Here is a 72089-nt window from a genome sequence, read left to right on the forward strand (position 1 = left end):
CCGTTCACGGTGCTTGTAGCCTCTCTGCCCATGCTGCTCCACCGGGAACCATCCATGGCCAGCCCTGGGCTGCCTGCACTTCCAGGTCCAAGCCGCTCAGGTTCAGGCACTCAGGTAGTCCTCAGAGGCGCAGACTCTCGGTTGGGCCTGCGTTTTGTGCCCTTCCCAGATCCGAGCAGCTCAGGTGATGAGGTGTTTGGCGCGTGGATTGCTGCAACTTATCGCCTCCCCGCCACTCGGTTATCTAGGTGTGCGACTGGCGCACCTTCTCAGGCAGATGTTGACCGTCCAGACCCCCAAGAAGTTTTAGTTAGCAAATAAGCCTGCTTACAGTTTTATAGATAATGTCTCTCTGGGGCTGTGATTGTCCCCTTCCAGTTCTGGCTGCCTATCACCAGAGGGGGATGGTCTGCCGCCGGCTATCTCTGTTCAGTCCTTTGTTCCGTGCGCGGGCCTGGTGGTGTCTTAGGTTAGGGCTGGCTTTTCGTGTGGTAGATATCCCACAGTCTGGTTTGCTAGCCCAAATTATTTTGCACAGATAACGCTCGGGGTATTCAGGCCAGATCCTTGCGAGGCAGCCCGCGCCAGCCTCCCTGCCCACGCCGCGCCTCCCTGCCCAGCCCCTGCTTGCTAATGGCCAATGCAGGCGTCTGCGCTGCTTCTCCGCTGGGGGAGTTACCGTAGGGCTAGCAATGTGCGGGTTTTAATTGTTTATTTATTTTTCCTCCCTGTTATGTTGCCCTCTGTGCTTCCAAGGCTCAGCACAGATTCAGCAGTGAGAAGGTTTCCTGGTGTTTGGAAACTTCTCTCTTTTTAAGACTCCCTTCCCAGGACGGGACTCCGTCCCTCCCTCTTTTGTCTCTTTTTTTGTCTTTTATATTTTTTCCTACCTCTTTTCGAAGACTTGGGTTGCTTTTCTGGGTGTCTGATGTCCTCTGCCGGCATTCAGAAGTTGTTTTGTGGAATTTACTCAGCGTTTAAATGTTCTTTTGATGAATTTGTGGGGGAGAAAGTGCTCTCCCCGTCCTACTCCTCCACCATCTTAGCTCCTCCCCGATAGGTGTTCCTTTTAAAAAATATAAGCTGTCACTCAATTTCACTTGCTTTCTTGGCATGATATAATATTAACTCAACAATATTTATGATTCAATATCAATAAATTAACCATTTGCATATACTTTCATATATTTAATATATAATATGTATTACATGAGGCCTTCCCAAGGAGCACCACTGTATAGAACCCTGTGTTATTTCAGGGGACACTAAACGTCTGGGTTTTATCCCTGGGCTGGGAAGATCCCCTGAAGGAGGGCATGGCAACCCACTCCTGTATTCTTGCCTGGAGAATTGTGATGGACAGAGGAGCCTGGTCAGACATGACTGAAGAGACTTAACCCACATGCACACACACTTACTACACATATATAACTACTTTCTGCCAAGAAATGTTATATTTGTTAGAGATGAACAAGAAAAACACCATGCTTTCAAGGTGTTTACATGTTATTAGATAAATGAATCAAATAAGCACCTATTGATATTTCACATTCAACAAGGGTGAGTACTATGAAGAAAAGTAATTAAGGAGAAGGTGAATAGAAAGAGAAGGTAGTTACTTTACTCTGTTGAGTATTAGTTTCTTATTGCTGCTGCAACAAGTTCCCAAGAATTGGTGGCTTAAAATAACAAGCATGTATCTTATGAAAGGCACTGGGTTAGGTGTTATACATCTCAAGAGGGATATTTGAGTTGTGTTCTCAAGGAACTTGAAGTCTGTGGAGGTCAGGATATGGATAAGCCAGGGATGCAAAATTCAGGTATTGTTAAACAAAACCAAAATCTTCATTCTATTAATACAGAGGTTCATCACTCACACACTGAGATTATAAATTTGATCCTGTCTATATTTTAGATCAATGAATTTGGGCATCCAAGTCTACTATATCCAGGAAAAAGAAGAGATAATTTGTTGGAAAATACAAGTATCTTTTTTTTTCCTGTTAAAATATCTAGATTGTAAAATACAGAATTGGGGTATGATAATTTGGTACTAGGTGATCAGTCATGTCCAACTGTTTGTGACCTCATGGACTGTAACCCACTAAACTCTTCTGTCCATGGGATTATCCCAACAAGAATACTGGAAAGAATTGCATTTCCTTCTCCAAGGGATCTTCCAGACCCAGGGATGAAACCCTTGTGTCTTGTGTCTCCTGCATTTGCAGAAGAATTCTTTTACCAGAGTGCCACATGGGAAACCCCAAAGCACATTTATGTCTTTTTTAGTGGGACATTTTTTTTCCTGTGAATATTCTTAGTGTAATGGGAACATCATGTCACTGGTGTGTTAGGACTAGGATTGAAACAGGCTGGAACCTGAGACCTGGGACTCTTTTCTGCAGTGTGTGCACCTGGACAAATGTCTCCTTGAACCACAAATTACAAAGAAACTGTGAAGGACTCAAAGATAACTGTGCACATGCACAGTTGGGCCAATTATGGACAACAAGACACAGAAATACCAACCCTGTCCCTCCCCCCACAAAAAATAAATAAATAATAAGACCAAAAACCCAGCTGCCACTTCTAAAGAGCTGGGAGCAAAAATATAGTGTTGGGAGCAAAACCAAGGTACTTTGCATGCTTCCTGCATTTAATACCACCAAAAAGGTTGCAAACCATATAAATCACACCTACAGCTGATTCTTGGGACCTACTTCTACTCTCACCCCATAAAAGGAACAGCTTGCCCCCCTTTGAGGAGCAAGCAAGGGAACCTATAATGGTTTTCACTCTCCCCACCCCATTGCATCAAGGTCACAATAAAGACTTGCCAGAATTTTTTGCCTAGCCTCATCAATTTCTGTTGATTAAGGAGGGTCAAAATTCTGAATAGTAAGAAGATGGTTTGAGTTCCAATATAACTCTTCCTTTGACCTGTTGCATATTCCTTATAATAATAAAAATAAACAAAGAAAACATGTGTGTATAAGTTTCCCTTCATTATTCAGAGAAAGAGAGGGAAAAAATGAAGTTCTGTGTCAGTTTAATTAGCGTAAGTCTTCACATGGAGGATGTAGCAGTGACCTGAAGCATGATACTGATAGACAAGCCTCAACACCAGGACACAGGAAAACCAGGTGAGAATCTAATTGGTTAAACAGCAAGAGTTCTAACAACAGCTTTATTAATTGGACCCATAATAGAAAACTCTAGGTAGGGAAACGTGTTACATTGGACGAAAGTATGATTTTTTTCTCATGCTCTTAGAATTACAACCAGAACACAGAGTCATTCTGTCACTAAATTCAAGATTTCTGATACCAAATAGTATCATTTATCTGATAAAGTTAGAGTCTGCTTTTGAACAGTAATAATGCTGAGTATTCCCTTAGGAAAAAGAACTACTGGAAACAACATTTTTGTGACTGAAATGCATACTCAAATGCAATTCTTCCAAATCTCAGAAAGGTATCCTGAAAAGTCAAGATTCCCCAGAAATAAGTATTTGTTTTAAAAATATGAAATTCCTTCACTGTAGTTTACTTTTTACTTGTAACTCCAAACGGACATTAGAAAAAACACAATCAACAATGATGAAGGTCACACTAAGAAAGATAATGGTGAGAGAAATCACAAAGTTAAAAGCATTTATCAGGATAATAAAAAAAAGTCATCCCATCCAAGTATCTATCAAAACAGTCAAAACAATTTCAAAACGATGGTATAACTATGTTGTAAACCAAAACTGAACTATCTCACTATATTCTCTCATGAAGCTTTGCTTCCCAAATACAATTATGTTTTTATAATATTTACAACTGAAATCGTAAAATATTATGTGTAAACATTGCATTTCACTTTTATTTTGTTAATGCTGCTGCAGTATATTGTGTATAGGTACATATAGAATTGATTGCATGGTAGATAAACTATTTGTTATTTATAAATTCATAGGTATGTAAATTTGTAAGTATAAAAACATGCATTTCCATGTTTAGCCACTCAGTCGAATCTGATTCTCTGGTGATGCCATGGACTGTAGTCCACCAGGCTCCTCTGTCTTTGGGACTTTTTAGTAAAGGACACTGGTGAGGTTTGCAGTATTTCCTTCTCCAGGGAGTCTTCCTGATTCAGGTCTTTAACCTTCATTTCATGTGTCTCCTGCACTGCAGACAGACTCTTTACCTACTGAGCCATGAAGAAGCCTGTATATAAATATACTTATAGCTTAAAGTAATATAAACTATTATAACCTACAATATATAACCTATAATATAAACTATAATAACCTCAGATATGCAGATGACACCACCCTTATGGCAGAAAGTGAAGAGGAACTAAAAAGCTTCTTGATGAAAGTGAAAGTGGAGAGTGAAAAAGTTGGCTTAAAGCTCAACATTCATAAAAGGAAGGTCATGGCATCCGGTCCCATCACTTCATGGGAAATAGATGGGGAAACAGTGTCAGACTTTATTTTTCTGGGCTCCAAAATCACTGCAGATGGGGACTGCAGCCATGAAATTAAAAGATGCTTACTCCTTGGAAGAAAAGTTATGACCAACCTTGATAGCATATTCAAAAGCAGAGACATTACTTTGCCAATAAAGGTCCGTCTAGTCAAGGCTATGGTTTTTCTAGTGGTCATGTATGGATGTGAGAGTTGGACTGTGAAGAAAGCTGAGTGCTGAAGAATTCATGCTTTCGAGCTGTGGTGTTGGAGAAGACTCTTGAGAGTCCCTTGGACTGCAAGGAGATCCAAACAGTGTCACCCTGCTTACTCTACTATAGGATCCAAATATTTTATTTTTTCCATGTGTTAGTAACTTCATTAATATTTCTACTATTTCTTGTGAAATTTGGACAATGACATACTTACAAGGAATACAAGTTTAAGCATACAGCATCTTTAATAAATGGTTAGAAAAAAATGTATTTTGCTGACAGAGTTCTTCCTGCTGGGGTTAGCAGACACAGTGGAGCTACAGGCTATCCTTTTTTTTTCTTTTTTTTTTTTTTTTTGTGTGTGTGTGTGTTTTACACACTTACAGTTGTGGGAAATATTGGAATGATCCTTTTAATCAGGACTGATTCTCGACTTCATACACCTATGTATTTCTTCCTGGCAATTCTGTCTTTTGCAGATGTTAGTTATTCATCCACCATCACTCCAAAGATGCTGGTAGACTTTTTATCAGAGAAGAAAACCATCTCCTTTGCTGGCTGCTTTCTGCAGATGTACTTCTTTATAGCCTTTGCTACAATTGAATGCATCCTTTTTGGGTTAATGGCCCATGACCGCTATGTGGCCATATGCAACCCTCTCCTTTACTCCTTGATCATGTCCAGGACAGTCTGCCTAAAAATGGCAGCAGGGGCTTTTACAGCAGGACTGTTGAACTCTGTGGTTCACACAGGTTATGTGAGCAGCTTGTCATTCTGCAGTTCCAATGTCATCCATCACTTCTTCTGTGATAGTCCTCCAATTTTTAAGCTCTCATGTTCTGACACACGCCTGTATGAAAGCATCTTGTCCACTTTTGCTGGTGTGACTATAGTTGGGACTCTGCTGGTGATCCTCACCTCCTACTGCTACATTCTCTTCTCCATCTTCCGTATGCATTCAGGAAAGGGGAGGCACAAAGCCTTCTCCACATGTGTGTCTCACCTGACAGCCATCATCCTGTTCTATTCCACCTCTATCTACACTTATCTCAGACCTTCCTCCAGCTACTCCCTGACTCAGGACAAAGTGGCTTCCGTGTTCTACACAGTGGTCATCCCCATGTTGAATCCTCTGATCTACAGCCTCCGGAACAGGGAAGTGAAGAAGGCTTTATGGAATGTAATTACTAGGAAAAGGGTCCCTTCATTTCTGGGGTTGTTTGGTTAATTTTCTGAACTAATGGAGTATTTAATAAATTTTAAAATACTGGTTGAAGCTTACTATGATTGTGGGCTTCATTTTCTTAACTTAGTAGAGTGCATATTGAACGTTAAAATGATGGATCAACTTATCATTTTTCATTAGAATATTTTCTAAGTAATCATGTTGTATTCATATCCAAATATATTAATCCAACTGGAGATGGAAATTGCAACCCACTCCAGTATTCTTGTTTGCAAAATCCCATGAACAGAGGTGCCTAGAGGGCTTCTCTGTCCATGAGTTGCAAAGAACTGGACATGACTTAGCAACTAACCTTCATATCCAACAGGATAAGCTAAATTATCAAATTTATATGAAACTCTAAAACTTTCATCTAATTGTTCTATATTTCCACTAGATTCTCAAAAGTACCATGTGTTTTAATGAAACTTTGTTTAGAGAATAAAATGATTAATTATTGGGCTTCCCAGGTGGAACAGTGGTATAGAACCCACCTACCAATGAAAGAGACGCAGGGGACAAGGGCTCGACCCCTGGGTCAGAAGGATCCCCTGGAGAAGGAACTGGCAACCCCCTCCAGCATTCTTACATGGAAAATTCCACGGGCAGAGGAGCTTGGTGAGCTGCAGTCTGACATGGGGTAGCAGAGTGGGACATGACTGAGTACCTGATCATTTAGAGACAAAAGTTACAATATCATATGATCTAATCATATAGGGTATTTTTAAGTTCCATTTAGCTTGGCCTTCTGTGTCAGAATTCATGTTAGTATTAATAGAGATATTGATATATTAAATATGTCAAAAAGATTTAAAATTGATTTCCATTTTAAGTTTTTGAATTATTTCTCCCAGGAGATGCTTAAGTCATATTTCAATACTAAACTTTTAATTGTAGCAGTAGACCTTTTATTTCCCTTCTTCCCCTCATGCACATATATGTTCATTAAATAATAATTATGAGCTTATACAAACATATGCTATCAAGAAAATTGTTAACTGACTAGAATGCACCAATTAAAGTAGCACTCCTTGGATTCATTCCATTCTCCATAGATTTCCCAATGCTTTTCTCACTTCCTCTCTCCCAGACTGAGACATATACACAAACCACAAGCACACACATTCGACTATGGCAATTTTTAATCAGTGCATGGCTCCAAAGCAGGTAGGTAAATGCTTGGTGAATGAATGTGGCACATATTATTTATATCAAGTTATATCAAGTTACTGGATTTCCTGTGTATGGGAATCTGTTATCAAGTTAGCAATAAAAATGAGTTAAGATGTGTCTTAATGTTAAAGTTAAGCATTATATGGAGTTAGCTAGGAAGCTGGCTTAGTAGAACTCTGGAGGAAACTGAGTAGGATCCAGGGCTTGCTAAGGAGACAAGACCTGAGATGCTGTCAAGCTAACCTTATGGCCTGGAATGAAAGGTCAGTCTGTTCTAACATCCATTGCCCTATGGTCCACATAGTTGACTCTCACCAAAGGGATATTCATGAAGTCATCAATGTTGTTGGTTCATCCCTGGACCATGCTCTTGCCCCACAGGTCCAAATAGTTATCTGGCCCTGGAGGCCATGCAGCAGACTGATTAGGCTGTTCTCAGAGATGGTTCACTCCTTCACTGAGTGGCTCACGCACATTTTTCTGAACCAGCTGGCTGCTTATGGCTGTATTTTTCTGCTTTCCCTGTCTTGAGTAGGCAATGAAATCATATACATGGTTAAGATATTTCATTAATAAATATCAATATTATATTCCTTGCATCAAATGCTTTAATTTCTAGTATAATTTAGAAGTAGAAACAATGTTTGGGGGATTAAATCCAGTTATTCTGTGATTTAGGGCTTCCCCGTAAAGAACCTGCCTGCTAATGCAGGAAACATAGGTTTGATCCCTGGGTCATGGAGATCCCCTGAAGAAGGAAATGGCAACCCACTCCAGTATTCTTGCCTGGGAAAGCCCATGAACAGAGGAGCCTGGTGGGCTACAGTCCATGAGATTGCAGAGTCGGACATGACTGAGTGACTAAGCACCACATTCTGAATTTTAGGTTTTATGCATATCGTATTTTAAACCTTGTTCTCTAATCTGTAAGTCTAGTCTCTTATATTTAGTTACTTTCATTTGCAAAGTCTTCAAATATTTCCAACTTTGGGAACTATTACCACTGAATTATATTTGTTAATTTTAATTAGCTGAATATGTACTACTTTTGAAACTTAAGATTATTTATTTAGCCTTTAATTGCTTGGGAAAATTATTTTAAAATCATATTTTCTTGCTCATTTTTTCAAAGAATTTATTTAAAATATATTATATATATATATATATATTAATTTTCTTTGACTCAAAAGAAATTGAGATCGTAAAAGCATTGAGACCTCTAATTTTGAATTTGATTTTATCATTCTCTTCTTTAGAATTTGACATTTATTAAACCCTCACTTATGAATGTAGCATTCTTTTGCACCTTTTGCTATTTGCATTTTGTTCTGTTTTTCTAATGTCCCTAGTCTTCTATTTTACTTAAATATTTAACGTTACCACCTACCACTTAGCAACAATATTTTGCCTTATTCGAGGATTTATGAGTATTTTACTTACTAAGGTTAATGAATTTTGAAACGCATACCTTTATGCTTTGTTCAGTCAATATTCATCAGCAATTCTGGAAATCAGAGACTAACTTACAAAATTATGAATATCATAAAGTTGGAAAACTAAGCAAACACACGGGAAAGGATGAAATAATCAATATTTAGGAATCACAAAGATTCAAATATACAACTTTACAAAAATATGAAATTATTGGAGTCCTGCATTTAGGAAGAATAAATGTGCAAAGACAGTTGGTATTAATATATAAAAATGTTTATTTGCATTTGTTAAATATAAATAACATGCACAAAAATAATTTTCATTGGTTAATTTAAAAATAAGAAGTCTTAAATTTTGTAAACAACTATTAGGTAGGGGTGAGGTTAAGTGAAACAAATAAGCTTGTTTAATTTCACACAACTCAATTAAGTTAAAACATAGTGTGTTAACTTATAATTATGCTTTAAAAGAGAAAGATAAGTGATATTATGTCAAGAGGAGAAAACAAAGTGGTCACATGTATGGGAAAAAAGTGACATATAAAGTAGTTAAATAGATTTTAAAAGATACAATCTGTAGTAAAAGAAAGCACAATGAACTTCATTGAAAATATGTAGATTTATTGAAATATATGAATTTATAGAAACAATTTTAAAACAAGTAGTCTTTTAGAAACTGTATAAAATGTGGCCATTTGTTGCTCAACTTAGGTACAATTTAATTATTTGGCTTGGAAATTGGTATGTATCATCTTTTTATCTTTAAATTTTGTTATTTTAATTCTACTGTGAAGACTTTGCATATACCTACATTCCATCCTTAAGCCTCAAAACAGTCTATGGGATGTTTCAGTCACTTAATAAAATTTATTATCCTAGAGTTGTTACTAAAGAAGGATGAATCTTGGCCAAGTAATTTCAAGTTTTTGCAAACAAGAGATCAACTGGTTGAAGAGCTATGTCAAAAACTTGGTTTCTGAATTGGGTTCCAATTTCTCAACTTCCTGAAATTGTGTGATCGTTGTAATCTTGTGTTGTAAAACAAATAAACCTATAAGACATCATTCATTATCCATGTTTGTGTTGAGTCTGTGTCAGACTCACTAACACACTGCTAAGAGAAGACAGAAAGATGAAAAGAACATACAGACTTGGAAAGTATATGGAGATACATAGTTTATTTAAATGTAAAACAGACCCTTGCTTTCAGATCAAAAAAAAAAAAATCATTGCCAAGATGCATAATGCTGAGCAGGTTTACCCTATATTTTCTTCTAGATGTTTTATGGTTTCAGGGCTTATATTTACCATTAATCAATTTGAGCTGATTTTTGTTCATGCTGTAAGTTAGGTGTCCAATTTCATTCTTTAACAGGTGGCTATACAATTTTCTCAGTATTATTCTTTGGAGAACTGGTCCTTTTCCCACTGAGTGTTCTTGGCTCCTTTGTAAAATATTAGTTGGCTATACATAAATGTTAGTTGACTATACACAGCCATGCTGTGCAGCATACAGGATCTTAGTTCCCTAACCACAGATCTAACCCAGGCCCCCTACAGTGGAAGTGCAGAGTCTGCACCACTGGACTACCAGGGAAGTCCCTAAAAGACTTGGTCTTAATGCTCATAAAGGGTCCAAAAGACAACATTTTAGGCCTATAAGGAACAGAAGTACAGTATTATTTGCAATAGTGAAGACATGGAAGCAACCTGACTGACCAACAGTGGATAAATAGGTAAAGAAAATATTATATGTGTATATACATCCACACACACAAAACGGAATTAATACCCATAAAAAAAGGAAATCTTGCCATTTGTGACAACATGGATGGACCTTGAGGGCATTGTGCTAAGTAAAAAAAAAAAAAAAAAAAAAAACACTAACCAATTTGATCACATGGACCACAATATTGTCTAACTAAATGAAACTATGATCCATGCAGTGTAGGGCCATCAAAGACAGACAGGTCATGGTGAAGAGTTTTGATAAAATGTGGTCCACTGGAGAATGGAATGACGAATCACTTCAGTATTCTTGCCTTGAGTAACCCATTAACAGTATGAAAAGACAAAACATAGGACACTGAAAGATGAACTCACCAGGGCAGTAGGTGCCCAATATGCTATTGGAGATAAGTGGAGAAATAACTCCAGAAACAATGAAGAGACAGAGCCAAAGCAAAAACAACACCAAGTTGTGGATGTGACTGGTGATAGAAGCAAAGTCTGATGCTCTAAAGAGCAATATTGCATAGGAACCTGGAATGTTAAGTCCATGAATCAAAGCAAAGCAGAAGAAGTGATCAAACAGGAGATGGGAAGAGTGAACGTCAACATTTTAGGAATCTGGGAAGTAAAATGGACTGGAATGGGTGAATTTAACTCATATGACCATTATATCTACTACTGTGGGCAATAATCCTTTAGAAGAAATGGAATAGCTAACATAGTCAACAAAAGAGTCTGAAATGCAATACTTGGATGCAACCTCAAAAACGACAGAATGATCTCTGTTCATCTCTAAGGCAAACCATTCAATATCAAGATAATCCAAGACAATGCCCTGACCAGTAAAGCTGATGAAGCTTTACCTTCTAGACCTTCTAGAACTAACACCTCAAAAAGATGTCCTTTTCATTATAAGAGACTGGAATGGAAAAGCAGGAAGTCAAGAATCACCTGGAGTAAAAGGCAAATTTGGCCTTGGAGTACAGAATGAAGCAGGGCAAAGGCTAACAGAGTTTTGCCAAGAGAATGCACTGGTTATAGGAAATACTCTCTTTGAACAAAAAATAAAGACACTATACATGAACATCACCAGATGGTCAATACCAAAATCTGATTTATTATATTCTTTGCGATCAAAGATGGAGAAGCTCTATAAAGTCAGCAAAAACAAGACTAGGAACTGACTGTGGCTCAGATCATGAACTTCTTATTGCCAAAATCAGAATAAAATTGAAGAAAGTAGGCAAAACCACTAGACCATTCAGGTATGACCTAAATCAAATCCCTCACAATTATACCATAGAAGTGAGAAATACATTCAAATGACTAGATCTGATAGATAGAGTGCCTGAAGAGCTATGGACAGAGATCTGTGACATTATACATGAGACAAGGATCAAGATCATCCACAAGAAAAAGGAATGCAAAAAAGCAAAATGGCTCTCTGAAGAGGCCTTACAAATAGCTCTGAAAAGAAGAGAAGTGAAAAGCAAAAGAGAAAAGGAAAGATATAACCATTTGAATGCAGAGTTACAAAGAATAGCAAGTAGAGTTAAGAAAGCCTTCCTCAGTGATCAATGCAAAAAAAAAAAAAAGGAAGACAATAGAATGGGAAATACTAGATATCTCTTGGTGGGAATGCAAACTAGTACAGCCACTATGGAGAACAGAGTGGAGCTTCCTTAAAAAACTGGAAATAGAACTGACATATGACCCAGCAATCCCACTGCTGGGCATACACACCAAGGAAACCATAATTGAAAGAGACACGTCCCCAGTGTTCATCGCAACTCTGTTTATAATAGCCAGGACATGGAAGCAACCTAGATGTCTATCAGCAGATGAATGGATAAAAAAGCTGTGGTACATTTACACAATGGAATATTACTCAGCAATTAAAAAGCATACATTTGAATCAGTTCTAATGAGGTGGATGAAACTGGAGCCTACTATACAGAGGGAAGTAAGCCAGAAAGAAAAACATCAATACAGTATACTAATGCATATATATGGAATTCAGAAAGATGGTAATGATAACCCTGTATGCGAGACAGCAAAAGAGACACAGATTTATAGAACAGTCTTTTGGACTCTGTCAGAGAGGGCGAGGGTGGGATGACTTGGGAAAATGGCATTGAAACATGTATATTATCATATGTGAAATGAATAGTCAGTCTAGGTTCGATGCATGATACAGGATGCTCGGGCCTGGAGCACTAGGATTACCCAAGGGATGGTATGGGGAGGGAGGTGGGAGGGAGGTTCAGGATGGAGAACACATGTACACCCATGGTGGATTCATGTCAATGTATGGCAAAACCAATACAATATTGTAAAGGAAAAAAAAAGTAAAATTTTGTGGTGATTTTACTTAGTGTATATTTTATTTAAATCAATAATTGATAATTTTATACTGAAATTTTAGCATTATTAATGAGAAGGCTCAATAAAGCTATCAGCAATAGCAACCCACTCCAGTAGTTTTGCATGGAAAATCCCATGGGCAGAGGAGCCTGGTAGGCTGCAGTGCATAGGGTCACTAAGAGTCAGACACCACTGAGCTACTTCGCTTTCACTTTGCACTTCCATGCATTGAAGAAGGAAATGGCAGCCCACTCCAGTATTCTTGCCTGAAGAATCCCAGGGACAGGGGATCCTGGTGGGCTGCCATCTATGGGGTCGCACAGAGTCGGACATGACTGAAGTGACTTAGCAGCAGCAGCAAACTACTATCAGAAATAGTAGTATAATACCAAATAAGGGATAATAAACACTGATTAGATTATTTATTCTGTTAACTTTGAATTTGTACAATACTGTTGATTATGGACATTAACTAAAGTTAACTAAAGTTCATAAGTGAAATAAAATAATTTCTTTTTTTTTCCTAAAAAGAAAAGAAAATTAGAGATACCAAGGGAACATTTCATGTGAAGATGGGCTCAATAAAGGACAGAAATGGTATGGACCTAACAGAAGCAGTATATATTAAGAAGAGCTGGCAAGAATACGCCAAAGATTTATACAAAAAAGATCTTCAGTTCAGTTTCGTTCAGTCACTCAGTCATGTCCGACTCTTTGTGACCCCATCAGCCACAGCACGCCAGGCCTCCCTGTCCATCACCAACTCCCAGAGCCCACACAAACTCATGTCCAATGATGCCATCCAACCATCTCATCCTCTGTTGTCTCCTTCTCCTCCTGCCTTCAATCTTTCCAAGCATCAAGGTCTTTTCCAATGAGTCAGCTCTTCGCATCAGGTGGCCAAAATATTGGAGTTTCAGCTTCAACATCAGTCCTTCCAATGAACACCCAGGACTGATCTCTTGAGGATGGGCTGGTTGGATCTCCTTTCTGTCCAAGAGACTCACAAGAGTCTTCTCGAACACCATAGTTCAAAAGCATCAATTCTTTGGTGCTCAGCCTTCACAGTCCAACTCTCACATCCATACATGACCACTAGAAAAACCATAGCCTTGACTAGATGGACCTTTTTTGGCAAAGTAATGTCTCTGCTTCTGAATATGCTATCTATGTTGCTCATAACTTTCCTTCCAAGGAATAAGTGTCTTTTAATTTCATGGCTGAAATCACCATCTGCAGTGATTTTGGAGCCCCCCAAAATAAAGTCTGACACTGTTTCCCCATCTATCTGCCATGAAGTGATGGGGCCAGATGCCATGATCTTAGTTTTCTGAATGCTGAGTTTAAGTCAGCTTTTTCACTCTCCTCTCGCACTTTCATCAAGAGGCGCTTTAGCTCTTCTTCATTTTCTGCAATATGGGCCGTGTCATCTGCATATATGAGGTTGTTGATATTTCTCCCTGCAATCTTGATTCCAGCTTGTGTTTCCTCCAGCCCAAAGTTTCTCATGATGTACTCTGAATATAAATTATATAAGCAAGGTGACAATATAGAGCCTTGACATACTCCTTTTCATATTTGCAACCAGTCTGTTGCTCTAAGTCCAGCTCTAACTGTTGCTTCCTGACGGCCCAGATAATCACAATGGTATAATCACTCACCTAGAGCTAGACATCCTGGAATGTGAAGTGAAGTGGGCCTGAGGAAGCAACACTAAGAACAAAGCTAGAGGAGGTGATGGAATTCCAGTTGAACTATTTCAAATCCTAAAAGATGATTCTGTTAAAATGCTGCACTCAATATGCCACCAAATTTGGAAAACCCAACAGAGGCCACAGGATGGGAAAAGGTCAGTTTTCATTAAAATCCCAAAGGAAGGCAATGCCAACGAATGGTCAAACTACCACACAATTGCACTCATCTCACACACTAGCTAAGTAATGCTGAAAATTCTCCAGTCAGGCTCAACAGTATATTAACCATGAACTTGCAGATGTACAAACTGGTTTTAGAAAAGGCAGAGGAACCAGAGATCAAATTGTCAACATCCATTGGATTATTGAAAAAGCAAGGGAGTTCTAGAAAAAAAAACATCTATTTTTGCTTTATTGACTATGCCAAAGCCTTTAACTGTGTGGATAACAACAAACTATGGGAAATTCTTCAAAAGAAGGGAATACCAGACCTCCTGACCTGCCTCTTGAGAAATGTATATTCAGGTCAAGAAGCAACAGTTAAAACTGGACATAGAACAACAGACTGGTTCCAAGCCAGGAAAGGAGTACGTCAAGGATGTATTTTGTCACCCTGCATATTTAACTTGTAAGCAGAGTACATCATGAGAAACACTGAGCTGGAAGAAGTACAAGCTGAAATCAAGATTGCCAGGAGAAATATTGCCGGGGTCCAGCCTGGCTGATCCAGGGTATTTGAAAGAAAGACGGCATAGGCGACCTATTTATTTAAATATTTATCAAAGATATAAAGAGTAATAGAATGAGGATAGCTCAATAAGAAAATTCAGTGGAGAAAAGAGGCTGAAATAAGGATAGCTCAGTGGGGAAATTCAGTGGAGAAAAGAGGCTGAATAATTCAGACAGAAAATGAGAGAAAGAACGACATGGGGAGACCAAGTTTTGGTGAAAAAGGCCCGCACTTTTTTTCCCAAAGTAGTTTTTATACCTTAAGTTATGCATAGAGGATAATGGGGGAAGGGGTAGAGTCATGCAGTAAGCCAGGCTTTCTTCCTTCAAACTTATCATATGCAAAAGTTTAGGTGATTCTGGCCCAGAGGCCTGTTAACATTTTAAGAAACTTATTTTTCTCTAAAGCTGATTATTCTAAAGTCAGGCTCCAGCCTCCAAAAAACATTGGATAGAGTTGCATTCCTATAGGGCAAAGGTGAGGTGGGCTCAATCAAGAAAAGAATTAACTCAAGGGTCCAAGGTTACAAACATTGAGGCTATTACTTACATTTCTATACACCCATTATATCAATCAATACACTGCCAAGGACACAGTAGGTAAGGGGTATGGAAACTTAGCAGCAAACATTGGCCCAATAAGTGAAAAACCCTTCACCAATACAATTTCTAATCAATCTTTTAACTACTCAAAGGAATCTGTGTTTAGACAGTATAAAACATCTCTTGCCTCTCACAGTTGGGAGGCTCTGAACAATCACGTGTGGCCGGAAAAACCTATTCAGGCAGGCTAGAGGATTTCCAAAGGAGTTTGTAGGTTAAAACACTGTCACACCCAGGACTTATTAACTGGAGCTGTAAGCTAACTCTTTTTTCAGAGAGAAGTAGTGGGGGAAAGCCCCCATAAAGTCAGAGGTGTAAGTGAGAGCACAAAGCAGAAAGTAGGCAGACTCTGGTTTTGGGGGTAGATGCTCGAGAATTTCCAGGGAGACTCCTGAGGCTTGATCCCGCCTTTGCGTATGCCAAGCCCCCTTCCTCATGACCTTTGCCAGGGGTGGAGCTCGCTCCCCGCAAAATATCAATAGCTTCAGATATGCAGATGACACCACCCATATGGTAGAAAGTGAAGAGGAGCTAAAGAGCCTCTTGATGAAAGTGGAAGAGGAGAGTGAAAAGGTTGGTTTAAAGCTCAATATTTAGAAAACTAAGATCATGGCATCTGGTTCCATCACTTCTTGGGAAGTAGATGGGGAAACAGTGGAAGCAGTGTCAGACTTTATTTTTTGGGGCTCCAAAATCACTGCAGATGGTGATTCCAGCCATGAAATTAAAAGACACTCCTTGGAAGGAAAGTTATGACCAACCTATACAACATATTAAAAAGCAGAGATATTATTTTGTCATCAAAAGTCCATCTAGTCAAAGCTATTGTTTTTCTAGTGGTCATGTATGAATGTGAGAGTTGGACTATAAAGAAAGCTGACTGCTGAAGAATTGATGCTTTTGATGTGTTGGAAAAGACTGTTGAGAGTCCCTTGGACTGCAAGGAGATCCAACCAGTCTCTCCTAAAGGATGTCAGTCCTTAATATTCATTGAAAGCACTGATGCTGAAGCTGAAACTTCAATATTTTGGCCACTTGATGTGAGAAACTAACTCGTTGGAAAAGACACTGATTCTGGGAAAGATTGAAGGCAGGAGGAGAATGGGATGACAGAGGATGAGATGGTTGGATGGCATCACCGACTCAATGGACATGAGTTTGAGTAAACTCTTGGAGTTGGTGATGGACATGGAGGCCTGGTGTGCTGCACCCCATGATGTCTCAAACAGCCCATGACTGAGTAACTGAACTGATAGATATGTGTTTCTTTAAGGTGTCTCAATTCTGCTCTATTTGTATGTGCTTATGTTTATGTGGAAACCATACTAGTTCAGTAACTATAACTTTCGAATATTGCCTGAAGTTTGGAAGTGTGATGACTCAAAATTTGTTCCTGCTTGAAATTCCTTAGCTGCAATGGAGTTTTACATTGTTCAACATGTAAGAAAACCTAATGTAGTTGGGTGCAAATTAATGAAGTTTATTTCTGTATACTTCAGTTAATTAAACCTCTCAAAATAAACTGCAATGTGCAATGAGGTGATGCTAGTTCTAGTACTATTTTTTTTTTATTATTTTTCCATTTACAAATCTATCCATGAAATTTTGAAAATCAATTTGAATCCAGGAAACAGTGGACTTAGTCATGCTATAAACAGACCTGACATGGGCAATGATGTCATGACAAAGAAGACTAAGAGAATGGAATCACAGACTACACTTTCAATAAGAGAATGTGAAATGGAAGAAGAGACTGATGACAAGATGTTTGTGAGATTTATTCAGGAAACACTCTTTTGGAGAGAATCTGATCTCAGTAACTAGCATTAATGTTCTTTATGTATGGATGTGAGAGTTTGACTATAAAGAAAGCTGAGCACCGAATAACTGATGTTTTTGAACTGTGGTGTTAGAAAAGACTCTTGAGAGTCCCTTGGACTTCAGGGAGATCCAACCAGTCCATCCTCAAGTAGGTCAGTCCTGGGTGTTTATTGAAAGGACTGATGTTGAAGCTGAAACTCCAATACTTTGGCCACCTGATGCGAAGAGCTGACTCATTTGAAAATACCCTGATGCTGGGAAAGATTGAGGGCAGGAGGAGAAGGGGATGAAAGAGGATAAGATGGTTGGATGGCATCACTAACTCAATGGACATGGGTTTGGGTGGGCTCTGGGAGTTGGTGATGGACAGGGAGGCCTGGCGTGCTGTGGTTCTTGGGGTTGCAAAGAGTCGGACACGACTGAGACTGAACTGAACTGAACTTAATGTATAAATATGAATTGTGCAGCAGTGTTCTCTATAGAAACCAGCTGTTTTGTTAAAAAACACAATTAGACCGTTTTTTTTTTTTCCTATTCCTTTCTTTTCTTCTCAAAAATTTCCTGTTCTTTAAGTTTCTCTCCTCCACAGTGATACATATAAACAAATCCACATGAACACACATTCAGTTATGGCAGAGTTTAATCAGGGCATAGTTCCAAAACAGGTACATCAGTGTTTAATGGGTGAAACTGACTCATATTCTGCATGATAGAGTCATGAATTTCCTGCTTATGGAAATCTATTAATTATCAATAGCATCCTTTAAAGTTAATCTGAATATTAAAGGTAAACCTTAATATGGAAGTGGAATGGGAGTGACTTAGTAGAATTCTGGAGGAAATTGAGAGGGGGACAGCTCTTGTTAAGATGGTAACTATAGTATATAGTTTTTGGAGAGAAATTCCTCATGGCTTTTGCCTTGCACTTGCTGCTAGTGTCACCTGATAGAAGCTTCAATATTCAAATCAACTGGTATGTGGTAAAGCTGATCTCATGACCTGTCATAAAGTTGTCATCCAGCTCAAAAATCTAGGTACCATTGTGGCTGACATATTTGAATTATTCATATTTGCCAGAAGAATATTCATGAACTAAGTAGTTAGCATCTTCTTCCAATTTATTTCACCCAAAACAGGTGGGTTGCAGGTTAAATTTACCCAGAAATGTGGTGAGTTACATACACACACAATTACACACAAACACACACTCATACATATGCATACATAGGGGGAGAATTACAATTTTGTAGTGGGTTGTGTACCCTTTTGGAATAAGCTAAAATTATCAAAAAAATAGGCAATTAAATAGCCAATTAAATGTTTTATATTTGGAAAATATCTTTAAAGTAACACAGACATCAATAGCCAAGTTATGATGCAAGTCCACATATAGTGTGATTCCATCTACCTGTGTGTGATCATATTTTAATTACTTTTGATAATGGAGTTTCTGCCATTAGAGGACTGACTCACAACTAAAAGCTGTAGTCTAGTCCCCATGGTTATCCAACCCTCTTTCAGGAAAAAAAAAAAAATCCAGGTTTGTGTATATATTCAAGAAGTGTCTCAAATTTTTACACAGATAGAATCCGTATTATCTCTGATTTCATTTCACTTCAGCATAAAAATTGTCTCTTTATAATTTTTATGTCTCAACTGAGTTATTAGAGAAGATTCTGATAAGAATGAAAATAATAGACCAAATGAACTAGTACTGGGAAAGATGTTAGTAAGTATGTGCTGCTGTCCTTATCTTTCACTGCTGAGGACCAGTATGTGACTGTTACTATAGGGCATTGATTTGATAATGTGCTTTGAAATGAGAACAGATGTGTGGTTAACATTTAAACACTACATAATAATTCTTAAGGGTATAATAGGTATCAAAATATTGGTTATTTGAAACAGGCTATGTTTGCTGCTTGGAGAACACAAAAGTGGCATTCGGGTGGTGAGTCATAAATATTGGAGTTGAAGAATATAGAGAGCTGTCTTTGTGGGGGAAAAAAATGCGTTTGAGTTAAATACCTCCTCAGAAAATGGGGAAGATGCCAACAAGGATAGCTGTGAACTTTGCGTTTTAGATGTGTGCTAAACAAGAAAGAATAGAACATAAATATTGCATTAGAAAAAACTGAAGTGAAATATGGAGACTTAGACCAAGGATTTGTGAATGCCTCAACCCACATTTAAGACAGAGAATTGCTTAACAAACTCCAATGTTTATTCATTTTTCACTAGTTTCTACCTTATTTCAGTTGTTCTTTTACTATACTCTATTATCTAAGCCTTTTTTTCCCCCTCATGTGCCACTAGCCACATTAACATTCCTATTACTTAATGCAAACATAGAACAGTGAAATCTTTCCATGTAATGGAAGCTGAAGCATTTTATATCTGTAAAAAATGGCCAGAAAAAATTATACTTTACTGAAGGAGTTCATCCTGTTGGGATTAGCAGACACACTGGAGCCACAGGTTATCCTCCTTTGCAATTTTTCTATGATTTATATGCTTACAGTTGTGGGGAATTTTGGGTCGATTCTCTTAATCAGAGCTGATTCCTGACTTCACACGCCCATGTATTTCTTCCTGGCTAAGCTGTCCTTTGTAGATGTTTGTTATTCATCCATCATCACTCCAAAGATGCTAGTAGATTTTTTATCAGAGAAGAAAACCATCTCCTTTGCTGTCTGCTTTCTGCAGATGTACTTCTTTATAGCCTTGGCCACAACTGAATGCATCCTTTTTTGGGTTAATGGCCCGTGACTGCTATGTGGCCATATGCAACCCTCTCCTTTACACCTTGATCATGTCCAAGACGGTCTGCCTGAAAATGGCAGCAGGGGCTTTTACAGCAGGACTGTTGAACTCTGTAATTCACCACACAGGTTATGTGAGCAGCTTGTCATTCTGCAGTTCCAATGTCATCCATCACTTCTTCTGTGACAGTCCCCCACTTTTCAAGCTCTCTTGTTCTGACACATGCCTATATGAAAGTATCATGTCCACTTTTGCTGGTGTGAATATGGTCAGAACTCTGCTGGTGATCCTCACCTCCTACTCCTACATTCTCTTCTCCATTTTCCATATGCATACAGGGGAGGGGAGGCACAAAGCATTCTCCACGTTTGCGTCTCACCTGGCAGCCATCATCCTGTTCTATTCCACCTCCATTTATACTTATCTGAGACCTTCCTCCAGCTACTCCTTGACTCAGGACAAAGTAGCTTCTGTGTTCTACACAGTGGTGATCCCCATGTTAAATCCTCTGATCTACAGTCTCCAGAACAGGGGAGTAAAGAAGGGTTCAGGATGGGGAACATATATATACCTGTGGCAGATTCATTTTGATATATGGCAAAACCAATACAATATTGTAAAGTTAAATAAAATAAAATTTAAAAAAAAGAAGGCTTTATGGAATGCAATTACTAGGAAAAGGATTCATTCATTTCTGTGGTTGATTAATTTTCTTAACTAAATAAAGTATATAATTTAACTTTCAGAAACTGGATCAAGCTTATCTTCATTACAACTTAATCTGTCTAATCATGTTCTGGTAATGTTCATCGACACAAGTCCTATTAGATATAATTTATCAAAATTATGTAAGATCATGAAACTTTTTTGTAATTATTGTATGTTTTCCAATAGTTTTCTAAAATGTGATTTATTCATAAAGCTGCCTTGGTTAGGGAAATAAAGGGTGACGTATATGGAGATACGGGGAAGGCAATAGCACCCCACTCCAGTACTCTTGCCTGGAAAATCCCATGGATGGAGGAGTCTGGTGGGCTGCAGTCCATGGGGTCGCTAAGAGTCAGACATGACTGAGTGACTTCACTTTTATGCATTGGAGAAGGAAATGTCAACCCACTCCAGTGTTCTTGCCTGGAGAATCCCAGGGATGGGGGAGCCTGGGTGGGCTACTGTCTATGGGGTCGCACAGAGTTGGACACGACCGAAGCGACTCAGCAGCAGCAGCAGCATATGGAGATAATTTTTGCAATGTCACATGAATCTAGCTGTGTATTATATTTGTAATTGTCAGCTTTTTAATGTATTTTTTCAACATTTATGATTTGTTAAGGATTGTATATATCACGTGTGTGAAAATGTTTTCAATGTTGATTTCCACTTTATTGAATTAGGGCTGTAATGCTTAAATCATAACTCAGTAATATAATTTAGCTGCTACAGTAAACATGTGGACTTTCATCTCCTTTATCCCCATAAACACATACTTATTCATTAAATAATATGTAGGAATTTGTTTAAATGTATTTGTTTAGAAAACTGCTGTCTGGTTAAAAGGCACCAGTTGCAACAGGTTTTCTTCTCTTCCCATCTTTTCTTCTCAAAAATTTCCTGTTCTCTCACATTTTCTCTCCCAGACTGATCCACATATTATACATAAAGCCACATGCACACGCATTCAGCTATAGCAGAGTTGAATCAATGCATAGTTCAAAGTAGGTAGATCGATCTTTGAAGGATAAAACAGACCCATATCCTTTAAAACAGTCTCATGGATTTCCTGATTATGGAAATATTCTACCAGTCACCAATTAAATTCATTAAAGTTAATCCATATATTATATTAAAGGTAAGCAATCATATATAGGTGGAATGAAGTGACATAGTAGAATTCTGGAGGAAATTGAGTGGGATTCAGGGCTTGCTAAGATTCTAACCACACTTAGACATTTTGAAGGGATATTCCTCGTGGCTCTTCCCTTGTCCTTGGTGCTGAAATTGCTCCTGATAGAAGTTGTAATATTCAAGTCATCTGGGGTATAACAAAGCAGATTCCATGACCTGTCACACCATCCAGTGTCCTCTGCTGTCCACATAGTCCAGCTGCATATGATGAGTATTCATATAAGCATGTAGTTATAAGTTAGTGTCTCCTTCTAATTTATTTCACTTAAAAACAGAGCTTCCATGTTGGCTCAGTTGCTAAAGACTTTTCCTGCAATGTAGGAGATCTGGGTTCAATCCCTAGGTTGGGAAGATCCCGGAGAAGGAAATGGCAAGCCATTCCAGTATTCTTGCCTGGACAATTCCATGGACAAAGGAGTTCAGCAGGCTACAGACCAGGGGGTCCCAAAGAGTCAGACACAACTCAGTGACTAACACACTCACTTTCAAGAACAGAGCTAGCTTGAAGGTTAAATTCAGCCAGACAAGTGTAGGGGTACACACACACACAAAGGGAAGAATCATAATTTGGTAGATGATTATGTAACTATTGTAATAAGCTTAAACTTCAAAGAAAGAGGCAATTAAATAGATCTTTTTTTTTTTAATTTGGCAAATAAATACCTTTGAAATAACACAGAGATCAGAAAGTTCCATATAGGGTTTATTCCCATCTACATGCATGTGATCATATTTAAATACTTCTGAGACTGCAGTTTCTGCCTTTAAAGGATTCATGACACAATTAAAACTTATAATCTAGTCCCCATGGTTACCTAATCCTCTTTAAGGAGAACAAAATAAAAGGATAGTGATATGCATATACTCAGAATGTGTCTCAAATTTTTACAAACTGGTAATTCAAAATTTCACTGCTTTACATTTCACTTATAGCATGAAAATTATCCTCTTTATGTTTTTATGTGCCTCACCTGAGTTATTAGGGATTCTAGAAAAAAACCAGAAATAATAGACTAGACAAGTTAGTACTGAGAAAAATGCTGTTAAGTACTTGGTGCAGTCTCTGTCATTCACCACCCTAAACAGGTATGGTGTGTGCTACCACAAGACATTAGTTTGATAGTGTGCTTTGAAAGGAGAACAGTTATTTGTGTACCTTAATACACTACAATATCATCACTAAGAATATGATAGATGTCAAAATATCAGTTATCAAACTGGGCTATTTTTTGCTGCCTGGAGAATCGCACACAAGTGATTTCCAAGTGACCATGCATACATTTTGGAGTTAAAGCATATAGACAGCAGACTTGTGGAGAAAACAAAAAAAAGTGATTTCAGTTCAATTCAAATACCTTCTCAGAGAATGGAAAAAACTTCAGAAAGAATAGCTCTGTACTTTGCATTTGGATATGGACAAGACTGGAAAGAATCAAACATAGATGCTGCATTCGAAAAATAACCTTAAATGATGTATGTTATTTAGATGATGAGTCATTTGTGGATCCCTCAGTCCAGAATTAATAGAGCCAATACTTAATAAAATCTAATGCTTATTCGTTTGTTTACTAATTCTCCTGACTCTGTTTACCGTGCTCTGTTGTTCTAGGTTTCTTTTCCATGTATGTTTTACTTTATCAATATTTCTATTTCTGGTAAATTGTGCAAAGGGAAATATGCATACCCAGTTTAAGCATACTGTATCTGTAATCAATGGACAGAAAAAAATGCACTTCACTCACAGAGTTCATCATGTTGGGATTAGCAGATACATTGGAGGTACACGTTTTCCCCTTTTGCCTTTTCTTGGTGATTTACATGCTTACAGTTGTGGGAAATGTTGGGATGATCCTCTTAATCAGGACTGATTCCAAATTTCACACACCCATGTATTTCTTCCTGGCTAACCTATCCTTTGCAGATGCTTGCACCATCACTCCAAAGATGCTGGTTGATTTATTATCTGGGAAGAAGACAATCTCCTTTGTTTGCTGCTTTTTGCAGATGTACTTCTTTTTAGCCTTTGCCACAACTGAATGCATCCTTTTTGGGTTAATGGGCCATGACCACTATGTGGCCATATGCAACCCTCTCCTTTGCTCCTTGATCTTGTCCATGATGGTCTGCCTAGAAATGGCAGTGGGGACTTTTATAGCAGGACTGTTGAACTCCATGGTGAACACCAGTTATGCAAGCAGCTTACCATTCTGCAGTCCCAATGTCATTCATCACTTCTTCTGTGACAATCCCACATTTTAAACTCTCCTGTTCTGACACACACCTGCATGAAAGCATCTTTTCCATTTTTGCTGGTGTGAATATGGTCGGAACTCTGCTGGGCATCCTTACCTCCTACTCCTACATTCTCTTCTCCATCTTCCATATGCATTCAGGGGAGAGGAGACACAAAGCATTCTCCATGTGTGCATCTCACCTGACAGCCATCATCATGTTCTATTCCACTTTCATCTACACTTATCTGAGACCTGCTTCCAGCTACTCTTTGAGTCAGGACAAAGCGGCTTCTGTTTTCTACACAATGGTGATCCCCATGTAGAATCCTCGATCTATAGTATCAGGAATACGGAATTGAAGAAAGCTTTATGGAATGTAATTACTCGTCAAAAGATTCCTTCATTTATGTGATTGATTAATTTTTGGAACTAAGTAGAATATATAATTTAGTTTTCAGAAACTGGATCAAGCTTATTTTCATTATAGATTAATCTGTGTATTCATATTCTGGTAATTCTCATGAACATGTGCCCTATTAGATATAATTTATCAAACTTATGTAAGATTATGCAACTTTCATCTAATTGTGTGTATTTCCTATAGGTTGCTAAAATGTAATTTATATGTAAAACTATCTTGGTTAGGGATATAAAGGGTCAAGTATATGGAGATAAAATTTACAATGTCACATGAAACTAGGTGCTTATTATTTTTGTAATTGTTATTTTTTGATGAATTTTTCACCATTTATGATTTGTAAAGGATTAAAATATATCATGTGTGAAAAAGTTTTCAATGTAAAATAGATTTCCATTTTATTGAATTATTAATGTATTAATGCTTAAAGTAAAAATAAAAATAGCATTTAGTTGCTACAGTAAATATGTCAACTTTTATTCCCTTTATCCTCACAAACACATACATATTCATTAAAGAATATGTAGGAATTTGATTAAATATATTCTGCTTAGAAAACTGCTGTCTGGCTAGAATGGACTGATTGCATCGGCTTTTTTTCTCTTCCTGTCTTTTCGTGTAAAAAATTTCCTGTTCTTCTCTCATGTTTTCTTTCCCAGACTGATACACATATTAACACAAAGCCTCAAGCACACATATTCAGCTATGGAAAAGTTTAATCAATGCATAGTTCAAAGCAGTTAGACCAATGTTATAAGTTTGAAACAGACCCATATTCTTTACAACAGTCTCGTTGATTTCCTGATTATGAAAATGTTCTACCAATTATCAATTCAGTCCATTAAAGTCAATCTGTATATTATATTAAAAGTAAGCAATATTATATAGGTGTAATGGAATGGCTTAGTAGAATTCTGGAGGAAATTGAGTAGGATTCAGGGATTGCTAAAATGATAACCACATTACAGTTTTGGGAGGGATATTCCTCATGGCCCTTCCCTTGCTCTTGCTGCTGAAGTTTCTCCTGATAGAAAATGTGGCATTCAAATCACTGGGGATGTGGCAACACAGACCTTATGACCTGTCACAGACACCTAGGGCCCTCTGTGGGCCACATAGTCCAAGTGGATCAGAAAAATATTCATATAGGGGTATACTTAGTAGTTAGAGTCTCCTTCTAATTTGTTTCACTCAAGAACAAAGCCAGATTGAAGATTAAACTCAGCCAGACAAGTGGAGGGGCACATACACACACAGACACAAAGGGAAGAATCATAATTTGGTAGAGAGTAGTGTACCCATTGGAATAAGCTAAAACTACAAAGAAAGTGGCAGCTAAATAGACATTTTTTTTTTAATTTGGCAAACAACTTTAACACAGAGATCACTGAGTTCCATCTAGAGTTTAATTTCATATACTTGCACATGATCATATTTAAATACTTCTGAGCTGGAGTTTCTGCCTTTAGAGGATTCATGACACAATTAAAACCTATAATTCAATCCCCATGGTTACCTAGCCCTCTTCAAGGAGAATAAAATAAAAGGGGAGCAACATACATATATACTCAGAAGGTGTCTTAGATTTTTACTAAGAAGTAATATAAAGTTTCACTGCTTTACATTTCATTTGACACATGAAAATTGTCTTCTTCATGTTTTTTTTGTTTTGTTTTGTTTTTTGGTGCCTCACTTTAGTTGTTAGGGATTCTAGTAAAAACAGAAATGATAAACTAGACAATTTAGTACTGAGAAAAATGCTATTAAATACTTGGTGCAGTCTCTGTCATTCACAGCCATAAACAGGTACAGTGTGTGCTACCACAAGAACAGTTATTTGTGTACCTTAATACACTACAATATCATTATTAAGAATATGATAGATTTCAAAGTATCAGTTATTGAACTGGGTTATTTTTTTGCTGCTTGGAGAACACACAATTTCCAACTGGCCATGCATAAATTTTGGAGTTGAAGAATGCATGTGACTTAAATTCAAATACGTGCTCAGAGAATGGAAGAAACTTCGGCAAGTATAGTTCTGTACTTTGCATTTTGAATGTGGACTAGATGGGAAAAAATAGAACCATAGATATTGCATTCAGGAAAAAAAAAAAAAAAACTTAGGTGATATATGTGGATTTAGACCAGTCATTTGTGGATCCCTCACTCCAGATTATTAGAGACAAATGCTTAATAAAATTGAATGTCTATTCATTGGCCCGCTAATTTCTCTCTGACTCTGTTTATCATGCACTGTTGTCCCAGGCTTCTTTTTCATATATGACTTACTTAATCAGTATTTCTATTTCTGGCAAATTGTGCAAAGGGAAATATTTACACCCAATTTAAGTTTAAGCATACTGTATCTGTAATCAATGGGCAGAAAAAAATTATACTTCACTCACAGAGTTCATCCTTTTGGGATTAGCAGACACACTGGAGCTATAGGTTATCTTCTTTTGCCTTTTCTTAGTGATTTACATGCTTACAGTTGTGGGAAATGTTGGGATGATCCTCTTAATCAGGACTGATTCCCAACCTCACACATCAATGTACTTCTTCCTGGCTAACCTGTCCTTTGTAGATGTTTGTTAATACTCCACCATCACTCCAAAGATGCTGGTTGATTTATTGTGAGAGAAGAAAAAAAATCTCCTTTGCTGGCTGCTTTCTGGAAATGTACTTGTTTTTAGCCTTTGCCACAGTTGGATGCATCCGTTTGGGGTTAATGGCCTGTGACCTCTATGTGGCCATATGCAACCCTCTCCTTTACTCCTTAATCATGTCCAGGACCGTCTGCCTGAAAATGGCAGCAGGGGCTTTTACAGAAGGACTGTTGAACTTTGGTTCACACAGGTTATGTGAGCAGCTTGTCATTCTACAGTTCTAATGTCATCCATCACTTCTTCTGTGACACCCCTCCAATTTTTAAGCTCTCATGTTCTAATACAGGCCTGGTATGAAAGCATCTCGTCCACTTTTGCTGGTGTGAATATAGTTGGGACTCTGCTGCTGATCCTCACCTCCTACTCCTACATTCTCTTCTCCATCTTCTGTATGCATGCAGGGGAAGGGAGGCGCAAAGCTTTCTCCACGTGTGTGTCTCACCTGACAGCCATCATCCTGTTCTACTCCACCTCCATCTACACTTATCTGAGACCTTCTTCCAGATACTCCTGACTCAGGACAAAGTGGCTTCCATGTTCTACACAGTGGTGATCCCCATGTTAAATCTTGTCATCTATAGCCTTAGGAATAGTGAAGTGAAGAAGGCTCTATGGGATGTAATTACTCGGAAAAGGGTCCCTTCATTTCCGTGATTGCCAGCTTAGTTTTCTTGACTAAATAGAATATATATTGAACATTCAAAACCTGGATCAAACTTATTTTCCTTACTACATAATCTATGTAATCATGTTCTGATAATATTAAAGTGCATACAATCAATTAGATAAAATTAATTGAACTTTATATATAATACCATGGAAATTTCATCTAATCATTGTATATTTTCCCCAATTTTCTGAAACTTGGGCTTCTTTGTAGAGATATTTTGTTTAGGGAAGTAAAGGATTATGTATATAGAGACAGGAGTTACAATGTTACATAAAAATAATTGTGTAGTATATGTCTAACTGTCAGTTTATTTTTTTTTCAATCCATCCTTTTTGCCTATTCAAGATTTGTAAGCCATTGATATACATCATGTATCAAAATGTTTTAAATGTAAAATAGATTTCCATTTTCTTGAACTGTTATCTGGAGGGGGCTATTTAAATAAAATTTCAGGAACATTATCTTAATTGCAATAGTAAACAGCTTAAACTTTTATTTCCTTTATCTCTGCAAATATACACAGTTTTATGAAAGAATAAGTGTGGCTTTGTGTAATGTGTTCTATTTAAAAATGCTCTCTGGTTAAAATACACCAATTACAATAACTTTTCTTCTATTCCCTTCTTTTCTTTCCAAAAGTTTCATAATCTTCTCTTGCTTTATCTCTTCCCAAACTGATGCATACACACAAAGCCATATACACACATGTTCAGCTATGGCAGAGTTGAATTAATGAATAGTTCCAAAGCAGGTAGATCAATGTTTAAAGGGTGAAACTGACACCTATGCTGTATAATAGTCTCATAGATTTCCTGACTATGTAAATGATCTATCAAATACCAATTTCAATTCATTAAAGTTAACTTTAATATTAAAGGTAAGCAATGATATATACCTGGGCTTCCCTCCTAGCTCAGTCGATGAAGAATTTGCCTGCAATGCAGCAGACCTGGGTTCGACTCCTGGGTCAGGAAGATACCCTGGAGAAGGAAATGGTAACCCACTTCAGTATTCTTGCCTGGAAAACCCTATGGGCAGAGGATCCTGGCAGGCTACAGTCTATGGGGTCACAAGAGTTGAACACAATTTAGCAATTAAACCACCACCAACAACAATATAGGCGGAATGGGAGTGCCTTTGTAGAATCTGGGAGGAAATTGAGTGGTGTGCAGGGCTTGCTAAGATAATAACCATACCTGAAGTTTTTGGAGGGGAATTCCCCAGAACTTTCCCTTGCATTTGCTACTGAAGCTGCAGCTGATAGAAGCTGTGATTTTCAAGTCATCTGGGATATGGCAGAGCTGACCTCATGACCTGTCATGAAATTGTCATCCACCTCAACCATCTGTGGTCCATGTTGTTCATCTTGGTCAATAAATATTCATCTGGGCATGAGGTTAGTAGTTATTTTCTTCTTCTGATTAATTTCACTCAAGAACAAATGTGGAATGAAAGTTAAAATTACTCTGCTAAGGGGAGGGATACACACAAACCCACACAGGGAAGGACAGTAGTATGGTAGTAGGTTATATACACATTTGGACTAAGCTGCTAACTATACAAAGAAAGAGGCAATTAAATAACCATTTTTAAATAAAGCAAAAACTTTAAAAAAGAGATCAGGAACCATGTTATGATGAAGATCACACTAGTGTTTGATTCCATCTCTCTGTGTGTGATCACATTTTAATTAGTTTTGAGACTGAAGTTTCTGCTTTTAGATGATTCATTTCACAATCAAAATCTATAAACCAGTCCCCAAGTGCACCCAATGCTGTTTAAGGAGAACAAAATTAAGGGGCAGCAATATGTATATAATCAGAAGCTGCCTTAAACTTTTACAAAGAGCTAATTCAAGTTTTCACGCTTTTAATTTCATTTAAAACATGAAAACTTTCTTCTTTTTATTTTTGTGCCTCAACTGATTTATTAGGGATTTTGACAAAAAAGAAAATACTTGACCAAATAGGTTAGTACTGGGAAGAATGCAATAAAAACTTGGCTCTGTCATTCAGTATAGTGTCTGTTACTATATGGCATTCATTTGATAGTGTGGCTTATGATGAGAATGGTTATTAGGTTTACTACAAAATCATTCTTAACAGTAAGCTGTGCTATACTTAGTCACTCAGTTGTGTCTGACTCTTTGTGACCCCATAGACTGTAGCCCACCAGACTCCTCTGTCCATCAAACTCTCCAGGCAAGAATCCTGGAGTAGGTTGCCTTGTTCTCCTCCTCTTAACAATATAATATATGCTCAATTTTTGGTTATTTGAAATGGGCTACTTTTGCTGCTTGGAGAACACAAAAGCAACTTCCAGGTGGTGATGCATGAATTAATGAGTTGAAGAACATACAGAGTGATCTTGAGGAGAAGGAAAAAAATGTATTTGAGTTAAAGTTAAGTGTCTGTTCAGAAGATATGGGAGAGGCTTCAGCAAGGACACTTCTATATTCTTTTTTTTTAATTTAATTTTATTTTTAATTTTACAATATTGTATTGGTTTGGCCATATATCGAAATGAATCCACCACAGGTATACATGTGTTCCCCATCCCGAACCCTCCTCTCTCCTCCCTCCCCGTACCATCCCTCTGGGTCGTCCCAGTGCACCAGCCCCAAGCATCCAGTATTGTGCATCAAACCTGGACTGGCGACTCGTTTCGTATATGATATTATACATGTTTCAATGCCATTCTTCCAAATCATCCCACCCTCTCCCTCTCCCACAGAGTTCAAAAGACTGTTCTATACATCAGTGTCTCTTTTGCTGTCTTGCACACAGGGTTATTGTTACCATCATTCTAAATTCCATATATATGCATTAGTATACTGTATTGGTGTTTTTCTTTCTGGCTTACTTCACTCTGTATAATAGGCTCCAGTTTCATCCACCTCATTAGAACTGATTCAAATGTATTATTTTATTTTGTATGTGGATTAGAAGAGAAAGAATGTAACATAGATACTGGATTTGCAAAATAATAATAATAATAATCTAAAGTGAAATATGTGGGCCTTGACCAGTAGTTTTTAATTCCTCAACCCAAATGTGATACAACTGCTTAATAATTTCGAACATTCATTCATTTTTTTGAACTAATTTAACTATTGCATCATTTTTCAGTATTTACTATGCTCTAGCTGCTAAGTCGCTTCAGTCGTGTCCGACTCTGTGCGACCCCAGAGATGGCAGCCCACCAGGCTCCCCCGCCCCTGGGATTCTCCAGGCAAGAACACTGGAGTGGGTTGCCATTTCCTTCTGCAATGCATGAAAGTGAAAAGTCAAAGTGAAGTCGCTCAGTCATGTCCGACTCCTAGCGACCCCATGGACTGCAGCCCACCAGGCTCCTCCGTCCATGGGATTTTCCAGGCAAGAGTACTGGAGTGGGGTGCCATTGCCTTCTCCAATTACCCTATGGGTTATTTTTTCTATATGCTAACCACTAAACCTCATTCTTATTACTACTATTTCCTGTAAAATTTGGACAATGAAATATTGGCACCTAATGTAAGTTTAAACATACTATACCTGTGACAAATGGCCAGAAAAAACTATACTCTGCTGACTGAGTTCATCCTTTGGGATTAGCGGACACACAGGAGCAGCAGGTTGTCCTCTTTTTCTTTTTTTGTGTGATTTACACAATGACAGTTTTGGGAAATGTTGGGATGATCCTCTTAATCAGAGCTGATTCCCGACTTCACACACCCATGCACTTCTCCCTGGCTAACCTGTCCTTTGTAGATGTTTGTTATTAATCCACCATCACCCAAAAGATGCTGGTAGATTTATTATCAGAGAAGAAGTCCATCTCCTAATCTGTCTGCTTTCTGCAGATGTACTTCTTTATAGCCTTGGCCACAACTGAATGCATCCTTTTTGGGTTAATAGCCCATGACCACTATGGGGCCATATGCAACCCTCTCTTTTACTCCTTGATCATGTCCAGGATGGTCTGCCTGAAAATGGCAGCAGGGGCTTTTAGAGCAGGACTGTTGAACTCTGTAATTCACACAGGTTATGTGAGCAGCTTGTCATTCTGCAGTTCCAATGTCATCCATCACTTCTGTGACAGTCCCCCACTTTTCAAACTCTCTTGTTCTGACATATGCCTATATGAAAGTATCATGTCCATTTTTGCTGGTGTGAATATGGTCGGAACTCTGCTTATGATCCTCACCTTCTACATTCTCTTCTCCATCTACCGTATGCATACAGGGGAGGGAAGGCACAAAGCATTCTCCACGTGTGCATCTCACCTGACAGCCATCATCCTGTTCTATTCCACCTCCATCTATACTTATCTGAGACCTTCCTCCAGCTACTCCTTGACTCAGGACAAAGTAGCTTCTGTGTTCTACACAGTGGTGATCCCCATGTTGAATCCTCTGATCTACAGTCTCCAGAACAGGGAAGTAAAGAAGGGTTTATGGAATGTAATTACTAGGAAGAGTCCTTTCACCTCTGGAATTATTTGGTGAATTTTCTGCATTAAATAGAGTACTTTAAATAAAATAGAGCAATTTAATTTCAAATTAAATTGAAATTTGGAAAGCTGAATTCAAGTTAGTTTTTCATTAGAATATGTAAGAAACGAGTTGCCAGTCCAGGTTCAATGCACAATACTGGATGCTTGGGGCTAGTGCACTGGGACCACCCAGAGGGATGGTATGGGGAGGGAGGAGGGAGGAGGGTTCAGGATGGGGAACACATGTATACCTGTGGCGGATTCATTTTGATATTTGGCAAAACTAATACAATTATGTAAAGTTTAAAAATAACATAAAATTAGAAAAAAATAAAAAAATATATATTAAAAAAAAAAAAAAAGAATATTTTCTAATTAATCAAGTCCATTCATTTTCACATACACGTATCCAATTAGATATAAGTGAAATTACCAAAGTTTTATATAAAACTATGGAAGTGTCATCGAATCATTCTATTTTTCTTTTAGGTTCTCAGAAATAGGGATAATTTGTAAAGAAATTTGGGTTATGAAAATAAGCAATTCAGTATTTAGAGTCGAAAGTGACAATATCACATGAAACTGACCATGCCGTGTATTTGCAATTGTCAATTTATTTTTTCATGATGCATGTTTTTTTCACAATTTATAGTCTGTGAGAGCGTGTTATATACAACATATATCAAACTTTTTAAACATTAAAATAGATTCCAGTTTTATTTATGGAATTATTTCCTGCAGAGTTGCTTAAGTATAAATTCAGGAATATCCTTTCAATTGCAGAAGTAAACATACCAACTATCATTTCCTTTATCCCTGGAAAAACACACATATCTGTTAAGGAAAAAAAAATATAAATTGGTGTAAAAGAGTGCTATCTATAAAAGCAGCTCTCTGATTTGAATGCACACATTTATGATAGTTTTTCTTCTATTCTTTATTTTCTTCTCAAAAGTTTCCTATCCTTCTCTCACTTACTCTCTTCCAAATATTAGTACATAAACACAAAGACACATGTACACATACTCAGATAATCATGTTTCAAAGGACAATAAACAGTATAATGCCAAGAAAGTAAAATACAAATGGCTAAGTACAGAAGAATAAAAATGCCATCATAAAGTAGCTGAATTTATGTGAAAATATGTAAGCTGTGTAGGTTAATGTGCACATAATTTTATTGCAAATAAGTAGTAGTAGTTGCAATGTTAGTTGCTTAGTTTTGTCCAATTCTTTGCCATCCCACACACTGTAGCCCACCAGGCTCCTCTGTTCTTCAGGTGAGAATACTGGAGTTGGTTGCAAATATATAACATTGTAATTAGATAGCTCTATTGCCAATCTTTAGCCTTATAGAAATAATTTTAAAACAAATAAGATTATTGAAATTATGTGGGATATAGGCCAAATGGAAAGTATGACACCAGAAAACAGAAATGTGGTCATTTTTTGCTAAACTGAGATATAATTTACTGCCTTGGATGGGAAATTGATGAGTACTTATGTTAGCGTTCTCTTTAAACTTTGTGATACTAGCCCTTCTACAGAAACATTTCTATGTCAAAAACTGAATTTGTGAATTGGGCTCAAAGCATTAAATCTCCTGAAATTGTATTATCATGTTTGCCTTTGTTATAAAACAAATAAGAAGTAAAAATATAATTTATTAGTCATGGTTGCATTGTGTGTGTCAGTCATTAGGAAAACGGAAAGATGAAAATTGCATACATATTTTTATACATCTGTTTGATTATCATCTATCTCCCTGATGTTTGACTTTAAATTTTCTCCAGTCAATACTGAGGAAGATATGGAAAACAATTCCCAGTCTAAAAAAAAAAAAAAAGAAAATACACTACAAAGAGAGATAAACACTTTCTCTTGGTTCTTATTTAAAGAGCTGAAGTAAATAGTTTGGTTGAGCCATCTTTGTATAACAGGCACTGTGGACTCAATCACCTGTGGCCAGGTGAGTGCATTCACACTTTAGTTCAATGGCTACGTGAAATGTGGGAGATGAGTGTGAAGAATGTTCTTGGATAATTTATGCAGAGGGAGAGCAGAAAAAAAAAAAAAAAAAAAGTAGTACATCTGTGCTAACTTGGTTAAACTCTGACAAAGATAGGAAACTCCTGCATTTCTAAGATCTGAGTGTTCTAAAGCAGAATATTTCCAAAGAGTTGGAGGCTCAGTTCAGATGAGTTCAGTAGCTCAGTAGTGTCCGACTCTTTGCGACCCCATGAATTGCAGCACGCCAGGCCTCCCTGTCCATCACCAACTCCCGGAGTTCACTCGAACTCATGTCCACCAAGTCAGTGATGTCATCCAGCCATTTCATCCTCTGTCGTCCCCTTCTCCTCCTGCCCCCAATCTCTCCCAGCATCAGAGTCTTTTCCAATGAGTCAACTCTTCGCATGAGGTGGCCAAAGTATTGGTGTTTCAGCTTCAGCTTCAGTCCTTCCAATGAACACCCAGGACTGATCTCCTTTAGGATGGACTGGTTGTATCTCCTTGCAGTCCAAGGGACTCTCAAGAGTCTTCTTCAACCTTACAGTTCAAAAGCATCAATTCTTCGGCTCTCAGTTTCTTCACAGTCCAACTCTCACATCCATACATGACTACTGGAAAAACCATAGCCTTGACTAGACGGACCTTTGTTGCAAAGTAATGCCTCTGCTTTTTAATATGTTATCTAGGTTGATCAAGTAGTAAATGTCTTTTAATTTCATGGCTGCAATCACCATCTTCAGTGATTTTGGAGCCCCCCAAAATAAAGTGTGACACTGTTTCCACTGTTTCCCCATCTATTTCCCATGAAGTGATGGGACCAGATGCTATGATCTTAGTTTTCTGAATGTTGAGCTTTAAGACAACTTTTTCACTTTCCTCTTTCACTTTCATCAAGAGGCTTTTTAGTTCCTCTTCACTTTCTGCCATAAGGGTGGTGTCATCTGCATATCTGAGTGACAAACACATACACATCCTAATTTAGGGTGAAGCTTCACTGCAAACAATCATTCAGGGACAGGTGGCTTTGATATTTTCCACTGGTGAGTTTCATGGTTTTTGGCATCGTTTTATGGTTTTGCAATAAAAATAGGGAGGAACAGAATTCTAGGAGGCACCCTTTTGTTACTGAGTCCAAGTTTGCTCTGCTCTCCACACGACAGGCCAATGAATGAATCTGAGAGATAAAGCGTTGAGACAAGGAAAATGACTTTATTCAGAAAGCAGCTGACCCTGAATATTCACTGGAAGGACTGGTGCTGAATCTGAAGCTCCAATACTCAGTCTGATTTGAAAAGACAGCTCATTAGAGAAAACCTTGATGCTGGGAAAGATTGAGGGCAGGAAGAGGAGGGGTGTCAGAGGATGAGAAGTTGGATGGCATCACCGACTCAATGGACATGAGTTGAGTAGACTCAGGGAAACAGTGAAGGACAGAAAAGCCTGCTGTGCTGCAGTCCATGGGGTCACAGAGTCAGACATGATTTGAACAATAATTGTCACATATGGTTGATTGCTTTCTTGAGGCGAGTTTTTTCCATGACATTTTCTTCAACCATTTATTTTGTCCCCTGGTCCTGTTCAAAATAGTCCTCCTTTGATAATTTTTGCTTCACTGAACATGGCCTTGGGTTTCTGTGGTCAAGTCAGGAGGGAGGAGCAGAAAAGTTTAAGGAAGGGAAACCCCTTCCACATCCCAAAAGGGGGCTCTCGTCTAACACTCAGAAATGAATTGTCAGAGGAGACACAGTCGCTGAAAAAGCAAGAGACTTTATTGGGAAGGGACGCCCAGGCAGAAGCCAGGGTGGTGAGGGAGCCCAGGAGGATTGCCCTGCCTTGCAACTCACAGGCTAGGGCTCTATGTTGATGGAATTGGTTTCCAGGCTGTCTTTGGCTGATCATTCTGCTTCAGGGTCCTTTCTGGTGGTGCATGCACTGGTCAACCAAGGTGAGTGTCAACAAGAAGGCTTCTGGGAGGTGGTAGGACATGTGGGGTCTCCTTTTGACCTTTCCCAGATTCTTCCAGTTGATGGTGTCTTGTTAGTTCCTGACCAGGACTTCCCATGGTAAAATAATTCATCCAAATATGTACTAAGGTTTCTAGACAGGGTGGGCAGTTTCAGTCAGTGTGTTTCCCCTAACAGAAACAGTGAAAATTCCATGCACAAGAATCAGCAACAAAGATTGCACATTAACAAAGAATGCAAATTTTAGTTCTCAGCAATGACAGGAGAACACAGAGGGGAAAAACACAAAACAAAGAACAGAATCACTCGTCAAACAGTTTTAATTTTGAGGGTCCTATTACACAACCATCAAGATAAAAGAGAAAAAATGTTACATATTACTGTACTCGGGAATTAGACTTCAGAGTTAAAAGGTTGTGATACAATGCAGTGTACATTAATTTTTTATTGTTGCATAACACATTATCAAAATTTTAGTTTAAACACAGACACACACACACACACACACACAGATATATATACACAGATACACAGTAATTATTCCTGAGTTCTGTAAGCCAGGAGTTTTATGAAGGAGTTGCATACTGTTCTGTGTAGGGTCTCACAAGATTGCTATCAGGATATTATCCAGGGTTGTAAACTCAGCTAAGGATTAATTGGAGAAAGGCCCAGTTTTGTTGGCATAATTCAATTGCTTGAAATTGTCAGACTGAAGGCATCACTTCTGGCTAGATACTGGCCACAGGCTCTCTGTTCCTTGCTGCATGGTCCTCATCATAAGCAACAACTAATATGATAGTTTGCTTCTTTAAGGCAGCGTGGGCAATAAAGCCTCCTACCGAGATGGATGTTACAGGCTTCTGTAATGGATTCTTATCTACGTGATCATAGGCATCCTACCATACTTCCCTGCCTGGACTAGTAGCAGGAGACATGGCAAACTACAGTCAGTTGGAAGGCATTGACCAAAAGTATGGCTATCAGTAGGTAGGGACCACAGAACCCACCTTAAGAGTCTGTCCATCATGGAAGGAAATTCACAATGTTAATCATATGACCATGCTGCTTTTATGTCTGGAGACAATTTCCTGATCAAAGTATGGATAAATAGAACTGAAAGAATAGCACACATGTATCACTGAGCTGACAGGGCAGAGATCAGAACTCAACAAAAGATCCTAAGATCTGTTCCAAGGCACAAAACAAGGGAGGTGTGTTGGTGGCTGCAGCTGGGGACTGACCAATAGACCTGCATTAAATTTTCCTGAGAGTCTCTGGGAGAACAATGGGATATACATATCCCAGAAAAGGTTACAGGGGGATTCTAAGAAAATGATTATTGTGTGGTTGTGAAAAAATGGAGCTACTAGAGATAAAGCATAGCTCAGAGTCATAGGAGTTGCCTCCAAACCAGAACAGTCAACATCTGAGCATATTTGTGAGGTGGGAGACAGTGGGCCTCTGGGCCAGACATCTGGTGTTGTCAAGTGGGGTAGAGTTGAGCCTTTGTTCTCACCCCAAAACTCCAAGGACAAAGCCAGTGGTAAAAGCTGAGCCCTGATAAAGCCAATAGACAGGTAGGTGCCCACTCCTGAGGTCAAGGAAGACTTCCCTGTCTGCACATGTGCAGGGAGTTCTTGGGGGTTGAAAGAGAAGGGGGTCCCACCCTGTAAAAAGTGTGATCATGCACCCATAGGCCTCTGTGGTGGAATCCATCTTAGAAAAAATAATTGTGCACTCCTCTTGAGGAAGACCCATGGACCAGTCAGATTGAAGGAAGAAACAAGACAATTGGCCAAAGGTAAACAAAGCCCCGGAAGGATGCTCCTATGTGTGTGATTTACACACCTCCACAGTGCACTCCTCCTCACGCAGGACACCCCCCCACCCTTCCTCTCAGGGTGTGTATCTCTGCCTAGTTTCTGATGTACTGCACTCCTCTTCATTATAGACAATGTCCATACCCTTTCTTTCTGGGGGTGCATCTCTGCTCTGCTTCTTAGTTGGGTAAACAAACTGTTTTCCTGTATGATCTCCCATGCATTGAGCTATATCTCTAATAGTAAAATTTGTACCTGTTTTTACCATTTTTCTCTTCTTGAAACATTCTTGCTTTCAGCCAGGGGCAAGAGTCAGAGCCAATTTAATTCTAGACGCTAGTGGTCTTGTGGCTAGGATGCTTGGTTTTCATCCCATGCACCATAGGCTATTTAAATTACCTAGAATATCAAAACCTCAGGAAGATTAACCTGTTCAGAAAAAAAAAAAAATCAGTTGAAAATGACTGCAAGATGTCTCAAGTGATGGATTTAGCAATGCCTCCCATAATCTTTGAATAGGATAACCAAGGACTTGAAATAAAATATAGCTAAACAAAATTTGAGTTAAATACAGAGTTTCAGGGCTTCCCTGGTGGTTCAGATGATAAAGAATCATCCTGAAATGAGGGAGACCTTGGTTTGATCCCTGTCTTGGGAAGATTCCCTGGCAAAGGGAACAGCTAACCTCTCCAGTATTCTGGTCTGGAGAATTTCATGGACAGAGGAGCCTGGCATTCTACAGTCCATGAGGTAACAAAGAGTCAGACACAACTGCATGACTTTCACTTTCACACACAGAGAGTTTCAACAAATACTTAAAACCTGTAAAAAATGCACTGAAATTCTAGAATGAAAGGTAAAAAGAAAGGAAGTGAAATATAAGTAAAAAGAAAAATTAAAGGGATTAGATTTACAGCAATTTGGACATGTGCAAAGAAATGCCAGTGAACTTGAATTCAAATTCTGGAAAAAATCAAACACATAAAGAGTATTTTTTAAATGATGTAAAAAAGTAACAGCCTCAAGAAAGGGATTGTCTAAAATTGCCTAAAATATGAATAACTGAAGGCCAAGTATAAAAAATAATTATAGTGATAGAATAATTTTCAAATTTGTTGGAAATCATGAATATATGTATTATAGTGAGCCCCTTTAGAATGAATAAGAATAAAATCTATCACACTATAGTGAGACTGTTACAGAATGCAAGATTGTGTCCCTGATGCACAGTGAAGCAAAATACAGCTGAAACATCCCAGTTTGAAGCAGAGAAAGCTTGACTGCAGGGCCATGCAAGAACAGGTGCCTCATACTCCAAAAACATTTGGTACTCTTGCAACCATTTTACCAAAGCATTTTAAAGGCCAGATGAAGGAGAGGGCCCCAGTGTACATGATCAGCTCATGTACAATTATGCATTTGGTTGATTCTGAGGTAGCAGAGCAGCTAATATTATCAGTCATTAGGTGCCAGTGGGTCTGGAAATCAAGCAGTTAATTTCTTCCACTTGGTAGTGGTTATTAGCATATGAGGACTTCCCTGGTGGCTCAGATGGTAAAGAATCTGCCTGTAAAGCAGGAGACCTGGGTTTGACCCCTGGGTCGAGAAGATCCCCTGGAGAAGGGAATGGAAACTCACTCCAGTGTTCTTGCCTAGAGAATTCCATGGAGAGAGAAGCCTAGTGGGCTGCAGTCCCAAAGAGTAGGACATGACTGAACAACTAACACTTGACTTCTTTAGCATCTGAAAAACCCAGGGAATGTGCATGAAATACTATTACCTGGGTACTCATAGAGGAGCTAGACAGAGGATGTCAGGGAGGTGCAATAGGGGTCCTGATCTGTTAGACAAATGACTACTTAAAGCTAAAATATTGCCAGGGAAAGTTGGGACTATAATATAGATACAAGTATAATATATGACATCAATAACATAAAGAATGCAATCTGAGGAACTGGCAGTATACTGTTACAAGATTTTGATGTTTGTGAAATGTCAGGTGTGAAGTGCTTAATGTGAGACATGAAGTGGAATGTGGAAAGTTGTAAACAAAGATCAAAGAGGAACAATTTTAACTGTAGGCAAACATTGATAACCTGCAAATTTTAAATTGTAAGCCCTGAAACAATCACTGAAATGATAATAAAAAGAGCAAGATATCAATGTAAAATATAAAACAATTAATTCCAAAATTGGCAGAAGAGCAGCAAAACGAAAGAATAAATGGAAACAAATAGGAATTTATAGTAAAAAAGAAAAAAGTTAAACAAATGCAGACTAAGCAGTCCAAATGAAAGGTAAACATTAAAATAAATAAAAAAAACTATATGTTCAATATCAGCCACATTGAACTGCATTTTGAATAAACAGACTAAAAATGATTGAAAGTAAAAGAAATGAAAGTGAGATAATTTCCATATAATAAATTGTTAATAAATATTTTTGAATGTGCAAAAATGGAGAGAATAAAAAAATGAGATAAGGTATAAAGAAGAAATAAAGTGAAATCGCTCAGTCGTGTTCAACTCTCTGAGATCTCATGGACTCTAGCACACTAGGCTCCTCAGTCCATGGAATTTTCCAGGTGAGAGTACTGGAGTGGGTTGCCATTTCCTCCTCTAGCAGACCTTCCCCACCCAGGGATTGAACCGGGGTCTCCCTCATTGCAGGCAGACGCTTTACCGTCTGAGCCACCAGGGAAGCAAGGTATAAGAAAAATATATATATATATTAGTTATTAAAGAGGTCATCATGCAAGTATGTTCAGTATGGTGTGTGTGTGTGTGTGCTGAATTGCTTCAGTCACATCGGATTATTTGTGACCCTATGGATTATAGCTCTCCAGGTTCCTACGTCAGAGATTTCCCAGGCAAGAAAACTGGATTGGGTTTCCATGCCCTCCTCCAAGGCATCTTCCCAACCCAGGGTTTGAACCCTGTATCTCTTATGTCTCCTGCACTGGCAGATGGGGTCTTTAACTCTAGCGCCCCCTATAGTGTGTGCTGAGTATAAAGCAAATCTGTCAAAATCAGAAGCAAATACAGCTCTCTAAGAACACTTTTAAAATAGGACAGCATTTTTATTTTATTTTTTTTTAATTTTATTTTATTTTTAAACTTTACATAATTGTATTAGTTTTGCCAAATATCGAAATGAATCCACCACAGGTATACATGTGTTCCCCATCCTGAACCCTCTTCCCTCCTCCCTCCCCATACCATCCCTCTGGGTCGTCCCAGTGCACTAGCCCCAAGCATCCAGTATCGTGCATCGAACCTGGACTGGCAACTCGTTTCTTACATGATATTTTACATGTTTCAATGTCATTCTCCCAAATCTTCCCACCCTCTCCCTCTCCCACAGAGTCCATAAGACTGTTCTATACATCAGTGTCTCTTTTGCTGTCTCGTACACTGGGTTATTGTTGCCATCTTTCTAAATTCCATATATATGCATTAGTATACTGTATTTATGTTTTTCCTTCTGGCTTACTTCATTCTGTATAATAGGCTCCAGTTTCATCCACCTCATTAGAATTGATTCAAATGTATTCTTTTTAATGGCTGAGTAATACTCCATTGTGTATATGTACCACAGCTTTCTTATCCATTCATCTGCTGATGGACATCTAGGTTGCTTCCATGTCCTGGCTATTATAAACAGTGCTGCGATGAACATTGGGGTACACGTGTCTCTTTCCCTTCTGGTTTCCTCAGTGTGTATGCCCAGCAGTGGGATTGCTGGATCATAAGGCAGTTCTATTTCCAGTTTTTTAAGGAATCTCCACACTGTTCTCCATAGTGGCTGTACTAATTTGCATTCCACCAACAGTGTAAGAGGGTTCCCTTTTCTCCACACCCTCTCAGCATTTATTATTTGTAGACTTTTGGATCACAGCCATTCTGACTGGTGTGAAATGGTACCTCATAGTGGTTTTGATTTGCATTTCTCTGATAATGAGTGATGTTGAGCATCTTTTCATGTGTTTGTTAGCCATCTGTATGTCTTCTTTGGAGAAATGTCTATTTAGTTCTTTGGCCCATTTTTTGATTGGGTCATTTATTTTTCTGGAGTTGAGCTGTAGGAGTTGCTTGTATATTTTTGAGATTAGTTGTTTGTCAGTTGCTTCATTTGCTATTATTTTCTCCCATTCTGAAGGCTGTCTTTTCACCTTGCTAATAGTTTCCTTTGATGTGCAGAAGCTTTTAAGGTTAATTAGGTCCCATTTGTTTATTTTTGATTTTATTTCCAATATTCTGGGAGGGGGGTCATAGAGGATCCTGCTGTGATGTATGTCAGAGAGTGTTTTGCCTATGTTCTCCTCTAGGAGTTTTATAGTTTCTGGTCTTACGTTTAGATCTTTAATCCATTTTGAGTTTATTTTTGTGTATGGTGTTAGAAAGTGGTCTAGTTTCATTCTTTTACAAGTGGTTGACCAGACAGCATTTTTAAAGCAGCACTAAGGTGGGGCAAGGGTGGGATGATTTGGGAGAATGGCATTGAAACATGTGTAATATTATATGTGAAACGAATTGCCAGTCCAGGTTCGATGCATGATACAGGATGCTCGGGGCTGGTGCACTGGGATAACCCAGCTGGATGGTATGGGGAGGCAGAATGCGGAACACGTGTACACCAGTGGTGGATTCATGTTGATGTATGGCAAAACCAATACAATATTGTAAAGTAATTAGCCTCCAATTAAAATAAATAAATTTATATTAAAAATGGGGAAAATGAATCAGACATTTGCTTGCACTATACGTAGTTTATCTTGTTTCACTGCTTCATCAATAAACTTCTATAAACAAATAAGCTTTTGTTGGTAATAAGAATATTTTCCAGCTTCAGGAAGGAGATTTTTGTAAAAATTCCTCCCACTGATGAGTGTTGTATGTGTGTACACGGGCCGAGGGTGGGGGGTAGAAGACGCATCTTCTCTTTTCTGGCTGCAGGGAGCTTGTTTCAGAGCCTAGTTATGATCCTCAAATTCTCACTATGTGCATACTGGGTATTGAGTCACAGGGCTCCTGGTCAAAATTCTGTGTATAACAAAGTCATAAGGTTTCTGCTGGCACATGCTGTGTGGCAAGTGTTTGCCCTAAAACCTTTGGGGATGGTAGGGGCACATGAGTTAGAGTCAGAAAATACAGACTTTATTCTTTTACTTAGAGTCTAATTCTACCTTTTTGTCAGTGAAAGTGGGATCCAGCCGGTAGAGGTCAGTGTTGGGTACTATTTGAAATTACCTAATTTATTCTATAAGGTCCTCTTATAGAAGCGTGGTAAAAATAATTGCAAGGGAGTAAAACCTCCTGATTAAGGAGGATTAACACCGAAGATCAAAATTCAAAGAAATAGTCTCCTAATACAGTGTAGATGAGCAGAAATGACTGGAAAATGATTCTGTTACAGGAACAATAGCAAAACTTAGTCTGTAAATATTAGATTCATGATTGAAGTGCTTCTCTCCACAGAATAAATGCATGTGGGTTGAAACTGAGAAATGTAAATTACTAAATGTTTCAGTAAGAAAAATGAGTTTTTAATTTAGAAAAGGTTATAAGTAATGGTTGTTCTTGGGACTTCCCTGGTAGTCAAGTGGTTAAGACTTCACCTTCAAGTGCAGGGGACACAGGTCTGATCCCTGGTCAAAAAAACAAACAAACAAACAAAAACATGAAACAGAAGCAATATTGAAACAAATTTAATAAAAACTTAAAAAATAATCCACATTAAATAAATCTTCAAATAATATAGTTTTCTTAATCTTTGTTTATAGATTTCATTAATGAACTGTATGTGTCTATTCAGGGATTCCCAGGGTGTCTGAGAGATAATCATACTTTGAATAAAATAATCTGAGTCTCTCTTAAAGGTGCAAGAATAAGTAGAGCAAGATGATAACAATGCATGGTTTTTGGAAAATGACTATTCAGAGGGATTAAAGAAAATAAAATAACACAGGTAAGAAACCAGTTAGTAAAGAATTTGGACACTTTCTTGCAGGTACTGTTGGACCATTAAAGGTGTTTCTTCTTCTAGGACGTCTTTGCCAGCTGATTGAATTTAGGAAGTGGAGAAGGCATGAAATTATATTCTGTGGAAGTCCTGAAGCAAAGTCTGGTCTACTGTGGAAGAATTGTTTGCAAAAACACACCAACTTAATTGCCAACAGGAGCATTTAACTAGCAATTTAGATGTATAGAAGGAAAGAAATATTCCCTTGAGGAAGAAGTGAGGATTTCCTCTCTAAAGAGTCTTGCTTTATAAAAGCAAGTTAAGTTCCTGTTTAAAAATCTTACAGTTCTTAAACAATGTAACATTTAAAAATATATTTAAAAATCAACAGGAATAAAGTAATCAGAAAAATTTGAAAAAGGTAAATATAAACTATTATGTATTAATATTCTATTTTAATTCAAGATAGTTTCTAAATTTCAGGATCAAGATTTAGTAAATAATATCAAACAACTATGGGCTTTCCTTTGTGGATCAGATAGTAAAGAATCTGTCTACAATGCAGGAGACCCAGATTTGATCCCTGGGTTGGGGAGATCCCCTGGAAAAGGGAATGACTATCCATACCAGTATTCTTCCCTGGAAAATTTCACAGAATAGATAGGCTACAACTCCATGATGTCACAAAGAGTCTGACATGACTGAACTACTAATACACATGTCAAACAACTAAAATCATGAGTATATATAGGTTGAGCACCTATTTATTCTTTAAGATAGCCTTATTTAAGTTAGGTTTCTTACTTTCTGCATTAAAAAGTTAAATAATGTGTTTGAAGCATTTGAAATATTTATTTCTAATTTGTCTATTGTTAACATAATACTAACATTAATATTATTGATTTATAAAAATAATCTATTAAGAAAACTGTGATCAAAGAATGTTATATTGCCTTCAAATTAATCAAGCATATTTTGCTAAACTGTCAATAAAGTAAATGTTGCCATTAAAACTAAAATAATTTTAATGAGAAAGAATCACCTTTTATTAGTGATTTTCCTTCTATAGTGCTTCCTGAATGGCACTAGTGGTAAAGAATCTGCCTGCCAGTGCAGGAGACATAAGAGACATGGGTTCAATCCCTGAAAGAGCCTTTGGATGAGGGTATGGTAACCCATTCCAGTATTCTTGCCTGGAGAATCCCATGGACAGAGGAGCCTGGCAGGCTACAGGGTCAACAAGAGTTGGACACGACTGAACATCTGAGCACTTCCCTCCATAGGGGAATATATGAAGCATTTTTTTGCGTCCAAATTATAATTTTCTGAAAGAGAGTATTTAGCTTAGCCTTTTTGGTTAATTTTTATTATTGTTTATCTTGCTTAATCAAATCAGACAGCAAACAGGGAAGGAATTGGACACAATATCTGACTACATTTGTGAAACTTTTATATATATTGATCTTTCTTTTACCTGAGAACATTTAACTTTGTCTAAAAGTATTTAAACATCCAAAATTAATAGGACTAAAAATAGTTAAATGTCAAAATGTTGTGTTTTAATCAATTAGATGTATTTTAATTCAGTAATTTGGAATTGTAATGGTGGAACCTTATGATCTTGAATATAAAAGCTTTGTCTCTTACATTCTTATACTTTTAACTTTATCATTTCTTGGAAAATAACCATTTATAATTATAATTTCTACTTTTAAGTTAATTCAGAAGCATTTATGAAGTAGTAAATTAGGGTAGAGCCTTATGCCACATCTTTATAGAATGAGTTATTAGATATAATATTAAGGGTAAAAAAGATACATAAATAGTCAATAGAACATTGTGTTAGATGTTTTAGACCAGGTATTATTATATTATAGAATAGGTTGATTGGGGGAAAAAATCATGGAAGTTCGATGATGGCTTGACTGTAAGAAGTAGTTAGTTTATCTGCTTTTTCCATTCTCACACCATAATTTAAATTAAAATGATGAGACATATGGATTTTATTAGAATGTAGATGTAACTTCATAATTCATTTAAGATTTTTTTCTGCAGATGAGCTTATAGATCCTGATTTCAAATCAAATATCCCCAAATCACAGAACACAAGTGTGTCAGAAAGTAACTGAGAAATGATTAAGATCAAAGCCCATGTCCTAGTCCAATTGTACAAAATGCAGTCAAGAAATGTAAATTTAGAAAGAGAAGATCAATTAAAAATTGCAGAAACAAATCTCACTGTCATGATGGAATTTGTCCACCTGGGTTTCACTGATACTCCCAATTTCAGTGGTTTCTTTTTGGGATATTCTTAGTCATCTACATGATTATCCTGTTGGGGAAGGGTGTCATAATTATAATAACCAGAGTAGATGCCACTCTTCAGACACCTATGTATTTTTCCCTCTGCAATTTTTCTTTCCTAGAAATCTGTTACATATCCATCACTGTTCCAAGGATGCTCATGGACATTTGGACCCAGACAGGAACCATTTCTTTTTTCACTTGCGCTACACAAATGTGCTTCTTTCTTATGCTGGGAGCCACTGAGTGCTTCCTCCTGGCCGTGATGGCCTATGACCACTGTGTGGCCATCTGTGACCCTCTGCACTATCCCCTGGTCGTGCACCTCCTGGTCTGCATCAGGCTGGTGGTTGCCTCCTGGATCAGTGGTGCTCTGGTCCAAATAACCCAGACATGCCAGATTTTCTTTCTGTCTTTCTGTGGCTCCAACACAGTCAATCATTTCTTCTGTGACATTCCACCATTGTTAAAACTGGCTTGTAGAGACATGTTTGTTAATGAGATGGTGGTCTATATATTTGCTATATTGTTTGTCACTGTTCCCTTTGTGTTGATACTTGGATTCTATATTAGAATTATCTCCACCATCCTAAAGTTGCCAGAAAACACAGGAAGGACCAAAGCTTGCTCTTCCCACATCACTGTTGTACTTTTATTCTACGGATCAGCCACTGTCACCTACTTAAAGCCTAAATCAAATGAGCATGAAGGAATAGACAAACTGATATCTCTTTTCTACACCATTTTGACTCCAATGTTCAATCCTATCATATATAGCCCACGGAACAAAGACGTTTGAAAGGCAATGAGAAAATATCTTCCCTAATTATCAGGATTATGAGACATTTGAAATAATACAGAAATTATGCTGCATTTATGTATGTAATTTGTTCACAGACTTAACTGAAATTTACTGTTCAGTATTGTCCTAAATTTTGAAATAATCTCATGCTGTAATTTCCTTTTAGTAGAGAATTATGTCCTCAAGTTTAAGGCCATTTGTGTTCATTTATTTAGTAATGTTTTACTTTTAAAGATCAGTTTTTTTCCTCACTGTAAACTAGTAAATAGATATGTCTAAATAAACAATAAGGTGTGATATTCAGGATGAGCTATAATTGAAATTATGCCGTTTTCCCTTTATTTTCAATGCCTTTCTATACTCTACATTTATATTCTCTATTAAATAAATAAAACGCCCTCAGATGCTACAAAATCATCACTAAGTTTTCTTCATAGGGAAAAATAGCTTACATATGTAAGGGTATAAGTATGAGAAGTACTTATAAAAACAGTTATGTGTAGTGTCAATGCTTATTGCAGCACTATTTTTCTAAGCAAAAAAAGGAAAATGAATGTTCATATTGAGAAAGGTTTTAATAAACATTGTGCATAAATATGATAGAAAAATATAGAGTCATTACCAAAAAAACAACATCACATCTATTTGCTAAGGGCCCCCAATAAATCATTTATTCTTGTATACATTTTTTTTTTTTTTTGTCGTTCCTTCCTACACTGACCCTTTGTTTAGCTATATGATTACCTTTGGCAAGGAAACTTTAGTAAATATGAATAGCACTTTGACATTAGAATTTGTCCTTTCTAACAATGGAAATCTTTTAATCACTGTGTTAAAAAGTTCACTCTACACTCCTGGACAAATAAAGAGCACATAGAAAGAAGCTACAGCTCATGTATAAATGATATAAAGATGTAATCAAATTCAGCAGATTTGCAATCCGCTACTTTAAGGATTTTTGAATCAATTATACAACATTATTTACAACTTATTTAAACTGTATATTATTCATTGATGTTAAAAATTTCTCTGTTTCTTTCTATACTGAAATGTGCATTTTAATTGTTGTTTTAGAATACTCATATATGGTAAAATTTTCTAAGTACTTTCATGTCTGAAAATGTATTTCACAAAGTTAATATCTTTGGACTAAAATAAAAGTCTCTCTGCTGAATACTGTAGATCAAAATTTGAATGACCTTCAGTATTACTACAAAGGAGTAAAGCACACACACTGTTAGATGCTGGGAAGTGAAGTGAAGTTGCTCAGTTGTGTCTGACTCTTTGCTATTCCATGCACTGTAGCCTACCAGGCTTCTCCATTCATTGAATTTTCCAGGCAAGAGTACTGGAGTGGGTTGCCATTTCCTTCTCCAGGGGATCTTCCCAACCCAAGGATCAAACCCAGATCTTCTGCATTGCAGGCAGACTCTTTACCATCTGAGCTACCAGAGAAGCCCCTAGTGAGGATAAAAATGCATGACCTACTTTTTTTAGGTCTACAGTTCTCAATACAATAGCATGTGCATCTTTACATTTTTAAGGAAAAAAAAAATACCAAAAAAGAACAAAAACTGTAAAACTAAACAACAAACAAATAAAACTAAAACCAACCAAACAACCAAAAAAAAAAAAAAATCAAATTATGTTCTATGGGCACAATGGAATTAAATGCAAATGATATTTTGTGAGTGGTGGGGAATGATGAAGGGAGGGAGTATGAGAAAATTTACATAAATGATAGACATGTTCCTCATCTTGGTTGAGATGGTGGTTTCACTGGTGTACACATGTGCAAAATATGTCTAATTAGAAGCTTTAAATATTCACTGTTTATTACACTTTATGCATTAGGACTTCCCTGGCAGCTCAGCTGGTAAAAAAAATCCACCTTCAATACAGAAGATGCTGGTTCAATTTCTGGGTCTGGAAGATCCACTGGAACAGGGACAGGTTACCCACTTCAGTATTCTTCAGCTTCCCTTGTGGCTCAGCTGGTAAAGAATCCACCTGAAATCAGGAGACCTGAGTTCAACCCCTGGGTTGGGAAGATCCCCTGGAGGAGGGAACAGCTACCCACTCCAGTATTCTGTCCTGGAGAATTCCATCACCTGCATGGTCCATAGAGCCCCAAAGAGTTGGACACGACTGAGCGACTTTCAATTTCACACATTAGCAAAATGTTAAAAAGAAATTTTTAAAAGATTGGGGTTGAAAGTAGAAAATTTCATTAAAAGAAAACGAAGAGTAATTGTTACTATCAGTCTTGATCTACCAGCAATGTCAAACAAATATCTAGCCAGTAGTAACATGACACTATTGGTAATTTCATATCAGAAATAAACTAAAAACAATATGGTAAATACAAGAATAAATATCACATATTATACTTCTATTTTATTTTCAATACATATGTGTTTTTAAAACAAGCATTTTAATATTTTAATTATATAATGCGAGTTCATAAAAGGTATCATCAGATCAGATCAGATCAGTCGCTCAGTCGTGTCTGACTTTTTGTGACCCCATGAATCGCAGCACGCCAGGCCTCCCTGTCCATCACCGACTCCCGGAGTTCACTCAGACTAACGTCCATAGAGTCAGTGATGCCATCCAGCCATCTCATCCTCTGTCGTCCCATTCTCCTCTTGCCCCCAGTCCCTCCCAGCATCAGAGTGTTTTCCAGTAAGTCAACTCTTCGCATGAGGTGGCCAAAGTACTGGAATTTCAGCTTTAGCATCATTACTTCCAAAGAAATTCCAGGGCTGATCTCCCTCAGAATGGGCTGGTTGGATCTCCTTGCAGTCCAAGGGACTCTCAAGAGTCTTCTCCAACACCACAGTTCAAAAGCATCAATTCTTCAGCGCTCAGCATTCTTCAGAGTCCAACTCTCACATCCATACATGACCACAGGAAAAACCAAAGCCTTGACTAGACAAACCTTTGTTGGCAAAGTAACGTCTCTGCTTTGAATATGCTATCTAGGTTGGTCATAACTTTCCTTCCAAAGAGTAAGTGTCTTTTAATTTCATGGCTGCAGTCACCATCTGTAGTGATTTTGGAGCCCAGAAAAATAAAGTCTGACACTGTTTTCCCATCTATTTCCCATGAAGTGATGGGACCGGATGCCATGATCTTCGTTTTCTGAATGTTGAGCTTTAAGCCAACTTTTTCACTCTCCTCTTTCACTTTCATCAAGACGCTTTTTAGTTCCTCTTCACTTTCTACCATAAGGGTGGTGTCATCTGCATATCTGAGGTTATTGATATTTCTCCCAGCAATCTTGATTCCAGTTTGTGTTTCTTCCAGCCCAGCATTTCTCATGATGTACTCTGCATAGAGTTTAATAAACAGGGTGACAATATACAGCCTTGACGAACTCCTTTTCCTAATTGGAACCAGAATGTTGTTCCATGTCCAGTTCTAACTGTTGCTTCCTGACCTGCATACAAATTTCTCAAGAGGCAGATCAGGTGGTCAGGTATTCCCATCACTTTCAGAATTTTCCACAGTTTATTGTGATCCACACAGTCAAAGGCTTTGGCATAGAAAATAAAGCAGAGATAGATGATTTTCTGGAACTCTCTTGCTTTTTCCATGATCCAGCGGATGTTGGCAATTTGATCTCTGGTTCCTCTGCCTTTTCTAAAACCAGCTTGAACACCAGGAAGTTCATGGTCCACATATTGCTGAAGCCTGGTATGGAGAATTTTGAGCATTACGTTACTAGCGTGTGAGATGAGTGCAATTTTGCGGTAGTTTGAGCATTCTTTGGCATTGCCTTTCTTTGGGATTGGAATGAAAACTGACCTTCTCCAGTCCTGTGGCCACTGGTGAGTTTTCCAAATTTGCTGGCATATTGAGTGCAGCACTTTCACAGCATCATTTTCAGGATTTGAAATAGCTCAACTGGAATTCAATCACCTCCTCTAGCTTTATTCATAGTGATGCTTTCTAAGGCCCACTTGACTTCACATTCCAGGATGTCTGGCTCTAGGTCAGTGATCACACCATTGTGATTATGTGGGTCATGAAGATCTTTTTTGTACAGTTCTTCTGTGTATTCTTGCCACCTCTTCTTAATATCTTCTGCTTCTGTTAGGTCCATACCATTTCTGTGCTTTATCGAGCCCATCTTTGCATGAAATATTCCTTTGGTATCTCTGATTTTCTTGAAGAAATCCCTACTCTTTCCCATTCTGTTGTTTTCCTCTATTTCATTGCATTCGTTGCTGAAGAAGGCTTTCTTATCTGTTCTTGCTATTCTTTGGAACTCTGCATTCAGATGTTTATATCTTTCCTTTTCTCCTTTGCTTTCTGCTTTTCTTCTTTTCACAGCTATTTGTAATGCCTCCCCAGACAGCTATTTGGCTTTTTTGCATTTCTTTTCCATGGGGATGGTCTTTATCCCCGTCTCCGGTACAATGTCACAAACCTCAATCCATAGTTCGTCAGGCACTCTATCTATCAGATGTAGGCCCTTAAATCTATTTCTCACTTCTACTGTATAATCATAAGGGATTTGATTTAGGTCATATCTGAATGGTCTAGTGGTTTTCCCTACTTTCTTCAATTTAAGTCTGAATTTGGCAATAAGGAGTTCATGGTCCGAGCCACAGTCAGCTCCTGGTCTTGTTTTTGCTGACTGTATAGAGCTTCTCCATCTTTGGCTGTAAGAATATAATCAATCTGATTTCGGTGTTGACCATCTGGTGATGTGCATGTATAGAGTCTTGTGTTGTTGTCCAAGGAGCTGTGGCCGCGCGGGTGCAGGAGGGCCTAGAGGAGCTATCCCACGTTGAAGGTCAGGAAGGGCGGTGGTGAGGAGATACCCCTCGTCCAAGGTAAGGAGCAATGGCTGTGCTTTGCTGGAACAGCCGTGAAGAGATACCCCACGCCCAAGATAAGAGAAACCCAAGTAAGATGATAGGTGTTGAAAGAGGGCATCAGAGGGCAAACACACTGAAACCATACTCACAGAAAACTAGTCAATCTAATCACACTAGGACCACAGTGTTGTCTAACTCAATGAAACTAAGCCATGCCTGTGAGGCAACCCAAGACGGGCTGGTCATGGTGGAGAGATCTGACAGAATGTGGTCCACTGGAGAAGGGAATGGCAAACCACTTCAGCATTCTTGCCTTGAGAACCCCATGAACCGTATGAAAAGGCAAAATGATAGGATACTGAAAGAGAAACTCCCCAGGTCAGTAGGTGTCCAATATGCTACTGGAGATCAGTGGAGAAATAACTCCAGATAAAATGAAGGGATGGAGCCAAAGCAAAAAGAATACCCAACTGTGGATATGACTGGTGATAGAAACAAGGTCCGATGCTGTAAAGAGCAACATTGCATAGGAACCTGGAATGTCAGGTCCACGAATCAAGGCAAATTAGAAGTGGTCAAACAAGAGATGGCAAGAGTGAATGTCGACATTCTAGGAATCAGCAAACTGAAATGGACTGGAATGGGTGAATTTAACTCAGATGACCATTATATCTCATACTGCAGGCAGGAATCCCTCAGAAGAAATGGAGTAGCCATCATGGTCAACAAAAGAGTCCGAAATGCAGTACTTGGATGCAATCTCAAAAATGACAGAATGATCTCTATTCGTTTCCAAGGCAAACCATTCAATATCAAAGTAATCCAAGTCTATGCCCCAACCAGTAACACTGAAGAAGCTGAAGTTGAACGGTTCTATGAAGACCTACAAGACCTTTTAGAACTAACACCCAAAAAAGATGTCCTTTTCATTATAGGGGACTGGAATGCAAAAGTAGGAAGTCAAGAAACACCTGGAGTAACAGGCAAATTTGGCCTTGGAATACAGAATGAAGCAGGGCAAAGACTAATAGAGCTTTGCCAAGAAAATGCACTGGTCATAACAAAGGTATCATAGGTCTTAGGGTAATTTGGTATGTAATGAACAAGTGTTCAGTTTCTACTAATGTCCAGTAGCAAGTTAAGAGTTCAATATTAAAAAGATGAGCACTTTGAAGAGAATGAAAGAGTCTTACTCAAAAATCCTAAAGGCTTGAGCTATAATTCACCTTTGGGGACCTGTCAAAGGCTTCAAGCAGCATCCCTATTTGCCACGGACACTTCAAACACCATTGGATTTACTGAAAAATATGGACCAGGTGATAGAGAGGCCTAGATAACAGCTTGAACCTATTTCAGAGCCTTCTGTTGTTCTAGGCTTCATTCAAAACTAGCAAGTTTTTGGGTCACCTGGGAACTGGATCACAGGAACATACTTAATAAAATGAATATGTTGCTTCCCAACTCTAAAAAGGCCTAGTATATCTGACCCTTCTTTCTTTGATCTAGGAGACAACAGATGCAGCAATGACTATTCATCTGAGAAGAGCTATCTTAATATACTCCACTTCACTTGCCCACTAGAAATTTCACTGAATCAGAAGACCCTTGAAATTTGGTCATGTTTATTTCTTACCCAGTATAAGAAAAGTAAGAAAGTACTTTACCAACAAGCCAGAGCAGTTGCTGCTTCTTGTTCCCTCAGTCTGGTCAGCATCATACCATCAATGTTAGGACCAGCATTATATTCCTTGTAAGACAAAGATGATGAAGGGCTCTACAAACTAAATTATGATGGAGAGATGGAGAGCTCATACAGCCTTGAAGTGAGTGAGTGAAGATGTGTTGTTGGTTTTGCTAGCAGAAAGCAAACTCTGTCTTGTTGGCTGCACAGACAATGTGGAGAAGAACACCAATAGTTTCATGCCACGGTCTGGGGATGTGGTCATTTGCTCAACCAGTGAAACTACATCTGGTTCATCAGGAGCAACTGAAGACACCTGGTTAAGACAACTGAAGACACTTGGTTAAACTCATGCTAATTACTCTTTTCTTCAATATTTGTCTTCTAGATAATTCAAATGGGAGAGCTAAATGGGAATATAGGAAGAATTATCATCACTGTGTCGTTTAAGTCCTTGTAGCACCTGGGTTTCCCAGGTAGTGATGGTGGTAAAGAACCTGCCTGCCAATGTACGAGACTTAACAGATGCAGGTTCGATCCCTGAGTTGGGATGACATTGATTCCAAGAATCTCATGGACAGAGGAGTCTGGTGGGCTACAGTCCATAGGGTCTTAAAGAGTAGGACACAACTGGAGCGACTTAGCACACATGCATGCACTCAGACAGTATCGATCTCTGTAACACCTTCAGGAATGTAGTACTACTGTAAAAATTTCCCAGAAATGGTTAGTTTAAATGGCTTCCATTTGGACTATCTCACCATGACACCCCTAACTTCACAGTTTATGGAACCTATGTGGGGATGCTGCCAACTGCTAAGAATATCTATTCTAATTATACATTCTGGAACATGGAAAATAACTATAGAATGAGTTCAGGAACTCCCCTGGACTCACTATGAGGTGAATCTGAGCTAAAGTTCTGTTGATCATTCAACCCCCATAAAGTTCTACTTTCACTGGATGACCACAGTGGTAACTTGGGTCTCTTGGAATCAATGTCATTTCATAACCAGTTTTTTGTTCAGTTCAGTTGCTCATTTATGGCCAACTTTTGCAACCCCATGGACTGCAGCATGACATGCCTCCCTGTCAATCACCAACTCCTGGAGCTTACTCAAACTCAAGTCTATTGAGTCAGTGATACCATCCAACAAACTCATCCTACATTGTCCCCTTCTTCTCCCACATTCAAACTTTCCCAGCATCAGGGTCTTTTCCATTGAGGCAGTTCTTCACATCAGTTGACCAAAGTATTGGAATTTCAGCTTCAGCATCAGTCCTTCCAATGAATATTCAGGACATCCTAAAGGACTGATCTCCTTTAGGATGGACTGGTTCGATCTCATTGCAGTAAAAGGAATTCTCAAGAGTCTTCTCCAACACCACAGTTCAAAAGCATCAATTCTTCTGCACTCAGTTTTCTTTATAGTCTAACTCTCACATCGATACATGCCTATTGGAAAAACCATAGCTTTGACTAGACAGACCTTTGTGGGCAAAGTAATGTCTTGTTTTTTAGCATGCTTTCTAGGTTGGTCATATGTTTTATTCAAAGGAGCAAGTGTATTTTAATTTCAAGTCTTCAGTCACCATCTACAGTGATTTTGGAGCCCCCAAAATAAAGAATCCAGTAGTTTCAGAAAATAATGTTTATTTCCTTTTCCCAAGTGCATTTACCTTGATAAAATCTTTGAGTCCTTTTGGGGAGGGTGGTATAAATATTACAAATAAAAATTCTGGCTATTGTCACATGCTTCTCTAGAGGACTCAAACTCCCATTCATTGAAAGGTTTCTGAGGCTGTAAAGTGGCTCATTTCTGGGAAGTAATGAGGAACCAAGACTATCTATTTTAATAATTTTAATTCAATTTTGGCTGATTTAAGTCAGTAGGTGCACAATATGCTACTGGAGATCAGTGGAAAAATAATTCCAGAAAGAATGAAGAGATGGAGCCAAAGCAAAAACAACAGCCAGTTATGGATGTGATTGGTGATGGAAGCAAGGTCCAATGCTGTAAAAAGCAATATGGCATAGAAACCTGGAATGTTAGGTCCATGAATCAAGGCAATTTGGAAGTGGTCAAATAGCAGATGGCAACAGTGAACTCTGAAATTTTAGGAATCAGCGAAAATGGACTGAAAAGGAAGAATTTAATGCAGATGACCATTATATCTACTACTGTGGACAAGAATCAGCAGAGATTCTTAAGAGAATGAGTGGAGTAGCCATCATAGTCAACAAAGAGTTCAAAATGCAGTACTTGGGTGCAATTTCAAAAATGACAGAATGATCTCTGTTCATTTCCAAGGCAAATCATTCAATATCGTGGTAATCCAAGTCTACGCCCTGACCAGTAATGTTGAAGAAGCTGAAGTAGAATGGTTCTATGAATGCCTACAAGACTTTTTAGAATACCCCCAAAAAAATGTCCTTTTCACTATAGGGGACTGGAATGCAAAAATAAGAAGTCAAGAAACATCTAGAGTAGCATGCAAATTTGACCTTGGAGTACAGAATGAAGCAGGGCAAAGGCTAACAGAATTTTGGCAAGAGAATGCACTGGTCATAGCAAACAGCCTCTTCCAACAACAAGAGAGAAGAATCTACACTTGGACATCACCAGATGGTCAACATTGATATCATATTGATTATATTCTTTGCAGCCAAAGATGGAGAAGCTCTGTACAATAAGCAAAAACAAGACTGGGAGCTGAATGTTGCTCTGATCATGACCTCCTTATTGCCAAATTCAGATTTAAAAAAGAAAGTAGGGAAAACCACTATGCCATTCAAGTATGACCTAAATCAATTTCCTTATGATTATACAGTGGAAGTGAGAAATAGATTCAAGGGACTAGATCTGATAGACAGAGTGCCTGATGAACTGTGGAAAAAGGTTCATGACATCATACAGGAGACAGGAATCAAGACGATCTCCAAGAAAAATACATGCATAAAAACAAAATGACTGTCTGAGGAGGCCTTACAAATAGCTGCGAAAAGAAGAGAAGTGAAAAGCAAAGGAGAAAAGGAAAGATACACCCATTTGAATGAAGAGTTACAAAGAATAGCAAGGAGACATAAGAAAGCCTTCCACGGTGATCAGTGCAAATAAATAGAGGAAAACAGTAGAATGGGAAAGACTAGAGTTCTCTTCAAGAAAATTAGAGATATCAAGTGAATGTTTCATGCAAAGATGGGCTCATTAAAGGAAATAATTTGTATGGACCTAACAGAAGCAGAAGATATTAAGATCTGGCAAGAACACACAGAAGAACTATACAAAAAAGATCTTCATGACCCAGATAATCACGATGGTGTGATCACTGACCTAGAGCCAGACATCCTGGAATTGGAATTAAAGTGGGCCTGAGGAAGCATCACTAGAAACAAAGCTAGTGGAGGTGATGGAATTCCAGTTGAGTTACTTCAAATCCTGAAAGATGATGCTGTGAAAGGGTTGCACTCAATATGCCAGCAAATTTGGAAAACTCAGCAGTGGCCACAGGACTGGAAAAGATCAGTTTTCATTCCAATCCCAAAGAAAGGCAATGCCAAAGAATGCTCAAACTACCGCACGATTGCACTCATCTCACATGCTAGTAAAATAATGCTCAAAATTCTCAAAACCAGGCTTCAACAATACATGAACTGTGAGCTTTCAGATGTTCCATCTAGTTTTAGAAAAGGAAGAGGAACCAGAAATCAAACTACCAACATCCACGGGATCTTCGAAAAACCAAGAGAGTTCCATAAAATCATCTATTTCTGCTTTGTTGACTATGTCAAAGCCTTTGATTGTGTGGATAATGATAAACCATTGAAAATTCTAAAAGATATGGGAATATCAGCCCACCTTACCTGCCTCTTAAGAAATCTGTATATAGTTCAGGGAACAATAGATAGAACTGGACATGGAACAACAGACTGGTTCTGAATAGGAAAAGGAATACATCAGGCTGTATATAGTCACCTTGCTTATTTAACTGGAATGAAGCACAAGCTGGAATCAAGATTGACAGGAGAAATATCAATAACCTCAAATATGCAGAAGACACCACCATTATGGCAGAAAGTGAAGAATAACTAAAGAACCTCTTGATGAAAGTTAAAGAGGAGAGTGAAACAGTTGCCTTAAAATTCCACATTCAGAAAACTAAGATCATGGCATCTGGTCCTGTCACTTCATGGTAAATGGATGGTGATACAGTGGAAACAGTGGCAGATTTTATTTTTGGGGAGCTCCAAAATCACTGCAGATGGTGATTTCAGCCATGAAATTAAAAGAGGCTTACTCTTGGAAGAAAAGTTATGACCAACCTAGACAGCATATTAAAAAGCAGAGACAATACTTTGCCAACATAGGTCCATCTAGTCAAGGCTATGGTTTCTCCAGTAGTCGAGAATGGATGTGAGAGTTTGACTATAAAGAAACCTGTGTGCAGAAGAATTGATGCTTTTGAACTGTAGTCTTGGAGAAGACTCTTGAGAGTCCCTTGGACTGCAACAAAATCCAACCAGTCCATCCTAAAGGAAACAATCCTGATTATTCATTGGAAACACTGATGCTGCAGCTGAAACTCCAATACTTTGGCCACCTGATGTGAAGAACTGATTCTTTTGAAAAGACTCTGATGCTGGGAAAGATTGAAGGTGGGAGAAGAAGAGGATGACAGAGGATGAGATGGTTGGATGGCATCACAGAGTTATCGGACATGAGTTTGGGTAAACTAGGGGATTTTGTTATGGACAGGGAGGCCTGATATGCTGCAGTCTGTGGGGTCTCAAAGAGTCAGACATGAATGATTCACTGAACTGATAATCCTGATAAATACTAATGCCAAGAAGTATGGGCTTTGCAGGTGATGCTAGTAGTAAAGAACCTGCCTGCCAATGCTGGGGATATAAGAGACACTGGTTCAGTTCCTGGGTTGGGAAGATCCTCTGAAGGAGGGTATGACAACTTACTCGTATTTTTGCCTGGAGAATTTCATGGACAGAGGAGCCTGGTGTGCTACACTCCATAGGTCGCAAACAGTAGGACAGGACTGAAGTGACTTTGCAAGCAGGTGTGCAGTTTCTGTATAGTGTGAAGAAATAAAATGTGGTTTTAGTGTCCATGCTGTGGATAAAAAAAAAAAGTAAAAGCAAAGGGGGAAAAAAAAAAAAAGTACCCTCTTAAACAGCATGTAGTGATGTCAGGAATTTGCTCCATCATCTGCACTCTAAGAATTAAAGGCTGGGTTTAGTTTCCTGGGTTTAGTCTGCTGCACATGTATAGATGAAGCAGAGTTCATCTGTTTCACAGTTTTAATCTGAAGTTAGTTGCCATTGACTCCATGGAAAGTGGATTGGAATATGTGAGGTGTGGTTTTGCTCTACATGAGTTGTATTTGTTCAAGCTAGTCAGATCACTTATAATTATAATGGGAACCTATCATTTTTGAGTTATATGGAGACAGAATATGACAATATACGTTTAACGTGAAGATTACATGTGTATATGTCTCTGTGTGTATGCAAATAAATCCTATATCTGCTTATTGAAGTCTTAGGCCCTGGCAAATGTAACTGCTTTGGAGAAGTTTTTGAGGAGGCAATGATGCCTTTAGGGGAGATCTTATCTAATATAACTGTTGACCATGTAAGAGGAGATTATGGAGAACGGAATGGCAACCCACTCCAGTATTCTTGCCTGGAGAATCCCATGGGAGAAGAACTTGTAGAGTTACAGTACATGTGGTCACAATGTATTGGACACACTCAGAGACTAAACAAGCAAGAAGAGATTCAGTTCAGTTACTCAGTCATGTCCGACTCTTTGCGACCCCATAAATCGCAGCACGCCAGGCCTACGTGTCCATCACCAACTTCCGGAGTTCACTCAAACTCACATCCATCGAGTCGGTGATGCCATCCAGCCATCTCATCCTCTTTCATCCCCTTTTCCTCCTGTCCCCAATCCCTCCCAGCATCAGAGACTTTTCCAATGAGTCAACTCTTTGTATGAGGTGGCCCAAGTATTGGAGTTCAGCTTTAGCATCAGTCCTTCCAAAGAAATCCCAGGGCTGATCTCCTTTAGAATGGACTGACTGGATCTCCTTGAGGTCCAAGGGACTCTCAAGAGTCTTCTCCAACACCACAGTTCAAAAGCATCAATTCTTAGGTGCTCAGGTTTCTTCACAGTCCAATTCTCACATTCATACATGACTACTGGAAAAATCATAGCCTTCACTAGATGACTTTGGTTGGCATGCTATCCAGGTTGGTCATAACTTTTCTTCCAAGGAGTAAGCGTCTTTTAATTTCATGGCTGCAGTCACCATCTGCAGTGATTTTGGAGCCCAAAAAAATAAAGTCTGACACTATTTTCACTGTTTACCCACCTATTTCCCATGTAGTGATGGGACCAGATGCCACAATCTTCATTTTCTGAATGTTGAGCCTTAAGGCAACTTTTTGACTCTCCTCTTTCACTTTCATCAAGGGGCTTTTGAGTTCCTCTTCCCTTTCTGCCATAAGGGTGGTGTCATCTGCATATCTGAGGTTATTGATATTTCTTCCAGCAATCTTGATTCCAGCTTGTGTTTCTTCCAGCCCAGCATTTCTCATGATGTACTCTGCATAGAAGTTAAATAAGCAGGGTGACAATATACAGCCTTGACTTTTTCCTTGACAGTACTCCTTTTCCTATTTGGAAGAAGTCTGTTGTTCCATGTCCAGTTCTAACTGTTGCTTCCTAACTTGCATATAGGTTTCTCAAGAGGCAGGTGAGGTGGTCTAGTATTCCCATCTCTTTCAGAATTTTCCACAGTTTATTGTGATCCACACAGTCAAAGGTTTTGGCATAGGCAATAAAGCAGAAATCGATGTTTTTCTGGAACTCCCTTGCTTTTTTGATAATCCAGTGGATGTTGGCAATTTGATTTCTGGTTCCTTTGCCTTTTCTAAAACCAGCTTGAACATCTGGAAGTTCACGGTGCACATATTGCTGAAGCCTGGCTTGGAGAATTTTGAGCATTACTTTATTAGCGTGTGAGATGAGTGGAATTGTGTGGTAGTTTGAGCATTCTTTGGCACTGCCTTTTTTGGGGAATAGAATGAATACTGCCCTTTTCCAGTCCTGTGGCCACTGCTGCTGAGTTTTCCAAATTTGCTGGCATATTGAGTGCAGCACTTTCACAGCATCATCTTTCAGGATTTGAAATAGCTCAACTGGAATTCCATCACCTCTACTAGCTTTGTTCATAGTCATGCTTTCTAAGGCCCATTTTACTTAGGTTCAAATAATTTCTTCATTTTTAATCAAATTGTGTTTTCATTATGTATAAAAATTATGTACATTCTGACTACAAATTCTGTCAGATATATGGTTTGTAAATATTTTCTTCAGTTCATCTATCAATCTAGCATCTTTCTGTATTACATAATTACATATAGTATTAAAAATGATTTCTTAAATTATGTAATAGCAATAATAAATTATTAGAGAAAAATAAATTTTCCCCTCTGCTTATATTCTATTCATACTGCTTCAGTTTAATTTCATTATATAGGCCTCATCTTAAATGGAACAGTTATTAAATAAAGACTACTGAGCTATATGTAGCTATTCATCATGTTGAATGAGGACAGTTTTTATAGAACCAAATGCTGTACTACGCTGTATGGTCTCAATACTGGCACCAGGATAAGAACATCTACAAAAGTTGACTAAGCTGGTTCCCTTTTCTTCTCTATTTAGTCTCACGTCCTGTTACACAGTTTATCCAGAAGCTTAGTTATCACTCTTACATGCCAGCTCCTGGTTGTCAGTATCTATTTTTGCAAAGGCTAGACTCTGCAGTGACATACAATATTTCTACCAATTTCTGTGATTATAACCATTAAAGGACAGCAGAAGTTCGGAGAGGTCGTAAATTGGCACTTTTTAAAGAAAATGTTTAAAAATAAAGTACCTCCATGTCTGGCATCCAGTCCCATCACTTCAGGCAAATAGAAGCCGGAAAAGTGAAAGCTAGGACAGATTTTATTTTCTTGGGTTTCAAAATCACTGTGGACAGTGACTGCAGCAATAAAATTAAAAGACATTTGCTCCTTGGAAGGAAAAATATGAAAAACCTAGACATCATAGTAAAAAGAAGTGACTTCACTTTGCTGACAATGGTCTATATAGTTAAAAGTTTTGGTCTTCATTCCAATCATTGTTTCCTTATAGATAACACATTTTATTTCTCTAGCTCCTTTTTTCTATTTCTTTAGTTTGCAGTCATTACATCATGTCTGGGTGTGGATTTCTTTGAGTTTATCCTTTGGGAGATTTGTTGTGCTTCTTACATCTATAAGTTTATGTCTTCTGCTCAATTTAGGAAAATTTCAGACATTTTTTTCCCTCCAGCAGGTTTTCTGTGTTTTGCTTTCTCGTCTCCTTCTTGGATTCTGATGACATAAATACTAGATCTTTTGTTTTCCAGAAGTCTCTGAGTCTCTGTTCAATTTTTTTAAACCATTTTCTCTCTGCTGTACAGATGGTATAATTTCTTTCTTCAGTTCATCGACTCTTTCTTCTGTCATTTTTGTTTTGCTGTTGACCTCATCCATTGAATCACATATTTCTCATCAGAAACCATGGAAAGAAAAGGCAGTGCAACAACATTATAACAGTGCTGAAAGAACAGAACTATCCATTGAGAACTGCATATCTAGAAAAAAAAAACTTTATAGGAAGAAAAATGAAATAAAAATATTCTCAGATAAAAGAAAAACAAGAGAATCTGCTGTGAGCAGACCTGCTATATAAAAGAAATGTTAAGGTGAGTTCTTCAAGTAGAGTGAATTTATATCAGAGAGAAACTCGGAACATCAGCAATGAAGGAAGGATGAAACAAATCATAAATATATAAATAGATATAATAAACTATTCTTTTCCTCTTATGTTGTTTGACTCAAGTATGCAGTTGAGAGATATTGTCATAACATTATCGATAACAATGGAGTTCTGAAGTGTGTAGATGTAATACATGGCAACTACCACAAAGGATAGGGGAGAATAAGGAAACTTCTGTGGTGGGAAGTTTTCAACATACCACTTACAGTGGTAAAATATCAGCCCTAAAAAAACAAAAGTTTTGGTCTTTCCAGTCATCATGTATGGATGTGAGAGTTAAACCATAAAGAAGGCTGAGCAACAAGGAATTGATGCTTTCAAATTGTGGTGATGGAGAAGACTCTAAAAGTCCCTTGGATTGCAAGATCAAACCAGTCAAGCCTAAAGAAAATCAACCTTGAGCATGAACTGGAAGTACTGATGCTGAAGTTGAAGCTTGGATACTCCGGGTACTTGATGTGAAGAGCTGACTCATTGGAAAAGACCCTGATGCTAGGAAAGATTGAAGTCAAAAGGAGAAAGAGGCAGAGGATGAGAAGGTGAGATAGCATCACCAACTCAAAAGACATGAATTTAGCAAAATCTGGAGATATTGGAGGACAGAGGAGCCTGGCGTCTTGCAGTCCGTAGGGTTACAAAGAGTCAGACAGGACTTAGCGACTGAATAATAACAACAATCTTTAATCTGCCCAAATTATCATCAGCCTGTTGTAGAAGGCTAAATTACATATCCTAGATTTTTTTATGAATAGCTTTTAACATTTTAAGAAAATTAGTGAATATGTATTATGCTTTATTTGTTTATTTATTTCTGAGGACGTACTTAGCAAATTCACAGAATGAAATAGTACTTGAGAACCACAGACACAAAGGAGAGTGACAGACATATTAATCATCCAGGTCACTGTGAAAACAGTGTTAGTTCTGAGCTTTGGAAGTAGTCAAATCATGCTAGATACCAAGATGCTACCAAGGTTCTAGATACCAAGATGCTACCAAGGTTCAAGATACCAAGATGCTACCAAGGTTCAAGAAGTATGGAAAATTCATTGCTATCATTGCTCCTGGGCAGGATTTAGAGAGGATACAAACTGAAATTTCCAATACTACACAATTTTTCAATGAAGTGATATGGATACAAACAAGATAAAATTATTTTCAGAAAATAAAGCTGAAGTCTGATATTTTTAGAAAAAGTATTATCCATGCCAAAAACTTTATTTTTTATGTCTCTCATTATTTTATTTATTTATTTTTAGTTTAAATTTATTTATTTTAATTGGATGCTAATTACTTTACAATATCATCCTTGCACATATGGGATATATCATTAGGGGGGAAAAAACTCCCACATTCCAGTTTATTTCTGTTCTTTTTACATCACCCTCTATTTTTAGTAGCCTTAAACATTTAACAATAAATATTAAGAAACAATAATTTTTGCAAATCTTTGTACTAAGGACCTCAGGGAATACCAAAAGTACACATTGATATTTCCAAAGCATTAACAGTAGTAGAGAAGTTCCTTTATGAATAAAATAAACATAATTGAAGAAAGAGAGTAATAGCATAGAGAATATGATAGAGTCACAAAGTCAGTGAAATGTCCCTGGAAGACATATGGTTGGATGATAGGAGTAATATATGGTGATAAAAGTGCCTTTGAAACAAGAATGATTATAGCATCAATATTTATCATATCCAAAAGTATAAGTGACCAATCTTCATCCAACTCATGGCTAGATTAACAAAATATATCCAAAGTGAAACATTTTTCAGCTTCAGTTCAGTTCAGTCGCTCAGTCGTGTCCGACTCTTTGCGACCCCATGAATTGCAGCACACCAGGCCTCCCTGTCCATCATCAACTCCCAGAGTGTGCTCAAACTCATGTCCATTGAGTCGGTGATGCCATCCAATCATCTCATCCTCTGTCATCCCCTTCTCCTCCTGCCTTCAGTCTTTCTCAGCATCAGGGTCTTTTCAAATGAGTCAGCTATCCACATCAAGTAGCAAAGTATTGGAGTTTCAGCTTCAACATGAGTCCTTCCAATGAACACCCAGGGCTGATCTCCTTTAGAATGGACTGGTTGGATCTCCTTGAAGTCCAAGGGACTCTCAAAAAGGCTTCTCCAACACCACAGTTCAAAAACATCAGTTCTTCGGCGCTCAGCTTTTTTCATAGTTCAACTATCACATCCATACATGACCACTGGAAAAGCCTATCCTTGACTAGACAAACCATTGTTGACAAAGTAATGTCTTTGCTTTTTAATACACTGTCTAGGTTGGTTTTGATCCCTGTCTCCTGTACAATGTCATGAACCTCTGTCCATAGTTCATCATGCAGTCTATCTATCAGATCTAATCCCTTAAATCTATTTCTCACTTCCACTTTATAATCATAAGGGATTTGATTCCCTTTAATCATAAGGGATTTGATTTGATTTAGGTCATACCTAAATGATATTTGATTTAGGTCATACCTAAATGGTTTAGTGGTTTTCCCTACATCTTCAATTTAACTCTGAGTTTGGCAAAAAGGAGTTCATGACCTGAGCCACAGTCAGCTCCTGATCTTGTTTTTGCTGACTGTATAGAGCTTCTCCATCTTTGGCTGCAAAAAATATAATCAATCTGATTTCGGTGTTGACCATCTGGTGATGTCCATGTGTAGAGTCTTCTCTTGTGTTGTTAGAAGAGGGTGTTTGCTATAACCAGTGTGTTCTCTTGGCAAAATTCTATTAGCCTTTGCCCTGTTTCATTCCATATTCCAAGGCCAAATTTGCCTGTTACTCCAGGTGTTTCTTCACTTCCTACTTTTGCATTCCAGTCCTCTATAATGAAAAGGACATCTTTTGGGGTGTTAGTTCTAAAAGGTCTTGTAGGTCATCATAGAACCATTCAAATTCAGCTTCTTCAGTGTTACTGGTTGGGGCATAGACTTGGATTACTTTGATATTGAATGGTTTGCCTTGGAAATGAACAGAGATCCTTCTGTTGTTTTTGAGATTGTATCCAAGTACTGCATTTTGGACTCTTTTGTTGACCATGATGGCTACTCCATTTCTTCTAAGGGATTCCTGCCTGCAGTAGGAGATATAATGGTCATCTGAGTTAAATTCACCCATTCCAGTCCATTTCAGTTCGCTGATTCCTAGAATGTCAACGTTCACTCTTGCCATCTCCTGTTTGACCACTTCCAATTTGCCTTGATTCATGGACCTAACATTCCAGGCTCCTATGCAATATTGCTCTTTACAGCATCGGACCTTGCTTCTATCACCAGTCACATCCACAGCTGAGTGTTGTTTTTGCTTTGGCTCCATCCCTTCATTCTTTCTGGAGCTATTTCTCCACTGATCTCCAGTAGCATATTGGGCACCTACTGACCTGGGGAGTTTCTCTTTCAGTATCCTATCATTTTGCCTTTTCATATGGTTCATGGGGTTCTCAAGGAAAGAACACTTAAGTGGTTTTCCATTCCCTTCTCCAGTGGACCACATTCTGTCAGACCTCTCCACCATGACCCACCCATCTTGGGTGGCCCCACAGGGCATGGCTTATTTTCATTGAGTTAGACAAGGCTGTGGTCCTAGTGTGATAAGATTGACTAGTTTTCTGTGATTATGGTTTCTGTGTGTCTGCCATATGATGCCCTCCTGGAACACTTATCATCTTATTTGGGTTTCTCTAACCTTGGGCATGGGATATCTCTTCACGGCCGCTCCAGCAAAGTGCAGCCACGGCTCTTTACCTTGGACAAAGGGTATCTCCTCACTTCCGCCCCTCCTGACCCTGAACATGGAGTAGATCCTCTCGGCCCTCCTGTGCCCACGGAGCCACCACTCCTTGGACCTGTGGTTGCTCTTCTCAGCCGCCACCCCGACCTCAGGTGGGGGTAGCTCCTCCCAGCGGCCACCACTGACCTTGGATGTGGGGTAGCTCCTCTCGGCTGCTCCTGTGCTGTCACAGCCTGGCACTCTCGGCCGCCGCCCCTGACCTCAGACGGGGGGTACCTCCTCTTGGCCACTGTCCTGTGGGCATAAAGTCTTCCCAGCTTCTGCCCCTGACCTCGGACGTGCGATACTCCTCTCAGTCGCACATGTGCACCATTGCAGCCGCCCACACTTGGACGCCTTTGCAGCCACTGGAAGGCCTTACAAATGGCTGCAAAAAGAAGAGAAATGAAAAGCAAAGGAGAAAAGGAAAGATATAAACATCTGAATGCAGAGATCCAAAGAATAGCAAGAAGAGATAAGAACGCCTTCCTCAGTGATCAATGCAAAGAAATGGAGGAAAACAACAGAATGTGAAAGACTACAGATCTCTTCAAGAAAATTAGAGATACCAAGGTAACATTTCATGCAAAGATGGGCTCGATAAAGGACAGAAATGGTATGGACCTAACAGGAGCAGAAGATATTAAGAAGAGGTGGAAAGAATACACAGAAGAACTGTACAAAAAAGATCTTCATGACCAATATAATCATGATGGTATGATCACTCACCTAGAGCCAGACAACCTGGAATGTGAAGTCAAGTGATGCTAGAAAGCATCAATACGAACAAAGCTAGTGGAGGTGATGGAATTCCAGTTGAGCTTTTTCAAATTCTGAAAGATGATGCTGTGAAAGTGCTGCACTCTATATGCCAACAAATTTGGAAAACTCAGCAGTGGCCACAGGACTGGAAAAGGGCAGTTTTCATTCCAATCCCAAAGAAAGGCAATGCCAAAGAATGCTCAAACTATCACACAATTGCGATACACATCTCAGACGCTAGTAAAGTAATGCTCAACATTCTCCAAGCCAGGAGAATGTGATCCGTGAAATTCAGCAGTATGTGAACCATGAACTTCCAGATGTTCAAGCTGGTTTTAGAAAAGGCAGAGGAACCAGAGATCAAATTGCCAAAATCTGCTGGATCATCGGAAAAGCAAGGGAGTTCCAGAAAAACATATATTTCCACTTTATTGACTATGCCAAAGCCTTTGACTGTGTGGATCACAATAAACTGTTGGAAATTCTGAAAGAGATGGGAATACCAGACCGCCTGATCTGCCTCTTGAGAAATTTGTATGCAGGTCAGGAAGCAACAGTTAGAACTGGACATGGAACAACAGACTGTTTCCAAATAGGAAAAGGAGTATGTCAAGGCTGTATCTTGTCACTGTGCTCCCCTGTCCATAGGATTCTCCAAGCAAGAATAGTGGAATGGGTTGCCATGCCCTCGTTCAGGGGATTTTCCCTACCCAATAATTGAACCCAGGTCTCCTATGTCTCCTGCATTGCATACAGACTCTTTAACTCTGAGCCACTGGAGAAGCCCATTACATGGCTATAACAGAGCCACCCTACATCCAAGGTCAGGGGCGGTGGTCGAGAGGAGCAACCCCATGTCCAAGGAGTGGTGGCTGAGTGGGCACATAGGGCTGAGTGGAGCTACTCCACGTTCAAGGTCAGGAGAGGCAAGCTCATCCAATGTAAGGAGCAGCAGCTATGCTTTGCTGGAGCAGCCATGAAGAGATACCCCAAGTCCAAGGTAAGACAAACTAAAGTAAGACGGGAGGTGTCGCGCGAGGGCATCAGAAGGCAGACACACTAAAACCATAATCACAGAAAACTCGCCAATCTGATCACATGGACCACAGCCTTGACTAACTCAATGAAAATAAGCCATGCCATGAGGGGCCACCCAAGATGGATGGGTCATGATGGAGAGGTCTGACAGAATGTGGTCACTGGACTTTGTGGAGAAGGGAATGTCAAACCACTTCAGTATTCTTGTCTTGAGAAGCCCACGAACAGTATGAAAAGGCAAAATGATAGGATACTGAAAGTGGAACTCCCCAGGTCGATAGGTGCACAGTATGCTACAGGAGATCAGTGGAGAAATAACTCCAGAAAGAATGAAGGGATGGAACCAAAGAAAAAACAATATCTAGTTGTGGATATGACTGGTGATAGAAGCAAGGTCTGATGTTGTAAGAGCAATATTGTGTAGGAACCTGGAATTTTAGGCCCATGAATCAAGGCAAATTGGAAGTAGTCAACAGGAGATGGCAAGAGTGAACGTGGACATTCTATGAATCAATGAACTAAAATGGACTGGAATGAGTGAATTTAACTCAAATGACTATTATATCTACTACTGCAGGCAGAAATCCCTTAGAAGAAATGATCATCAAATGGTCATCAAATGGCCATCGTGGTCAACAAAAAAGTCCAAAATACAGTACTTGGATGCAATCTTTAAAACAACAGAATGATCTCTGTTTATTTCCAAGGCAAACCATTCAACATGATGGTGATCCAAGCCTATGCCCTAAATAGTAACACTGAAGAAGCTGAACTTGAGCAGTTCTATGAAGACTTAAAGGATCTTTTAGAACTAAAGACCAAAAAAGATTTCCTTCTCATTATAGGGGACTGGAATGCAAAAGTAAGAAGTCAAGAAACACCTAGAGGAGCAGGCAAACTTGGCCTTGGAATAGGGAATGAAGCAGGGCAAAGACTAATAGAGGTTTGCCAAGAGAACACACTGCTTATAGCAAACACCCTCTTCCAACAACACAAGAGAAGACTCTACACATGGACATCACCAGATGGTCAACACTGAAATCAGATTGATTATATTCTTTGCAGCCAAAGATGGAGAAGCTTCATACAGTCAGCAAAAACAAGACCAGGAGCTGACTGTGGCTCAGACCATGAACTCCTTGTTGCCAAATTCAGACTTAAATTGAGGAAAGTAGGGAAAACCAATAGACCATTCAGGTATGACCTAAATCAAATCCCTTATGATTATAAAGTGGAAATGAGAAATAGATTTATGGGACTAGATCTGATAGACAGAGTCCCTGATGAACTATGGATGGAGGATCATGACATTGTATAAGAGGCAGGGATCAAGATCATTCTTATGGAAAATAAATGCAAAAAATCAAAATGGCTGTCTGAGGAGGCCTTACAAATAGCTGTGAAAAGAAGAGAAGTGAAAAGCAAAGGAGAAAAGGAAAGATATAAGTATCTGAATGCAGAGTTCCAAAGAATAGCAAGAAGAGATAAGAAAGCCTTCCTCAGTGATCAATGCAAAGAAATGGAGGAAAACAACAGAATGAGAAAGACTAGAGATCTCTTCAAGAACATTAGAGATATCAAGGTAACATTTCGTGCAAAGATGGGCTCAATAAAGGACAGAAATGGTATGAACCTAACAGGAGCAGAAGATATTAAGAAGAGGTTCTAAGAAGCACTTTTGTATAGAAGAACTATGCAAAAAAAGAGCTTCACGACCCAGATAATCACAATGGTATGATCACTCACCTAGAGCCAGATATCCTGGAATGTGAAGTCAAGTAGGCCTTAGAAAGCATCACTATGAACAAAGCTAGTGGGGGTGATGGAATTCCATTTGAGCTATTTCAAATCCTGAAAGATGCTGCTGTCAAAGTACTGCACTCAATATGCCAGCAAATTTGGAAAAGTCAGCAGTGGTCACAGAACTGGAAAAGGCCAGTTTTCATTCCAATCCCAAAGAAAGGCAATGTCAAAGAATGCTCAAACTACCACACAATTTCACTCATCTCACACACTAGTAAAGTAATGCTCAAAATTCTCCAAGCCAGGCTTCAGCAATATGTGAAGCAGGAACTTCCAGATGTTCAAGCTGGTTTTAGAAAAGGCAGAGGAACCAGAGATCAAATTGCCAACATCTGCTGGATTATCAAAAAGCAAGAGAGTTCCAGCAAAGCATCTATTTCTGCTTTATTGAGTATTCCAAAGCCTTTTACTGTGTGGATCACAACAAACTGTGGGAAATTCTGAAAGAGATGGGAATACCAGACCACCTGATCTGCCTCTTGAGAAGTCTATATGCAGGTTAAGAAGCAACAGTTAGAACTGGACATGGAAAAACGGACTGATTCCCAATAGGAAAAGGAGTACGTCAAGGCTGTATATTGACATCCTCTTATTTAACTCATACGCAGAGTACATCATGAGAAATGCTGGCCTAGAAGAAGAACAAGCTGGAATCAAGATTGCTGGGAGAAATATCAATAACCTCAGATATGCAGATGACACCACCCTTATGGCAGAAAGTGAAAAGGGACTAAATAGACACTTGATGAAAGTGAAAGGGGAGAGTGAAAAAGATAGGTTAAAGCTCAACATTCAGAAAACTAAGATCATGGCATCTTGTCCCATCACTTCATGGGAAATAGATGGGGAAACAATGGAAACAGTGTCAGACTTTATCTTTTGGGGTTCTAAAATCACTGCAGATGGTGACTGCAGCCATGAAATTAAAAGACACTTACTCCTTGGAAGGAAAGTTATGACCAAAAGATAGCATATTGAAAAGCAAAGATATTACTTTACCAACAAAGTTCCATCTCATCAAGGCTATGGTTTTTCCAATGATCATGTATGGATGTGAGAGTTGGACTGTGAAGAAAGCTGAGCACCAAAGAATTGATGCTTTTGAACTGTGGCATTGGAGAAGACTCTTGGGAGTCCCTTGGCCTGCAAGGAGGTCCAGCCAGTCCATCCTAAAGGAGCTCAGCCCTGTGTGTTCATTGGAAGCACTGATGCTGAAGATGAAACTGCAATACTTTGGTTACCTCATGCGAAGAGTTGATTCATTGGAAAAGACCCTGATGCTGAGAGGGATTGGGGGCAGGAGGAGAAGGGGATGACAGAGGATGAGATGGCTGGATGGCATCACCGACTCAATGAACAAGAGTTTGCGTGAACTCCAGGAGTTGGTGATGGACAAGGAGTCCTGGAATGCTGTGACTCATGAGGTTGCAAATTGTCAGACATGACTGAGTGACTGAACTGAACTGAAAGATATTCTAGAAAATCTTTCCCACCAAAGAGAGTTCAGTCATTATTCTGGTGAAATTGTCACTGATAGATTCCATCCAGAGCTCCCCAGTTGGCGCTAGTAGTAAAGAACTCACCTTCCAATATAGGAGACATAAAAGATGCAGGTTTGATCCCTGGGTCTGAAAGATGCCCTGGAGAAATTGAATGCCAAACAACTCCAGTGTTCCTGCCTAGAGAATCCCATGGGCTGAGGAGCCTGGTTGGCTGTGGCCAATCGGGTCGCAAAGAGTCGGATACAACTAAAGTGACTTCGCACACAAACACACTCAAGCTCCATCCAATCGAAAATTTATACTTATGATTTTGGCAACATGCATGGTATCTCCAGCTCATCCCTTTGCTGGGGCATGGTAATCCAGGGTTTT

The 72089-nt window shown here is 38.6% G+C and overlaps 1 protein-coding gene and 5 pseudogenes across 1 annotated transcript; all 6 read left to right on the top strand.

The window, feature by feature from the left end:
• The first annotated feature begins 4919 nt into the window (after nt 1–4919).
• LOC102285762 (olfactory receptor 5F1-like) lies at nt 4920–5896 on the top strand. Its single transcript, XM_070357352.1, is given in 2 exon segments — nt 4920–5000; nt 5003–5896. Coding segments are annotated over 2 exon segments (975 nt in total).
• A 13951-nt stretch (nt 5897–19847) lies between these two features.
• On the top strand, nt 19848–20925 carry LOC102285471 (olfactory receptor 5F1-like; annotated as a pseudogene).
• Nucleotides 20926–23819: 2894 nt separating this feature from the next.
• Nucleotides 23820–24652, top strand: LOC102285201 (olfactory receptor 5F1-like; annotated as a pseudogene).
• Nucleotides 24653–27311: 2659 nt separating this feature from the next.
• Nucleotides 27312–28081, top strand: LOC102284922 (olfactory receptor 5F1-like; annotated as a pseudogene).
• Nucleotides 28082–31639: 3558 nt separating this feature from the next.
• LOC102284634 (olfactory receptor 5F1-like) lies at nt 31640–32583 on the top strand (annotated as a pseudogene).
• A 13916-nt stretch (nt 32584–46499) lies between these two features.
• On the top strand, nt 46500–47455 carry LOC102280161 (olfactory receptor 10AG1-like; annotated as a pseudogene).
• The last annotated feature ends 24634 nt before the right edge of the window (nt 47456–72089 follow it).

Source organism: Bos mutus, chromosome 19 (genome assembly GCF_027580195.1).
Source record: "Bos mutus isolate GX-2022 chromosome 19, NWIPB_WYAK_1.1, whole genome shotgun sequence".
Classification (NCBI taxonomy): Eukaryota; Metazoa; Chordata; class Mammalia; order Artiodactyla; family Bovidae; genus Bos; species Bos mutus.